Here is a 72,089-nt window from a genome sequence, read left to right on the forward strand (position 1 = left end):
GGCCTCATTTTAATAGTAATGTAAAATGTAACTTAATAGTCAAGTCAGATGTTATATTACTATTTGGGAATTGAAATTTTTAGAATGTTGCCACTCTTGTGCCTAAAACTGAAAGTCTATCCTGCCCATGTCCAGCTCTCATCCAGTCCCTGATGGCTTCCCTGTGCTGAGATGTGTATAGCTCCAAGACAATGGACCTTGGGCTATGAGTGTGGGGAAGGAGACTCCTTGCTTGACAAGATAGCCTGGGTCTGTGCCCAGTTCCTTTCTGAGCTTCAAATGATTCCTACCTTGTCACTGGCACATGAAGCTCACACCTAGGTCTCCCTCCCTTTTATTTCTCTGGTCATACTGGCAACATACTCAGTGGGAGGGGAGGAACTGACAAGAACTGGTTTAGGGGTGGAAAAATGGCTTGCCTTCACCAACAGGCTGGCACTGGGCAAAAGGTGGACCCACAGACCTCTCCTTAGAACAATTATGGTAACATGAAGATCAGTAAGACTGCTTGGAGAATGAACAGAGACTGTGATGGCTGTCAAAGTTGCAGGCATCAACAATCAATTACCAGTCAGCCTCAGCCTACTGGTCTGCCCTGCCGAATGAGATCTAATTTCCATAAACGTTTCTAAGTCCCAACGTGGTGGACTTCATCAGGACTGATGCGAGCAGCATCTGATCGAAATTAAGACCTTTGTGGGACCAGACTTTGTCCACTTAGAGCTTTCTTGACTTTGTTGACAGTTTCACGGAGCCCACTCTTCAGCAAACCACTGTCTAGCCCTGCTTCATATTCCACTTGCAGCTTGTACTGCGACAACTTGAGGACAACCACTTTTTCTCCATAAAGGTTTCAAAATCAGAAGGTAAACTTTACACTGGAACAAACCTCTTCCCTTTATCTGATTGATGAAACATCAATGTGGGGCTTATCTTTTTACTTTGAGACTAGTGAGTCTAGTGTTACCAGATAAATACTGATGGTGCTTTGTGCTTTTTGGCGCTATTTTTAATTCTTATCTCTGTTTCTACTGATTGGTTATTTGCCATTTTGGTATCTGTTTATTTATTACAAAAGTCTTTGTTTTTCTACATTCATTTGAGGTATTTCTTGTATTGTGTTTTCACTTCATTACTGTTTCAGTACTGCAAAAATACTTTACACATTGCCTCTATGTTAAGACTGTCTGTTTTTTTCCAGCTTACAAGAGGATGCGGCACAGGACTATATAGTGACTTTCGTTTTTCACTCTCACAAGGATTGTGAATATTAGTTGAGATGGGTTTTCATTTTGCTCAACTAATGCACTAGTTTCTTGTCAGAAGCATCAGTATGCAAGAATGCTGATAATTATACTGATACAATGTAGCCAGATTGTAATTGTAATTGTAACAGTATTTATTAAGCGCGGTTGCTGCCCGCAGGCGTCCAGATGTCCAGTGTGTTTGAGCAAATCAAACACACTGGGGTGGCTGAGTGAACTAAAGAATGGTGATGGATTAAACCCAGATCAGTTGACTGGGGGTGAGTGTTTGATTTGTTCAAATGCTCCGTCCATCATCCCCTTATGTATTGCTTTGTTCGCCCTAAGTGTGGCATGGTATGCTCAGACGGGAGTCCCTTGTTCACTTGGCCACTGGATTCAAGATAGCCTGGCTGATGAGGATTATAAATCTGAAACCGGTCCCAGGATGCTTGTTTCCAGTCCAGGGAAGACATGGCTTGGCAGTTCGGGCTGCACTGTTCCCATGAGGCACAGGGTCAGACTGATTTGCATATAGCCATGTCTGAACTGGGGTGGCTGAGTGAACTAAAGAATGGTGATGGATTAAACCCAGATCAGTTGACTGGGGGTGAGTGTTTGATTTGTTCAAACGCTCCGTCCATCATCCCCTTTTGTATCGCTTTGTTCGCCCTAAGTGTGGCAGGGTATGCTCAGACGTGAGTCCCTTGTTCACTTGGCCACTGAATTCAAGATAGCCTGGCTGATGAGGATTATGAATCCGAAACCGGTCCCAGGATGCTTGTTTTCGGTCCAGAGAAGACATGGCTTGGCAGTTCGGGCTGCACTGTTCCCATGAGGCACAGGGTCAGACTGATTTGCATATAGCCATGTCTGAACTGGGGTGGCTGAGTGAACTAAAGAATGGTGATGGATTAAACCCAGATCAGTTGACTGGGGGTCAGTGTTTGATTTGTTCAAACGCTCCGTCCATCATCCCCTTTTGTATCGCTTTGTTCGCTCTAAGTGTGGCAGGGTATGCTCAGACGTGAGTCCCTTGTTCACTTGGCCACTGGATTCAAGATAGCCTGGCTGATGAGGATTATGAATCCGAAACCGGTCCCAGGATGCTTGTTTTCGGTCCAGGGAAGACATGGCTTGGCAGTTCGGGCTGCACTGTTCCCATGAGGCACAGGGTCAGACTGATTTGCATATAGCCATGTCTGAACTGGGGTGGGTGAGTGAACTAAAGAATGGTGATGGATTAAACCCAGATCAGTTGACTGGGGGTGAGTGTTTGATTTGTTCAAACGCTCCGTCCATCATCCCCTTTTGTATCGCTTTGTTCGCCCTAAGTGTGGCAGGGTATGCTCAGACGTGAGTCCCTTGTTCACTTGGCCACTGGATTCAAGATAGCCTGGCTGATGAGGATTATGAATCCGAAACCGGTCCCAGGATGCTTGTTTTCGGTCCAGGGAAGACATGGCTTGGCAGTTCGGGCTGCACTGTTCCCATGAGGCACAGGGTCAGACTGATTTGCATATAGCCATGTCTGAACTGGGGTGGGTGAGTGAACTAAAGAATGGTGATGGATTAAACCCAGATCAGTTGACTGGGGGTGAGTGTTTGATTTGTTCAAACGCTCCGTCCATCATCCCCTTTTGTATCGCTGAGTTCAAAATCAGCCTCTGTGCAAGATGATGGTCTATGCAACAGGAAGCGATGATGCTGACTCCAAGCAGGAGTTCTAAAACATTGGCCCAGTCAGTTTGTAAACTCTTCTCTTGGCAATCATCAGCAATCAGAGAAAGGTGAAACAGCCGGCAGCTCTCTTTTCCCTGTCATCCACCAAATGGTATTGCTCACTGCAATCCAAGGAGCAATCCCTTGCAAAAAGGTCCACATAGAATGTATAAGGCCTTCCGTGTCTCCATCGTCCATCACTTTAGTGTCTGGGTCTCCACCATCTAGCTTCAGAAATGCAAGCAACACACTTCTACTACTCAGAAGAAACTATATTCATCCTCCATCGTGTGCCATGCGAAACCTGCACAGTCTCACTGTACTGTATGTGCACAAGTACAGCGGTATTTAACACACATATTGAATGTCAGTGCAAGGGCTTGGGTGGCACATGGAAGCAGAATCTTTCCCTGAGTGTATGCCTCAAGCGTTTCAGGCACAGAAAAAAAAGGTCTGGTTAGGACTGCTTGTTGTGGAAATCAGTATGCTCCCGCCACTGCTTCATCTCTGCAACTCAGGGTATGGAGCGTAGTCCCATGCTGTCAAAAGAGAGCACACTTTGAGTGCCACTTCGGGTCACAGAGCCATTTCTGAACCTTGGCATTACCAAGGACAGGCCTATGTCTCCAAGCACAGATGTCAGTTTCACATGCTTTCAGGTCAGTCTTGGTATTTGTTACATTGTCATATACTATGCAGCGGAAACTCATGTATCATAGCCACAGCCCAATCCAATTGCAAAAATGTTAACTTCTGTCCCTAGCAGGCCGACAAAACCGTATAAGTTAGACCACATATATTTACACAGGTGTAGAAGTTCGAAATAAGAACTAAGCACGAGAGCCAAGCATTTGTTGTTTATGTCAACACTGGCAGATATAATTCCTGCTGTATACCATAACAATGAAGAAGAAAGCAAAGGAACTACTCATGAAGAATACAACTACCCTTCAACAGAGGGATTCACTCCAAACAGAAACCATGATGAAAAGAAAGAGAGACGTAGAAGGGGAATTCATCAGGGGGCCAATATGAGTCTAGTCAGAAAACAAGGCAACAATATGCACTTCAACAGCAGTTTATTTTGTTACCGAACAGACAGCAGAGGAGCACCAGGGTTTTACAGGTGCCGAAAGCGAGTCTAAAAAGTGCGAGGCCAGAACAGTATCGATTTTCTTGCAATTGCAGAAACAGAAATAAGCTCTATAAGCTACAAAATGGTATTTGCAGTTTCAGGGAAATGAATGCAGCAGTCATCCTAGCAACTGTAAATAGTCAAAATAAGGAACAATCTTAGCCTAGAAGTTCTCTGTATATTATACCTGCAAGGGAACAGAACCATCACAAACTGCAACATGGCCACTACAAAGAAGCGCTTTCACCAAAGTTAGGAATGCAGTACATTCTTTCTGCAATATGTTTTTCATCACAAAGCAGGGACACTGGTTCCACAAGCAGAGCTTACAAAGAACTGGTGGGCGAATCGATTTGAACTCTTTACCGTATAGAAACTCCTTTGACATTTGAAAGCCTTACTTAGTTGCTAAGATTCTGTGCCCACAGATTGACCTCTTGTCTCATCCTAAGCTCCTCAACATTCAAGGTGTGGAAACTATAAAAACTACCAACCATTTTTACCACTTCTTTCGTGACCAAGTGTAGCAAGGGACTTTCCCTGGGTATAAAAGGGCAAGTCAGCTGTAACAGCTACTTTGCCTGGCTACAACTAACTGACATTCCGCTAAATATAGCACACAAAACAACAGTTCAAACTTTTTTCACACATAAAATGAAAGAGGAATAGTCGAAAAACAAAAGGCATGCAGAAGGGGAATAAATGGTGAGTTGACGATTTAGTTATTTTTTTTACCATATTGAGAAATTACTTCCTTATCATTTTCTCATCCAATGACTTACATCATGAGGCATGTCCCCACCCTGAAGAAAGAAATACTGGTGCCTACTTAAAAGCAAAAAACTATTCTTGCTCAACCAGGTGTGCCTAAGAAGGACCACCTCTTCTAGAATCCACATCTTGTCTACGTCTGCCTAGGAAGACAGTCACCCTGTGACTTCTATCTCTGGCTGCGAGATCCGTCTTACATTGTGGAATCTTTTGTGCTTGCTGGTTGCTTTTAGTTTCTAATGTAAATTGTGTTTCTTTATCTTTCTGGCTTACTGGGTGTATGATTGGGATCAAGTATTTGCTGCCATTGTGAGCACCCACACCTCCCTGCTGCACTTGTTTTGCTTTGTTGTGGTCGGTAACGTTTTTAAACTACCAATTCCTGAGGGGCATGGTGCTGGGGCTGTGGTTGCTTTCCTGGACATTGCTGTCAGTCTGGAAAACAACATTTACTACGTAGTCTAAAGCAAAACATACCTTTACAACTAAGATGTCGATCAGAAAGGCTCCGAATGGGATTCGGTTTTGCAGAATCCGATTTGGAACCCTTGTTTCCAAACGAATCGTACACATTTCCCAATGACCGATTTTGATGCTTGGAAACCGTTCGAGTAGTCCGAACCGGTTCTGATAGGCATTCAGACAGCCCGAGTCTTTCAGAGCCGATTCGTACAGCTCTGTGGACATGGTTTCCAGATGAGCGATTGCGATGACCGATTCAGACAGCCGTTCCGATGTGGTCTGACTGACATGAAACATCTGTTGGAATCTGTATTTGGGGGCCCGTTGCAAACCCCCCTTCACCCAGAGGCATACGAATGGGGCCTGTGGGGGTATCCAGTGGATCCCTCTTCTCAACCATGCACAATGTGGCAGGCACCATGGGGTGCCCATCACAGGATGGAAACTTTCCCCCAACCACCCCTTTTTCAATGGGAGCCTGTGTTCTCGTTCAGAACACAGACTCCCATTGTCAATACGGTCTGACCGAATGATGTTGGGAAGCATCATAATCGGTCATACTGACTCGCAGGACCGGATTGGTTTGGAAACGATTCCAAGACCATTTCATTCAGAACAGTTTCCAAACAACATCGTCAACTGCCCCATAGTCTTAACCACGCTTTAGTCTTAACCATGCAGGTTTTAAAAACTATTTAGTCTTTACCATTAGTGTCATTACCACACATTTATTTTCATTTACAACTATTTTCGGAGTTGGATATTTAGCACACATGTATCATTATTATGCAACTAGTGCCATTTCAATGTATTATTTTACTACTGGTGTTGCTAGTGCTTATGCTTTTTACAACTGGTATCATTATCACATATTTTATAACTACTGGTGTAATAAGTACTTATGTTTTTTATCACTAGTTTGATACCACGAATGAAAATATGTTTTATGGATGGGATCTGAGAGATATTGAGGTATTGGTTGGGGAAGTGTATTAATGCGCAGGTATTAATGTTAATACTTTTGTAATAATAGGTATTGTTTTTAATTGTTTAAATGAATGATGATTTTAATGTTTAAAATATTTAATAAAATGCAAAATTAGTATTTAGGGATGCTAGGAATAAAGACGTATTGCTTGGGTAAGTGTATTGATACACAGGTATACATTTTAATACTTTAGTATTAATACATATGAGTTGTAATTGTTTTAAATTAATGATACTTTCAAAGTATTAAATATTATATAATCTAAAAATTAGTATTAAGGAAGGGATGTAAGGGATATATGTATTTTAGGTGGAGAAGTGTATAAATACTCTAGTATTAACTTTAGTATTGATAAATAATATTTTGAATTTAGTCAAAAATATTATTATTAATAAAATAACAAATATGTAAAAAAATATACTTTACTATTTAGGGATGGGATATAAGAAATATATGTGTATTTGTTGGGGAAGTGTATTAATACTTAGGTATTAATTGTAGTAGATGAATTTTATTAATTACAAGGAATTTATGTAAGCAAACAAATTGATGTTAAATGATATATATATATATATATATATATATATATATATATATATATATATATATATATACACATACATATATATAAATATATATTAGCAAATTACTAAATTATTAATTCATAATTTAAAGCATGTATTTGTCAAAATTACATTTTAATATATTATTTGAAAAATGTTAATTTAATACACACGTTTGATATTTATTTAATTTTTTTAACCATATCATAAAAATAACAAATAAAATGTCCAACAATAGTAAATAATAGACTATATTTTAGAAACATATAAGAACATTTAGGGGCCGATTCCGATTTGGGAAAAACAACTCCGAATACCCTTTCGGAGCGTCAGTCCGTACGAGTCGTAGAGAGACCGTACGACTCTAATCTCCGTACGATTCTCCCTCGGAACCCACTGTACGCGACATCTGTACAGTTTGCGTCTGGTTTTTACGGCCCAGCAAGTACGATACGTGTCGGGTACGCACCGTACAACCCTTTTTCTACGGGAGCTGAAAACAGCTGTAAAAGTAGAGTTCGCGCCGAAACAGGTACGGAACGTTCCCTCTGGGTACGGTACGTACACCTACAATCATGGGGTACAGTTCGTACACCGCATGATTGTAGGGGTACAAACCCTACAATCATGGGGTGTATGAACCGTACCCCAAGATCATAGGTGTACGGACCGTACAGTGTGTATGTGTTTGTGTGCTTTTCCGTGCGCCTCGCCCTTACCTGACGTGGACCGTACGAATCGCGTCCTCATACCCCGGTCCGGATCGTACTCGTCGGGTCGTACAGCATGTGTACGAGTCGTACGGCATGTGTACGAGTCGTACGGTTCGCGGTTTCATCCTTGCAATATGTACGGATCGCGACGATTCGGACGGATTCACGGAATACGGATCGTACTACGCGACTCGGACGGACGGGTATGATTCGTACGGAGAGGGCTCCGGATACAAATCGTATGGATGGTTTTTTTCCCGATTCGGAATCAACCACTTATTGCAGTATGTTACCTATTTTTTAAACATTTTACAATTTATTTTCCCATGTTTAATGGTTAGGATCACTATCAAATATTGTCCTTTTTTTTTTACTTTTCAGCTTTGGGTTGCATTTGTAAGTATGTTTCTACAGTTGATGGCGCGTTGCCGTCAAGATCGGAAGCAAGGAAGAGCTGCGGTCAGGTAAGAACAGTTTACTTTACATTATGTAAGTATATGGGTGGCTACATTTATTTTACAGTACATAGGGAAGGTAGGTAGATGTTAGATAGTAATGTCTAGTGTATTTTTTATATGTTTTTATCGTATATCCATTCCCATGTAGGTTGTATTCATATGCTAACGTAAGAATGTAGTTTTCTTTTCAAAGTAAGTTTAAAAAAGTTATAGGATAAGTTAGTAAAACATTTTAAAACTTCTTTGAAATGAAAACAACATTTTTAATTGTTTGTTTAAGTGTTTTTTTATACTGGTTGTACTCTCTCAAATCATAGATCACGTGGCTTCAGTATGAAAATGTATGTATTGGAACAGCACTACAGCGTTATTTTGGGGATATTACAATTTTAAAACAGTGTTTTTTTTTAAGGTGATGTTTTAATTGACAGAACTTCCAATATGTATGTTGTTTACTATATGCTTTTTAGGGAAATTATTTAGTTTTTGGAGAATGGATTTTTTCCAAGCTACTGTAACAGTAAATACGCTGTTAAAAGAGTTCTCCATTATTAAAGTGAGGTTTTAGACTCACAATTAGTATATTCATAATAATTGAGTTGAAGGTGATGGTTTTTCTTTTAAATCTAAGATTACATTTAATTTAATTATTTTTACTTGGATGTTATTTTGTACATGGATAATTGGATTGCTATTGGCTCTTGGTAACACGTTGATTAAAAAGAGAAGACAGCTACAGGTAGGAATTCAAGTTTTTGATATTTTGGTTAAAAAATGAAAATTGGCAATTGACTTGTATAGAATTGTTATAACAGGCTACCAATTTAGGGAAATATTAGATAGTATTAGTATTGTATATGTATGCAATACTGTCCAAGTGTTCTGAAGCCACCATCAGCGAAAACCTTTGAATTAGACCCAAAAGTCTCTCAGACATTACTTTACACTTTTTGGATGTCAAGTTACCTGACAGTGATTGTGCAAGTCTCATTTCTTGGAAACTTTGTTCCTTATTCAATATTTCCTAAAATGTATATTGGTAAGGGTGGGGTTTTCTAATTGATTTGATGAAGGAATTCTGCCATTCCTCAAGACATTGTTAGTCTTCACACCTCACTCTAAGCAGATCGTGTTATAGTTCCACCATTCAATGGGAAATCTTGGCCTCCTCCTTTCACCTGACCTGCATAACTGGAAAATAATTCAGTAGTGGTGCAAATTTCTCTTCATTTTATGTAAAATATTGTCATTCAGATATTGCTGTGTAGTACCTAACTGTATTGTCAGGAGGTACAAAGCATAAGGTAAGTAGTTGTGTTTCATTAATAAGGAAGTTTACTGTTTGATAAGTAATCCTCAACTAAGGATGATTTTTTAGTTTTACTCCAATATGGCTGAGACAAGTAAAAAAAAAACATGCTTGAATTTGGATAGCAGGGTATATTTTTTAAATCTAATAATGATTAATAATTCAAAGTAAATTATTACACTGCTAGGATTTGTATTCATTGTTTTGGATTTTAGAACTTTAATAATTCATTGTATGTTGATGAGTGTTTATCAGGGAGTAAACTATATACTAATGGGAAAGTTGTGTAACTACTTTTTAGAGTTAGAATACTCATTTTCCCGAGGCAGTGTCCAGTACTTGCCCTGAGGTAGATTCCTGGTGGAGTTAGAATAGTAAGCATTTAGTCACTATCCAGCACCTGTCTGGAGGTGAGTACTTGGTGGAGTTAGTATAGTAATGTTTCCTCTAGTTAGTGTCCAGCACCTGTCCTGAGGTAATTACTCGGTGGAGTTGGAATCATAATTGTGCCCCTTTGTCAATGTCCAGCACCTGCCGAGAGGTACGTACTTGGTGGAGTTAGAATAGTTATGTTTTCCCTAGTTAGTGCTCAGCTGGGGCACTGAAGTGATTACTTGGTGGAGGTGCAATAATAATTTTGGCCTTTAGTCACTGTCCAGCATCTGTTTTGAGGTAAGTAATTGGTAGAGTTAGAATATTAATTTTGCACTTTAGTTACTGTCCAGCAAATGTCCTGAGTTTAGTATTTACTTGAGTTAGAAAGTGTGAGAAAGTGCCATCTTTCTTGCCTTGGTATGCCCCCCACTTTTTTCTGAACTGCTGAAGTGCTTTGACTGAGTGTGCCCTGGGCTCCTGCCAACCAGGTACCCAGGGCCTGTGTTCCTTCCCTGAAACTGTGTTGAAACTAAAACCCAATTGGCATCTCCGGCCACCTGTCAGCCCCTAGTAAATGGTACCCTAGGTACCCAGGGCATAGTGACCAGAGAAGACCCCTGAGGGCTTCAGCACTTATTGTGCCACCCTCAGAGGCCCTGTGCCCTGACACCCACACACTGCCTTTGTAGGCTGAGTGTCTAAGTACAGAACTAAAAAAGAGTCGGCATGGCACACATCCCTGTGTACCATGCCCACAGAACCCACTGCCTTGGCATACTTCAGTCACCCCTCTAGCTGGGTGCCCTATGCCAGAGGTGTGAGCACAGGTGCATGAGCCCTGTGCCCCTACAGTATCCAGGGCCATTCCTGGGCACTGTAAGTGCAGTGATGCCATTAAGAGTATATGGTGCGGGAAGGTTGTCATTACGAGCTCCACAGCACCATAATGGCTACACTGAAGGCTGACAAGTTTGGTACCAAACGTCTCAGCACATTTAATCCGCACTGATGCCAGTGAGAGATTTAATGTAAAATGCACCAGAGGGCATCTTAGAGATGCCCCCTGAAAACCTAACCTACAATCCACGTCTGGGCTGAGTGGTTGTAGAAGCTGCCACACAGCAGACATGTTGCTGGACCCCTGGGTGGAGAGCCCCCGCTCTCCTGGGCCTGCAATAATGCACATCCTGGGCAAGGTGTTAGGTCTCCATCCCCAGGATGGGCAGGGGGAAGCTTCAAAGGCATGCTGTGTCTGTGATCTTCTCCAGACCATTTGCTGTACTCAGCCACTGGCCCCCACAGGTTCTAATGCCCACTCTGGCAGGAAGACTGGCGGAAACCCTACAACAGGAAGTGAGGTGTGCCAGCCTGTGCCAACCCCACCACTCAGGTGGGAGAGGCGAGGTGAAGCACGACGCCGGGCTCTGGCCATCTTGAATATGGGGAGCCCTACCCAATCACAGCTAGGCTCCTGCCCCTCTCCCACAGGAGAGGAGCAGGCTAGTGGGTGTTCCCACCACAGGACAGGGGCCTATTAGTCCCTGCCCTTGCCCTACCTGTAACGCCCCTAAATTTAGTATTTAGGGGCACCCTGAACCTTCCTTCCTCAGATCTGATACAAAAAGAAGAAAGAAGACCAAGAGGAAGAAGACCCGCCGTGCAGCTGCTAACAACAGGATGACAACAACTGACTTGGCCCCAGCCCTACCGGCCTGTCGATCCTGGAACCTGCGCCTGCCTAAACCCCAGTGACTCCAGCGAACAGCAACCTTGGGACACCCAGAGGACCTGCCTGCCTTGACCCTCTTAAAGACTGGGACTACCCTCAGCAGAGGCTCTGCTGCAACAACACCCTTGGTGCCAGCCAGGAAACTTCGGACCAGCCCACTCTGCACCTGCTGAGCCCGGCCTGTACCCAAATGATCCAAGACCACGAGGATGTCCCCCCGGCGACTTGGACCTGAAGTCCAGTGCCCAAAGACCCTCCTCAATGAACCAGATGACGCTTACAGACTCAGAACCAGGGGCCCCTCCAACCGTGAGCAGCTGAGGGCAAGCTTTCCCCACACCTAAAGACACCCCTGTACTCGGCCACCTACAGCCCCCTGTGCCTTTTTTTGGGATACTTACCTGTGCTCCAAAATCCCAACTTACCTCTCGAAGTGGTGGTCGCACCTGAAGAGTCTCCGTCCCCGAGCCTGCAGCCTTTGTTCGTTTGTTACCTTTCTCATTGAATAACATTGAGCACCTGACGGCTCAAAAGCACTCTGCACATAGCCGCCCGAGTGCCGCTGGCCATGCCACCTTTGCCCTATCCTACTTCCCCATTTGCCCTGAGCAAGTGACCAGGAGCCAGCTCTCACAGCCGCGTGGCCTGCTAGCCAGCAGCCACCAACCAGAGGCCCCCTGCCCCTCATTGGATAACATTGGGTCGTACTACCTCTGCACCCGGCCGCCCCTGTACCCCTGAGGATGAACCAACTGTACCTACCTGACCCTGAGGGACCCTGAGGGACCCCTTAGACTATGTCCAGAACCTTAACTTCACCAGCTGAGTACTCACCTGAAAACCGGTAACTCACTTACCTGCCATTGGATAACATTGACTGGTTTGACTCGAAAAATCTTCTAAGTGCCTACATTTGAAAACCTAAACTATTCCTATAAAATCAGCCGAGTAGCAAATTCTAAAGTACTCACCTGTGATCAGGAGAGAAGCCAGTACTGTACCTTGTAGCCCAGTATTGAACCACAAAAGTTATCCGAACCGGATTTACCCTTAACCTGTATTTTCTCCATAGGAATCCATTGTCTGTTTTTCTATGAAATTTCCTGTCTACTTTTGAAAACTTGAAATATTCTTTAAAAATCATACGAAATACTGAAATGTAATTACTTACCTGTTTTAAGTTGAGACCCCAATGCTGGACCTAGGAGCACAGTACTGGATTACAAAAGTAATGAGATTGTACTTTACCTGCAATCTGAATTTTCTCCCATTGGATACCTTTGCCACATTTCTGTTGAAAAGTTTCTAAGTGTGAACTTTTAAAATAGCTTTATATTCCTGAAAAATCACTGCAATAACTAAAACGTTTTTACTAAATTGTTTTCAGCTTAGACCCCAGGACTGAATCTAGGATCCAGTTCCTTGAACTACCAAAGTAATCTCCAAAGTAATCAATTGTGTTTACATAGAAAAACCCATTGAACTTAATACTAAATTATGTGTAGAATTGTGTTGCCTACTGCAACCCCTGTACCTATTGTGTTTACAAAGTTTATTGCCTTTCTGCAAAGTACTCATCTGAGTCCTCTCATATTGAGAGCAGTATATTTTGATTCCCGTTGGTTCTAAAAAAAAAACAACTATATCTTTTGATATAAAAACAATTGGCCTGGAGTTCAGTCTTTGAGTGTGTGAAACCTTTTGCTGACTGAGTGTGTACAACAAATGCTTTACACTGTCCTCTGGTACTGCCTTACTGCTCGACCAAGCTACCACTTTAGAGAGTAAGGTCACACCTGGCTTTAACCTCTGTTATACCTCTGGAGTTTGTGGACTCTATAGACACTGTACCTTATCCTGGTCCAGTATATATAGAGCCACTTTCTCACAGAAAGACAATATTTTTTCAAGCTATTGTATGTAAAATAATTTTAAATATACAAGCCCAGAATGTACTTGTTGGGTCAACTTTTGAAAAGTTAATGGTTGAAATCTGCAAATTTAGTAAAATAAAAGTTAATTGATGTGTTGCATAAATAGGTAGTGCAAATATAAGAATTTTGTTGTGAAATGTTTACTGACATGGACTGGTATATGCTTTAGTTTGTAGTCGTCAAGTCTCGATTTGGTAATATTTTCTGTGTGCTCTCGAATGTAATCATTATAGTAGTGGATGTGAAATGGTGGGTGTCCCTATTCATACGTGTTTGGTGTGGTAGATGAAAATTTAAACAAAGATTTGTGTTGGAATGTCTATTTTTCAGTGAGTGTTATTGTGTTTGCTGCTTATTATTTTGTTCATAAAAAGAATACATTTATTTCACTTCCTGATTTTATTTGGGAAAGGGAAATGTAAGGTAAGGGGTTAAAATAAAGGTAGGACTAAGTTGCAGATGCTGTATTTGGGAATGCATTTTTCAATATTAGTTGTATTGTCTCATATTTTATTTGTGATGCATATTTGTGGAATGTGTTTTGGAAGATATTTGTTTGTATATTTGTTGTTGTTATTTGTAGAATTTGTTGTTTAAATATTTTAAGAATTGACCCATTCCCTGCGCCGCAAATTCCGCAGCGGCGCAGGGGTTCTAGGGGTTGAGCGCAGCTCTTCGGTGCTCATGATGGCTCCACGCCGCCATGAGTCACGGGCGACATGTGCTCATGACGGCGTGGTTCCATCATGACCATGCCCACTCATTAATTCGCCTGGACAGGAAAAGAATTAATGCCGCTTCTGAGGAGCGGCGGCGGCAAGAAGGCTCCACGCCGTCATGAGCACACGCCACCTGTGGCTCATGATGGCATGGAGCCATCATGAGCACGCAAGAGGTTAAAGTGATTTTCTGTATTTGTTGTAATGGCGTGTTGTAACAATATGCATGCTGATGTGCTCCATGTTAATGGTATGAAACATAATGACACTTTTAATAATACCCTATGTGCATGCGTGTCTGTTGTAAAAACTGCTTGGTTTAGGCATGAGTGGTAAAGGCACTCTTTGTTCTATCACACAGCCGTCTGTGTGTAACAGTGGATATGGATTCTCCCAAGCGAGTGGGTCTGGTTGTTCTCCATGCTAAGCTTGAGTAATGCTGAGCCTCCTTGCTGTATGGTGGTGTAGTCCTCTTCACTGGGACTCTGGAAAGTGGCTCCCCTTTTGACCTTGGAATGAGGAATGGGCATGGGCTTTCCACTATGCTTTGTACTGTGCTCTCAAATTGCAGTATTTTGCCTATTTTTCCAGTCTCATTACTTGTTCAGCAGTGGTGTGCTGTTGTGTGCTCTGATCTCCCTGCCCGGCTTATTGGGACAGGCTGGTATTTAGTCTATGATTCTCTTGCTAACTGTTATGTTGAGACTCCATCATTGGTTATGGGCCACATGCCCCAAGGTAATGGTGCTGACTGTGAATGTTTCCCTTATGTGTGCTTCCTGCTAGGTATACCTTTTCATAGAGTGGCACAGAAATACACTCTGCTGAAGGACAAGTGACGTTCCAACATTACTCCAGCTGGACTTTTGGGAGGTTCTCTGTCTCATTGCCTTTTGTTAGGCATTGTGTGCCCCATACAACTGCTCAGCTAGTTGGGGGCTGTGTGTTACTCTTGTAATATTTGTCCTTCTCTTCACTACATTCCTAAGGGGCATAAGGCTGGTCTTGGGTTCACTCTGCAGAGTGATGCGGCGTACTTTTGTGTTTATATAGATTCCCTGATACTGGGGGCCAGGGTGTGATTCTTTTCCCTTATGGTCTCTGGTGGACTTGGAGTTCCTGTCCTATGTGCAACAATGGGGGCACTGAGAGGCCCCCTTACTGTGAATAGGTATGTATTTCTCTTTGTTTGGGGCTGGAGCTTAGTCTTGGTCTTTCCTCAGAGTTGTTTGCTTGAACTCTGGTTTATGGATGTGTCTCTTTGCCTCTGTGGTACTTCTTGGGTTTTATACAACGCAAACTTAGTGGGGGACTATATGGTGGTGGTTCTTGCACTTTTCTGCTTGTCATCTGGGCTTGGGTCAAGGATTAGGTTTTTGTTCCTGGAAAGCTAGCTGGGTTTTATCCTCCATTTTATTTTGACTTAGGGTACTTGGGGCAATCTACCCGGACCCTACCTGGCCCAATTGTCTGGCTTTCGCCTTCTTTCTCATAAAGGGTGGGATTTTTCATAGGGCTTTCACATGTGCCTAGCCAGGTATAATCCTACCTGCATTGCACACATTGCTAAGTGGCCTAGTGCTTGTGGAATTGAACTTCGCCACCCTTTTCTGCCTTGGGACCTAACCCTTCTTTCTGGATTGCTGGTTTACTGGCCAAGATTGTCTATTAGGAATTGTGCTTGGGTTTTGCATCTTCTGTGTGTGCTTCACTTCTACAACTTTGCTTACTTTTCATTCAGGTGTGATGTTTGCAGGAGGTGAAGAGCTGTGCATTTGTGTGCCTGGCTGGTACACCAAACCTCTATTGTTTGGATTTTATTGTGCCTTCATATTGCCACTTTTTGCTCCTCTACCCAGTTTTTGTGTTCTTGGTGTTTTCGGTTTTCAGGCTACAAGGTCACATCCAAATGCAATTAGATTTTTCTGTTATTGTACATCTTTTTCCATAGTGAGTTTTGCTCTTTCTTCACGTTTCTCATGCATCTTGGTGGTATGGTGCCCCGTATTCTTCCTGCAGGGGAGTGACCTTATCCAGGGGTTGAGTACTTTTGCACTCTTCACTGTGATTTTCTCTCAACTGGCTGTGCTGGATTACCCTTTGTTTCCCTTAGAAGGTTTTGACTGTGAGGGTTCCTCTGCACCCCAGTCAAGTTGGCAGTGTTAAAACCTTCTTGTGTGCCCCCATGTGCATACCTTGGCTGGATCTCAGCTGTGAGGTGCATGACAATTATCACTACTTATCCTCTGTTAACCTTTTGCTGGTTGTCCTGGTTTTGCCTGGGTACTTGTATCCTTTGTGTGTTAGATGCTTGCTGGATGTTTAGCTTGTTACTTGTATCCTTTGTGTATTAGATGCTTGTTCTTCTTCTGCCTTGCTCTCTTCTGGGGTTAGTGTTTTGAGTGTCTAGCCCTTTCAGCACCCAGGAGGGTTTTTGCATATTGCTTTGCCTTTTGTCTGCTCCTTGTGCAGTTAACCCCTAGGTTTGGGATTGTTGTAGGCTTCTTTGATAAAGCCTTTCTCTTCATGTTATGTACCTCCTCTATTTTTGTTTTGACATGTCTGGGGCCTCTGCCCTTTTAAGGCGCTTCCTCTGATCTTACAGTGTGCTGTAGTTGCAGTGACATCTGTAATTCGTCCTTCGAATCTGCTGTGGTAGATTAGTCTTTTCTGCTTCCTATTTTATCCAGGATGCTTGCTATCTGATAGGACTGTGTACTGTTGCATTTGGTAGCTTATTTGGGTTTTGTATCTCTGGGTACCTGCTAGGTTTTGAAACTTGGGGTGTGTGATGCCCTGGATGTGTTTTTTGTTGTTGCTGTGACCTGCTTTGTAGGGCCTCTTGGCTCTGAGTTCTGCTGCAATTTCCCACCAGTGCTTCTTTTTGAGGTGGGAGATGCCTCCTGATATGTTCTGCTTTTTTGGCGAGTTGTGCTCAATCTCCCAATGAGATCTGGACACATACATGGCCTGTGTTCCACCTTGGTCACATGGCAGGGTATGAACATGTTCATGGTTCAGAAGGTTTGTTGTTTTTCTCTAGGATCTCTGTTTTGTGGACTCTGCTAGGCTTACTTTCTAGAGACCCAGCTCTTGCCCTCACCTGTAGGTGGATCTCAGTGAATGGAGTACATATTTGTTACCATATAATCTTGTTTACTTCTTTCATATCCTGGCCTTTGTCTGAGTTATGCATCCCAAGCGGCTGTTGTTTTTTGTTTGTTTTTGTCCTGGACTGCCTGTTCCTCTGGGTTAAGTCTTCCCTTTCTCTATGTTGGCCACAGTTATGCTTTCTTGTGGGTGACTTTGACCCATCTCTGGCATTCCCTTTGATTTGCCTTGGGCGCACAACTCAAGCCAATGTGCTCCTGTACCCAGTTTTGAGTGTGGCTTATGGCCACTTTCCAGCCCTCTTCCTGCCTTCCCTTGTGTGCTTGTGGATGGATTGGCTTTTGGCTCTCAGTATCTTCTCCTGCTTCTGGGCCTTCTCACTAGCATTCATATTACTGTCCCATTCCTACTACAGTGATGGCAATCCCTACCATTGATCATTGATTTTTTTCTGGGCTGTAGGGAGCCTGCTCTGTTGGAGGATATTTTGAGTGATGCTTTTGTTCCCTTCTCTTTGTCTTTCCAATCTTGCTAGCTCACAGTTGGTTGACTTGCATTGCTATTGTGTTGCCTCTTTGGGTCATTAGTATAGGGACCCCCTCATATGGGGCCTGCTCTTCTGGGTGCATTGGTTTGAATTTCTGTTTTTTGGGGTTTTGTGATTGCTTATTTGCTTTTGAATTGGCTCTTGGGGCTTTATAGACTTTGTGGGATGGGCCTTCTCCTATGTGTCTTGCACTTTCCCTTCTTGACTAGCTGTCTAATGGAGCCATACATGCCCATCATGACTATTTTTGTGGATCCTATAGACTGGAGTGCGGAAGTGATCAGGTGATGTTGTCATTACTCACAAGTACTCCTCTTAGTCCAATTACATTTCCTTATACCTCTTCTTATCCTCTCCTGACCTGCTTGATGTGTGTATGGCTTTGATCACTGTCTTTTTGGTTGCTTTGGTGATCTACAAAGAAGATTTTTGGGTAGTGGTGGGCCATTATAGGCCTATCTGGAGCAGGATTATTCTTTTACGTAGGCAGCATATTCCAACATCCATGGTGAAGACACACCTCATGATGCAAGGGCTTTGATAAGGATGTAGAACTGAAGCAATGGAAATACCAGTAAGTCAATGAAGCATGAGTGAAGGAGGTAGCTCTCTGGGTAATCTTATAGTAGATGAAATATTTGTATATTAAAACTAAATATTGTGTAGAGGAATTACAATAAATGTTGCTTAATTAGTGAAAATAGAAGATCTAAAAAATCTAAACATACGACAGAATGCCTCATTCACAATACATTCAATGGGTAAACTAGGGGCTGATGTACAAACTGCTTATGTTGTTGAAAAGCCTGTGAGTCAAAAAATCACAAGCTTTACTAGAATGCCTCATTCACAATATATTCAATGTGTAAACTAGGGGCTGATGTACAAACTGATCATGCTGTTGCAAAGCCTGAGAGTCACAAAAATCAAAAGCTTTACTATTTGAAAAAAGGAGTTTCAAACTACTTTAGATAATTTGCAGGTCGTGGCCCCTTTTGAACCAGAAAGATCAGGGTCATGAAAGGGGTGCACAATTTTCAGCTATTCAAATGCCTGGTATAAATGGTCATTTAGCAGATATTTACCTCTTGGTCAGATTGTTTGCTTTTAAGTATTGAAAATTTGGAATCGATTTTAATCTAGTTTATTGTTTTTGGTTAACAACTCTGAAGTAGTTCTTTCCAATTTTTTTTTTTTTTTAAATATATTTTTATTGCAGGAATTAGCCAAAGTTACATGATAGATCAGCGACACAACTTCAATGGAAAAGAAAAACAAGATATCCCCCGTGAGGAAACACCTTCTATACACAGCCATTCAGCCCACAACCCAAGGGTCGGGCGGCGTCTGCGACAAGGTCGCATATGGGGATCCGGCATGTTGCTGGGGTTGATCCAGATAAACGAGCGATCTTCATCTGCTTTTCTAAATCATCCTAAAAGAAAACCCCCCAACAGTCACTCAACCCAACGACCCCAAGAGGAGAGGGAATTAACCACTTAATGTGAAAGGACTCAGGATAATAGTAAAATAAAATGAAAGCGATCTACGCTTCCCTCTGCCCCTATCTACCCCCTCCCCCCGCCCAGCCCCGCCATCAGTGTGGTGTGTGTGTAAGAAGAGCTTGTGGAAAGAGATTTTAATCAACTGCGTAGAGATCAGTGTTATGGGCACCTAACGGGACTCAAGTTGTGCTGCGTCCTCACTCTCGGAATCGCTGGAAGCCCTGTAATCTCGCAAGGCCTGCACTAAAGTCTCCCATTCCAATGCAACTTCCAGCGCCCTCTCATTCTGCTGTCGCCATAGGGTGCTCTCCCCCGTGGCCCACTTCAGAAGTTCATTGTGCCATTTAGCGCCTGTTGGACCAACTCGTGCCCTCCAATGCCTGGTTATCTCTCCCTTTGCTAGAATGAGCCCTAGGTCAATAAATTTACTAGAGATTTTGTTTTTAGGGGTATGAGGGAACCAATGTAGGATCCCCACCGCCGCGTCAAAAGTCAAGGCTCACCCAGTGACCCCATTGAGGGTGTCCTCTATCAGGAGCCAGTAGGAGGACAGCGCCGGGCAGGACCATAGCATATGTATGAGGTCCGCCGCGGGTGCTCGACATCTGGGGCAAGCCGCCGTGTCTGCGGCGAAGTATTGTTGGATTTTCGCCGGAGTCAGGTAGGCCCTGTGAAGTACATAAAAGTGAACCAATTGAAACCGGGCGTGGCGTGTGCCTTTCCAGGCCCGGCGCATCAGTTGTGCCCATGTCGTTTCCGGTATATCTTTCCCTATGTCGGCTTCCCACCGGTTCCGTAGTACGTCGAGCGGGGGCAGACCCTCATTAATTAATCTAATATACAAACACGTGACCGCCTTGACCGTCCCCGAGGACATCATAACATACTGGCACACCGGTGATGTTGGTGGTTCCTCCATACCCCTCTTCCAGTGCGTCTGAATTGCTCTAATAACAGCTGCGTGAAGGAGGAAGTCACCTCGGGGAACGTCAAAGCGGTCCAGAATCTCCTGGAAGGGCAGTAACACCCCATCTTCATAGAGGTCTCCCACTAACTGCAACCCTGCATCTTCCCAGTGCCTTAAGCGCGACCAGTCTCCACCGTGCGGCAAGGCAGTTTTCATCCCCAATGGAATCTCCGGAGCATACGGGAGTTTCAGCTCCCCCCGGGCGTGGGCACGATTCCAGCACAGCCGTATAGTCCGTTCCTCGAGCATAAGGTCTTTCAGAGCTAAACGCTGGCGTAATGCAATGTAAGATATAACGTGTCTGGGCATTCCCCTGCCTCTCCCATCCTCCGGGGCTCGGAACTCTCTCGCTATCTCCTGGGTGAAGGTTTGCAATTGAGCCGCTAAATAGTATTTTTCGAAATCCGGCACCGCTAGGCCGCCCTCCGATTTTGGTCTCATCATGGTCTTGAGCCCCACCCTTCGGCGGCCTGACCCCCAGAGGAATCCCACCAACATAGACCTCAAGAGCCGGAAGGTGGCCTGCGGAACCCAAATCGGGAGCGCTCGAAAATAATATATCAGCCGGGGTAATGCCACCATTTTCAGCAGTGCTATACGCCCAGCCACCGAAAGCGGCAAGGTGGCCCAGAAGTCCATGCTGCCTCGCAGCGCGTGAATACAACGGGCTATATTGCCGTCCAGAAGATCGGCAGGGTCATGGTACACATATACCCCCAGGTACTTGAGGCAGCTAGGTTCCCATCTAATCTCTCTAGCGGTGTCGGGTCTGGACTCCCCCTTTCGAACCGGGAATAGGCAAGTCTTGGCCCAGTTCACCTTAAGGCCCGAGATATGTCCGAATGTCGTGAGAGCCTCTTCAGCCCAACCAGAGCATTGCTCGAGTCCTCAAGAAAGAGCAGCAGGTCATCTGCATAAAGAGAGATGTATTGTTGTCCTGATAAAGTCCGTAGTCCGCCGAAGTAGGCTCCAGTCCGGACCGATAACGCTAGCGGTTCCACCGCGAGCGCGAAGAGCAGAGGGGATAACGAGCATCCTTGTCGCGTGCCTCGTTCCACTGGGTATTGTTGGGAGACCAGCGGGCCCGCTCTCACCCTGGCCGCCGCCGAGGCATAAAGTACCATGGTCCATCTGACAAATCCCTCTCCCAGACAGAACCGCAGTAGTACTCCATGCAAATAGTCCCATTCCAGGCTGTCAAAGGCCTTTTCCAGGTCAATCGAAAGGACCAAGGGGCACAGGGCCTCCGTGTGTGGTTCCTCCAGTAAACGGAATAAGCGACGAATATTCATGGTTGTATTGCGTTTAGGGATAAATCCTGCCTGATCCTCATGTACTAAGGAACGCATGTGCCCCAACAGTCTCGACGCCAATATGCTGCTCAGAATCTTATAATCGACCGTTAGCATCGATAACTGTCGATAGGACGCCGGGTCATCGGACTCCCTACCAGGTTTGAGGAGGGGGACTCCCAAGGCCTCACACATCGAGCCGGGGAGGCATCCCAGGCGTTTCGCTTCCCTGTAGACCACTAATAGCCGGGGAGCCAAGAGATCCTCGTAGGTGGAGTAGAATTCCACTGGGAGCCCATCGAGGCCCGGGTCTTGTTCCTCGCCATCCCTTTTATGGCGCTACGGATTTCCCCAATTTCTATGTCTGTACCCAAGGCCTTCGCTATCTCAGGTTCCAGTGCGGGAATCTCCAAGGATTGGAGATAGTCGTCGATCAGGGCAGGATCGCGGGCCAGTCTACTACGGTACAGCCTTTCATAGTATCGCAAATAGCAATCGAGTATGTCAGGTTGGGTATGCACCTCAATTCCCTCCGCTGTGCGCATGGACACCGTCGGGGAGGTCCGTCGCATGGGGTTGGCCAGCCAGGCTAAGAGTGCGCCCGACTTGTCCCCTTCTGTGAGCGATCTGGTGACATAGGTCTTATAATCAAAGCATCGCAATCGTTCGACCTCCGCCGCCGCCGCCTCTCTCGCTGCAGCGGTACGTTCCTGAAGTTATGGATGCCCGGGGCGGCGAAGCTCCATCTCACAGAGCTTCCGGTCCACGTTGGCCAGGTCATCGAGGATGACACGTCGCATTCCCACTTTTTTGGATATACAATAGCCCCTGACTACCACATTAAAAGCATCCCACTCGGAGGCCCTCGACCCAGCAGTGCCCCCATTGTTCGCAAAATAGTCAGTAATTTTATCCTCCAAGTCTGCCTTGAAGACTATATCCTCCAATATCTCGGGGCGCAGTTTCCAAGTGGGTACGCTGGGGACCCCCGGAAACCATCTGAAATCCACTAACAGGGGGTTGTGATCAGAGATGGTCCTAGCCAAATATTCAGATCCCATAGTCGCGGACACCAGTTCCGTCGACCCCAGAAACCCATCCAGTCTTACATGTAATTCGTGCATACCAGAAAAGTATGAATAGTCTCTAGCATAGGGGTGCTGCGCTCGCCAAATGTCTGTCAGCCCCCATTGAGCCTGCCATTCCCTCCTGCCTTTAGCTACCTGTCGGACTGGGGAGTCCGGAAGGGGGGGGGTGTGAACGATCGATGTCAACATCCACCACCGAGTTAAAATCTCCTCCCATCAGGAGGGTCCCCGACAGGAAATGGGCCAAGGATCCCGACAACCCGGTCAGGAAGGCGAGCTGGTCCACGTTAGGCGCATAAATGCAACAAATATTCAGAGCCCTACCCCCCAATGTGCCAGAAATAGCCGCGTAGCGTCCCTCCGGATCCACCACAGGTTTGGAAACCTGTAGGGGTATCCCAGCTCTTATCCAGATCAACACCCCTCTCGTATAAGCTGAATATGTGGTGTAGTAAACCTGCCCTCTCCATCTACGCTGTAGCGCCGCCCCTTCCGCCTTAGTTAGATGAGTCTCCTGTAGTAACGCTATCTGCACCCCTCTACGCACAAGATAAGCGTGAATTTTGTGCCGTCTGGACATAGTGTGAAGGCCCCGCACATTCCAAGTGACGCATTTTACATTAGTGATCTCAGCCATTGTCCCAAATTGTCACATCCAGGTTCCCCCAGCAATGCTCAGTCATGGATCGTTCAATAGTCGATTCAACACCAATGGCGGCCACCCCCCCCAAAAAACAACAGAACTTCCCCCTGAAACAAACCCCCTCCCACCCACCCCAGAATAGGACCCAAATAGCACCATCCAGTTCCCATCCAAACTGTACCCTCAATAAACTCCCCTTTCCCAACTAATCCTACGGTAGCCACCGTAGGTGTGCCTTAAGGGCCGAGCGCGGGCCGGGCGCCAGCAACAGGCCACCGAGTCTCAGGCTACCGAGACTAGACCGAGCACCAAATCATAAGTATCAGGCATAGAAAGGCCCCCCAATCCCACCGGTGATCCATGGTCCATCAACAACTCCTACAACCTCTTCACCCCCCACCACATTCCCCCGCCCAAATGGGGTCAGCTCACCCGAGTTCATCCCTGCCCATCCAGCATGCCCTCTGCCGAGTCCGGAGTAACCACAGGCAAATTCACACTATCAGTCTCCGAGTCCTCAGTGTCCGAATGGGCCCCCTCTCCGACAGGTTCCGATTCTTCGACGATGGGACCGCTATGGGAGCCAGATAAGTTGGAAACCATTTCCAACACTCCTCGCCGCTCGGCCATAGTCTCTACCGTCGAGGGCTTGCCCGGTTTACCGTGGCGGCTCCAAAGTCTTTTGGATCGCCGTTGCTGTCCAGTCTCCGACGTCGCCTGGAAGGAGGATCCGAAGCCATCTTTGCCAGCCCTGTACAGTTCAAGCCAATTGCAAACGTCCTCCGGGTTATCAAAAAATTTAGTCGTATCATCAAGGATGATGCAGAGTCTCGCTGGAAAGAGCAGGGAGTACTGTATACCCTCGCTCCGCAGTTCACATTTGACCGCAAGGAAGGAGGTCCGCTTACGTTGGGTCTCATAAGTATAGTCCGGGAAAATGGTCACTTGGCTGTTTTCCACCTGGTATGGGCCATTGTGTCTGGCGGCATTGAGGAGAAGATCCCTGTCTCGGAAATGCAATAATCGCGCCACCACCGGGCGCGGGGAGCGTCCTTGTTGAGGAGGTCTGGCCGGTACCCTGTGTGCTCGCTCCAGGGTATGAAAGGAGGACAGACCATCCGGTGCCACTACAGTTCGGAGCCAAGATTCTAGATAGGCCACCATGTCGCCATTTTCAATTTTCTCCGGTAGGCCCACCACACAAATATTGTTCCTCCTATTACGCCCTTCAGCGTCCTCCGCCCGTCTCTCCAAGTCACCGATCTGGGTCAGGGCGTCCGTCATCGCAGCGGCGGTTCTAGGACCTTCACCGAGCTCTCTACCTCTTTGACTCTGTCCGAGAGCTTACCATGGTCCGCTCTGAGGAGTCCCAGGCTCGTCGCAACTTGGGCGATGTCTTGTTGTAGGGCCAATCGTGTGTCCGCGATCGCCTCCAGGATCCTATCGAACTGCTGCTGTAAGTGAGGGCCTCCAGAACTCTCCGGGTCATGTCGATCGTCCTTATCCGGTGCCTCCCTGTCTGAGGCGGCCGGAGTGGTCCCTTTAGGTCCTCTTGGTTTCCCCATGGCGGACGTGCCCTGCAGTATGAAGCTCGGCAGGCGACCCGCCAAATATGGGCGTCGGCTGTTGATCTCCCGGCTATCGGCCGCGGTGGTACAGGCCTTCAATCGTTCCCAGCGCAGTGGCGCAGAGTTCTCTTGATCTCTCGGGATGGGCCACCGCCGAGTCCCCGGAGGCCACTAGGGGGGAAGTGGGGGCGATTACCGCCAGTCGACGTGTACCCGTCGGATCAAGTGAGGCCTCGGTCTGCCGTCACCGATAAAGCCGGGTCTCCCACAGAGCAATGTTGTAGAGTCGCCTATAAAGTTCCTCGCGGCCCGATGATTACAGGATCACAGCGGAGTACAGCTGACCGTCTCGGGCGGCTCGGCTTTTCCAACCAAGACCTCCGGCCGCCAGGGTCTACTCAACGCCGAAAAATCGACTATCAATCTTCCGGGGATGTCTACGGTGTCCGGACACTCCCAGGTCGTCGGATGGATTGTCGTCTCTCCGAAAAAGGAGATGTGGAGAAGGCACGTGAAGGCACGCGCGGGCTCTTCCGGGCCGAGGTTCTCGGCAGGTCTATCGAGCTGGCCCGGGCGCCATCTTGAGCTCCGCTCCGCTCCCTCCGCAACTTCGCTTTTTGACAAGAGCAGTCGATGTTCAGGTTTTCTCAGATGCCTCACCAAGTCGGCCCCGACTCGATCTTCGATTTGTGGGGATCGGGGCGCCCAATAACCCTCGAAATTCAGGATAAATGCGGGCTCAGACTCGGAGCCGAGCTCTCAGGCGACCATCGCCATCGGCGTCCAAGCCACGCCCTCAGTAGTTCTTTCCAAAGGAACAAAACATGTTGGATATACTTTTGTTATGGATGTTTCAGAAACAAATAAAAAATGATTTTTAAAGAAAATTGGATGGCTGTCTAATAAACTGAAAACACACTGCCAAAGACATTTCAAAGAGCCTCACTTTTGCAGCAGCCGTTCATATGATATGGCAGAATAACGCTGAGTGCCTTTCTCCCTCTTTAATAAATAATTTATTTATAGGTCTTTGTGACGGTTGACTGAGGGAGGTAGGCAAGTGTTGTTTAGCCTTTTGGTATGACTTATTGATGCAGGGAATTTGCCACAACCCTATTCTAAATGAGTGATTTCATTAAGTATTTGATTACTTACTCTGTCAGAGAACTGAATGGGCATTAGCTTGTATCCATGTTGGGGACTGGTCTTGTCATGGCAGGAAAAGATGGTAATGTATTAGATGACTTTAGATGACCTCTGAAGAAATATGAAGGTAGGTGTTGGACTTGGCCCTTCTGGCAAGCTCACCCCTAAACGTTTTGCTTTGATAGGTGACTTGGTGTTGGTTGTTTTTGGCTTCTACGCACTTTAACACTGTGTCCCAGTGTAAAGTGCGTGCGCGCTCTGAGTGCGTGTGGTGAGATTGGCCTGCCCTCCCATAGGAATGCAAGGGGAATGGATGTGTCCATGGTATTTCCTGATGTGTGGGGAGTGCAGGGCTGAGTTTGGTATGTGCGAACTTGTGGGAGTAAATGCTGTGCGATGATGTGTGCTGCGTTAATGTGTCTAGTGTGGAAGTGCCACTTCTAGAAGTTAGCATGTCTGTGTAATAAAGGTGAAATGACTGTCTGGCTTGTGACTGGCTGGAGCTGGCTGGTATGCCTAGCTCCAGGAGTCAGGATGGGTCTGCCCCGGTGGTGAGTGGAGAGATCTGCATATTGATGGGAGGGAGGAGTGCACCTGGGACCTGAATAGTGCTGGGCTTTCCCTCCACAATGCTGGCTCCGCCCCCCGTTCTAACTGTAGGACATTTGAGTTGATAAGGATTTATATGGCAAATGTGTCACAGAGTCTACTGAGAAAGGCATTTAGATCCATAAGGCATAGGCTGTGCCAGTGTCTCAGGTTCATCTTTGTGTTAACAAAGCAAATACAAGGAGATGATGGACAGAGCGCTGAAACTTTTCAGACACTCACCCCCAGTCACAGATCTGTATTGGATCCATCATCCATAAGCTCACTTCTCCACCCCAGTTTGGAGACAGCTATGTGCAAATCAGTCTTGACCCTGTGCCTCATTTGAACAGTCCAGCCCGAACTGCCAAGCCATGTCTTCCCTGGACTGGAAGCAAGCGTCCTGGGACCGGTTTCGGGATAACAGCCCTCATCATCCAGGCTAGCTTGAATCTGGTGGCAAAGTGTGCAAGGGACCCACGTCTGGGCATGTCCTGCCAACTTAGGGCGAACAAAGCAAACACAAGGAGATGATGGACTGATCGCTGAATCTTTTCAGACACTCACCCCCAGTCACAGAGCTGGGTTGATTCCATCATCCTTCTTAAGCTCAGGATGCTTGTTTCCAGTTCAGGGAAGGACTGGCTTGGCAGTTCGGGCTAGACTGTTCCCATGAGGCACAGGATCAAGACTGATTTGCTTGTAGCTGAATCTGAGAATGATGATGGATTCCACCCAGATCTGTGACTGGGGGTGAGTGTCGAAAACACTCAGTGCTCCGTCCATCGTCTCCTTGTGTTTGCTTTGCTTTCATCTTTGGGTTCATATATGAAAAAGGTTGGACAGGCTATAAAAAATGGAGGCGAAAGTAGATGCTATGGTGGTAGCTCCAGTAGAATCTGTGGTTTCCAGCTATGTGGGTTGGTACAATAACTAGCTGATGCAGATTCAGCACTTCATGTTTTGAGAAGAATGATTTTGACTTAGAAATTTCATCTCAGTTGATTTCTCTTCCTATACAGAAAAAATTGTATTTCAAGGTGATTGTTACATTGATGGCAAGTTCATCAAAGTATTGATTAGTCTCCCCTGGCTTTGGTAACACCCGAAAAACTTTGTCTTCACTCCTCCTATTTTTACTGAATTTGCTTTTGGTGGCCTGAGAGCCTTGTGCACTTTACCAACGCTAACCTTTTCTAAATTGCTTGTGCTCTCCTCTAAACATGGAAGTATTGGCTTGAACCCAAATGGCCTATTTAATTTACTTACCCGTCTATAGTAAAGGGTTGATATTAGTGCTTAAGGCCTGTAAATGATAAATGCTATTAGTGGGTCTGCAGCAATGACTTTGCCACCCACTTAATCAGCCTTTACGCATGTCTCTTTCCTGCCTTTGCAGAACCTGTGTGTGCAGTTTAAACTGCCATTTTTCACCTGGCAAAACAAACCTGTTACCAGGGCCAATGCATCTTATGTAATACATAGAAGTCACCCCTAGTGTAGGCCCTGGATAGCCCAGCCTGCCTGGTTCAATGTATTTAAGTAGTAGGACATGTACCTTTAAGTTTTACATCCCCTCGTAGTAAAAAACTCTTAAATCTGTGTTTTACTACTGAAAGGCCTATCTCTCCCATAGGATAACATTGGATTTGCCATATTAATTTTATAAGTGTATTTCCAAATCGGAATGGATAAATGTTTGGTGTCTCTGGAATTCTAATTTAAAATCCAAACTGATGATGAAATCTAAAAATGCCAGTTTTAGAAAGCTATCATTTTTTTGCCTTTGCAATTTGGTGCCTACAGTTACATGACTGGATGTAGTTGACAGTTGAGCTTTATGTATTTTTCCTGGACAGCCGCATATAATGGGAGCCTATTTGTGAGTGGATAGGCCGTCAGTAGCAGGATGGGAGGGAGGACCTGGACCCAGCCTTACTAACACCTGAATAGGCTGAGTCTTGTGTCCACACAAAGTGCTTGGCTACCCTTCAATGTCACTTCAACCATCTTGGAGACAAGGCAGAGGGATAAGTAATCATATACACTTCAAAGTCACTGTTTAGTACCTTCTCCCACCTTCCAAAACCTGGACACCTGAGACACCAACTCTTCAGTACACTTCTGGAACTGTGGATACACTGCCAGGAAGAAGCACTGCTGTGTTGCTGAAAGACCTGCTGCTCTGAAGGAACTGCTGACCTACTCTACTGCCCTGCTTCCTGCTGCCCTCTTGCCTGGTTGAGAAAGACTGTACCTGTACCTCTTGATTCCAGAATCCAAAGTGTTTCCAAGGGCTGGTTAAATAACCTCCTCATTCCACGACATAACAGGTTTCCAACAACATTGCGCCAGCACCTTGACTCTACCATCTGTGATTCTCCAAGTCCTGGTTCATGGGTCCTTGAAGACAGAACAGAACCTTTCATCACATCCTCATTGCATCTCAGATATGATGCATTGCTCAGGTTTTCTGACACATCGTCAACGCAGAACCTTGCAATGCTGAGCCACCTGGATTTTAAGGTGCTTTGTTCAGTGGGTCTAACTTGTTCCCTGTAGCCCACCTGCTCTCCATTGTGGTAACCCTGAACTTGAGACATTGTTCCTGTCCGGTGCAACTAGATATCCACAGTCGACACTTTGTACTTTTTGGAGCTGTTTTCAATAAAACCTTTCAAAATTCATAACTTTGATTCTACTGATTGGATATTTTCAGTTTGGTCTTGTTTTATTTATATTTTACTAAATCTGGTGTAGGCTCTTTTTGTGTTGTGTTTTCACTGTTTTACTGTTTGAAGTGTTACACAAATACTTTAAACATTGCCTCTAAGTTATGCCTGACTGCTGGGTGGCAAGCTACCAGGGGTTTGAGCACAGTTTAATTCGGGGTTTGCTTTTTCCTTACAATGACAAGGAGCATGGTTTTTGTTTGACCAGGTCTCACATTGCAGTCAAATAAAAACCCCATTTCTTACACTGGTCTTCAGCAGTGAGAATTGGACTTGTGTTTATGCAGTGCCACACAGTATAACATTATCACCCAACAAACACAATCTAAGACCAATCCAAGTTTTTACATTTTCCATGGCTGGCTTCTTTTGGTTTTTCCAAATCTACCCTCGTTCCTACTACTGGACTGACTGAGAACATACCAGCATCTATGGAGTTTGAGGGCGCCAACCTCGAAACTGCAGCATAGATGCTTAAACAGTTTTGCCAGGAAACAGGAATAAAAATGAAGAAGGGCACCAATAAATCTGAAGCTGTAAAATGCTCTGATGGCCTGGACCAGGATGAGCTAGGCCCAGCCTCACTTACACCTGACTAGGCTGTGTCCTGTCTCCAAGCATAGGTGCTACATCTCCCCTGTAGTTAGTCTGGAGCCAGGGCAGGGAAGGCAGGGCATCTGTGAACTTCAAAGGCATGCCTCTATAAACCTCTCCCGACATCAAAGGCAGAACTGTTTATGGAAGAAGGACCTTAGACACCACCCCTTCAGTACACTTCTTGACTAGTGAATACTCTACCAGAAAGAAGGATGGCTATGCTGCTGCAAGGACTGCCACTCTGCTGTACTGCTGCTCTGAAGGAACTGCTGTGCTGACCTACTGCCCTCTTGCATGGGGAAGAAGAAGTGGACCTGCAACTTTCTCTTGAACCCAGGACCCCAGAGTGACTCCAAGGGCTAGTCTGCTGGCATCCTGATCTGAGCCTTAGGGAATTTAAAGTCTCCCTAACAGCTACTGGACCCTTCTTCAGCGAGTGGTGCTTCGTAGTGGTGCCTCATAGGTCTTGGACCTTGTGTGGCTCTTGCACTGTTGAAATCAAGCATTCAGGCTCTTAGTGAGAGCAAATGGGCCTGTTATATTATGTTATTTAAATTTGTTGTGCGCACATGCCACCCACAAGGGTCTTATGGCGCTGTAGCGGGTTCGATGGAGGGGAATCATTTCCGACATAGAAAAGAGGAAACAAAGTCTAAAAAGCCAGGTTTTGAGCTTCTTTCTGAACAGTCAGTGATCTGTAATGGTTTGAAGTTGCATTGGTAGGTCATTCCAGAAAAGAGGAGAAAAGAATCTAGTAGTACGGATCCTGAGATGGGCAAGTAAACATGTTGTCCTTGACATAAGATTCTTTTTTGGTACATACCAGTTTAGTTTCCTGGCCAGATACCTCGGCCCATTTCCATACAAACTGTTATGAGTTAGGCAGGAGATCTTAAAAGGAACACAAGTCCAGACAGGGAGCCAATGCAGGGATTTTAAGCTGTGAGCTGATAGGGATAGCTATAGAAGATTCAACATAAGCTGTTATGCTTCATTTAGGCCCAGGTAACATCACACCCTTTCACCTATATCACCTCCCTACACTACACAGTAACCAGCCTTTTAGGATTGAACCTTTACCTAGTTCTAGTCCTGGGTGCAGAAGGAGAGTTTCCTTAAACAATGGCGTACTATGACTCATCTTTAGACTGACACAGTATGAATGAATATTCATAAGGGTTCTTGGCAACCAGGCTGGGGCTACATCCACCTGCATAATATCTACGTACAATGTTCATCCCATAGGTCATCCTCAAACCTAACAATGGCAAATACAAGAAACAAGAGAAAAAAGAAACCTAGATACTTTTCTGTATAAATACAGCACCTCTTGCTAGTCTTAGTTAGAGGGAACAGAGACTTCCAGGCCGATACACTGACCAGAGACGCTGAGGCTCCTGAATGCAGACGCTTAAGCTGATAGCTGTCTGAACATCCCTTGCGGGGTGTCCAGGTCGAGACCAGGACAGGGTCCTACACTCTTTTGCTTCAGGTAATGGGGTTAGACTAAACCTAGAAGGATTCTTGGCTTCACACCTATTCACGCTTAGATACATCTAGATAGGCATCCTAGCAGTATACGTGTGCTTTCTTTTATCATGCATTTTATATCCATATATGTGTTCATGACTATTGCAAAATGGTAAAACGGTACTATCCTTTTATATTCACTGTACTGCTGATTATATATCTCTGCTACTGTCTGATGGTTGTCACAGCACATATATTTTACACTAGACAAACAACTGTGCGATAAATACTAATTGTAAACTCGCCCGACTGTTTCTTCTGTGCAACTCTCTGACATGAAGTAATTGAGCATGAGTGATGAGCAAAAGGTAGTACATTGTTTCCATGATCCTACGGTATCAGTGTTGTCATGTTCAGAGGTTGCCAGAAGCCATTCTCTCCCCGATAAGAAAAGATTCTAGTGGCACTGTGAGCTAGCTAATGCAAACAGGCCAACATATTCGGTGGGGGTGCTCAGAGTTAGTCTGCCACCAATCCTAGAGTTTATGGTATTCAAACGTGCAGGTCCTGTATGGTAATATAGGAACTGGCCGAGTTGCCTGGGTCCCCCGCCCCCGACCCCAAAGAAACAAATCAAGACTTTGGGAGTCTGGCTTGACCCCTCCCTCGGCTTTCAAGTGCAGGCAAAGAAGGTAGCCGCAACATGCTTTGGCCTGATTAGGACATTAAGGAAGGTTCTGAACCTCCTTCCTCCCGATTGCATATGGCTCCTGGTCCAGTCTTTGATCATTTCCCGATTGGATTACTTTAATGCACTCTATCTTGGCGCCCCGATAGGCACTATCAAAATTCTGCAGTCAGTCCAGAACTGCGCTGCTCGACTTCTGGTCAAAGTCCCCAGACACAGTTCATATAAGCCTGCTCTGCGTGCTCTTCACTGGCTACCGATTCAGGAGAGGATAGATTTCAAGGCCATGTGTATGGTCCACAAATCCATCACAAACAACGGTGCTGATATTCTTCGCCCTCTTTTCTGCCCATGCCGACCCTCTAGAACCCTTAGGTCTAGTGAACTCAATCTTCTGACAGTCCCTAGGATCAAAAGATCCCGTACGGGGGGTCGGCGGTTTTCTTTGCAAGCGTCCAAATTCTGGAATAATCATCCTGAGAGCATCCGACTCCTACCGAACCATCTCATGTTCCGGAAACAACTAAAAACCTTTCTTTTCGGATGAGTGATGGTGATGTTGCCTGGGTCAAAGCGCTGGGATGCCTTAGGGTAGCCATGCGCTACACCAAGTATATTTTCATTCATTCATTCATTCATTCATTCATTCATTCATTCATTCATTCATTCATTCAACTACACTACACAGCCAGGCAGTTGTGATTTGCAGCACCTGGAGTCTGGTGTATAGTTCCTCATAAATAGAGGCCATCTATGCATTTCTATAGTCTAGATGACTAATTATCAAACCTTGGACGTGTGATTTCCTTCGTTCCAAGGAAATCCATGAAAGATTTTAAGCTAGTTCGCATAATGCCATATCAAGTGGAGAGGACATGAATAAGCTGGTCCTTCATAGAGAGCTTATTGTCTAGTTTTACACCAAAGTTTCATACCATGGGCTTTGGAATTGGACAGGGGCCTAGATTATCTGGCCACCAGTCACTAGACCAACATTCATGAGCCTTTCCAAATAGTATTACCTCGGTCTTACTTGCTTTTAGCTGAAGAGGGTTAGTTTTTTATCCAGGTGTTTATCTGAGTCAAGCAGCTTTTGAATCTGGTTCTGGTGTTTTGTCTGCATACGAAACAACATCAAATCCATATGATCTGATTATCCTTGCCAGAGGTGCAACATAAATATAAAAAGCATGGGGTTGGGTATTGATTCCTGAGGGACTCCCTTCTCTACCATCAAACTGCGTGAGACTAGTGTGCCTAATTGCACAGTGGTAGATCAATATTTTAAGTAGTTTCTCAGCCAGTTTAGGGCATTGCCTCCAATCCCCATCTCTTGCAACCTTTGTACTAAAGTTATATGGGAGAATGTCTCAAAGGCAGCCAATAGATCTAATAGGACCAGCATTGCTCACTGCCCATTGTCTAGGGCCAGTCTTATCTTATTGACTACCTCTACTAGGGATGTTTTGGCGCTATGACCAGCCCTAAAATGTGACTGAGAAAGTTCTAGTAATTAGTGGCTTTCTAGATAAGATGTTAACTGATTATTAACCTGGGACTCCACAACTTTTCAAAAAGTACGGAAGTGGAGATATTGGCCGATAGTTGCTGGGCTCTTTTGGATCTGCCGTTTGATTATTTAGGATGGGTTTGACCCTTGCTGATTTCCATTTGATTTGATTTGTCTTCTGATTTAAAGAAATGTTTAAAAGGTCCGTAAGACATTTGAGAATAACAGGTGAATGATTTGACAAAATACGGGGTGGACTAGGTCAAATGAAGAACCTGATTTGATCCTCACAAGAGCAGCTCTAACTTCCTACTGAGTGAGTTCAGTGAACTCTTCTAGGAGTACTGTTCTACGAGTTTGAATGCCATCACTCTTGATGTTTTGTTCTTCCTCCTGAATGAATTCAGTGAACTCTTCTAGGAGTATTGTACTAGGAGTTTGAATGCCATCACTATAGATGTTTTGTTCTTCCATCCTGTATTTGGGAAAGGTATTGTAAATGTTGTCAAGTTTTTTCTCAAAAAAGGTGGATAGTGCCTCTTACTCAGTTTTCGAAGGATGGGTTGCTTATCTGGCTAGACAGAGGATTGGTAAATTCTTCAGGATTCTATAAAATTCCCTGTGGGAATTTGTAACCTTGTCGATTCTATTATGATGTAAGGTTTTTTAGCTTCCTTGATTTTGTTTACTGTTTACACCAGAACTGTGCCACTCACTCACAAAAATCAGCACAGGCCGCCACCAGCGCCTCCGTTTGCGATGCAGCATCGGCAGCTCATGGGGGACTGTCATGCAAAACTTAAGCCCAACCTTCAGCTTCTTTGAGGGTGTGAGCTCTGGTGTGGCATTAGTGTGGCAGGCTATTGACTGTAGTAGTGCAGCTGTGGGTTAAAAGTTGATTCTGGGACAATACCCTGGGTGTGGATGGGTCACAGAATCCTTTGGCATGCCCACTGCACGTCCGGACTATGAGGGCCACTAGGTAAATCCTGGAAGGGGAGCAGGATGGTGGGCAGGTCTAGGTGGGAACACAGGAGAGCATGGGAGCTGGCAACACAGGTAAGGAGTGTGAGAGGAGCAGAGGTTGAAAAGAGAGGGAGAAGGACTGCAAATGGGGGGGGGGACAGAGAGAGTAAAACATGAATTGGCAAAAACAATAGAAAAAGTAATAGTGGCCCAGAAAAATCAGGAACAATTGGCAACATTTTTTAAAAATGACAAAAATGGACAGAAAAATAGTGAAAGGGGAGAATGACAGAAAAACAGTAAAAGTTGAAAATGCCAGAAATTAGCAGAAAGAGTGTGAAAGTGAAAAGCGGCATACATGCGCACATAAAGAGAGAGTTGAACAAGGGAAAGAAGCATTAATGGACAGGAGAGAGAGTGAAAAAGATAAATGGTCAGCACTGGGCAAAATTGAGTGAAAGTGGAAAAAAGAAGGTGGGAAGCTGTAGCAGTTTAAAAAAGTAAAAAGGATTCAGAAGCCAAGATAAACCTGATGGAGAGACGCAGCAAGAATAGAAAGTGGGAGATAGAGAGGGAAAGAGTGACACAAAAAGGAGCAAGGCCTCATACACAGAAGAGGGTTCCTAAAAGTCCTTACCTGATCAAAGGAACAGGCACTCGTAATTGACTAGTGGACCTAGGAGACACCTGCTCAGTGGTTGGTCTAAACTACGGCTACCATTAAATAGGTCCTGGAAGAGGCAAGAAGAGCATTGGGTAGTTACAATTACGATTCCTAATCTTTCATTTAATGTTGTACATAGGACCGCTGATTCCCACTGCAAGCAATCCTCAAAGACAGAATAATCCTTTGGTAGTGGAGAGCTCTGAGGGCCTAGTTTACAAAGATGGGTGTTTAATGAGTGTCACTTAGTTTGTAGTGCTCATGGTTTACTCATGAATTCCAGTACTAATACAGGAGGCATCCTAGAATGCAGGAGTACTACAAAAATAAGTCACAGCATTATCTTGATGAATGAAGCTCTTAGGGCCTGATTAAATGTGTGGCACTCGCACTCGCGCTGGTGGTGGTCCATCCGCCACATTACGACTTTAACAGTTGTTGTGGTGGAGGATCACTGGCTGTGCCAGGAAAAGTTGATCCCAGGTGGTGGAGGAGCTGCACCACAATGTAACATGCTGAGTGGGACTGGCACAGGCACACTGAGCATGTCACAAGTTCCTGCACCGCCAGCCATTTGATGACGGGAACACTGCAATGTAAAGGCTGTTAGTGCTGAAGCAAAGGGGGCCTTATAGGTATATATTTGTGGTGGCACATAATGTGCTCAACTGTCTTCATTCCCCCAAAGTTCTAGCATGGCTTGGACGTCAGCGTCCATGCCATGCTGGAACTTTTGTTGCCATTCCCATTGTAGTGCCTGTTTACCAGGCACTGCCATGGAAAAGTCAAAGGAGCGTCCACCTTACGCAAGTTGAACTCGTTGCAAGTTGGGCTGTCCTTGCGCAGCTTTGGCGGTGCTGTTTTGACAGAGAGCCGGAGCAGCATCACCAAACAGGTAATCGGCCCCCTTAGTATTTAGATAGAGTAAGAGTACTTGATTATTTTGTCAATTAAATCTAATATTTCACCAAGGCAAGTTTCTACCAACTATTTCTACAATGTGATATCACAAATGTCAAAAAGTTTGTTTTGTACCTGCTGTGGCTTACATGACACACACTACTGAAATTGCAACCTTGTTTTTTGCAATATTTACTCTAAATATTCTTCGATCAAAGTGCAAATGCAAGACAAGTATAGGGCAACGGATAGCACCTTCCACTGTGATGGAGCCAGTGATCTGTTTCTGGTTGCCCAAAGTATAAAAGAACTAAGGGGCATATTATCAAGGGGGGCAATAGCAAATTATCGCCGCTTTAGCAGCGATAATCCTATCGCCCTATTAGCAAGCTGTCGCTAACAGCAGTTAGCGACAGCTTGTAGGCGATAACGAGCGGTTTGGGGCCAGCTTTGCATGTCAGCGATAATTATCGCTAATGACATGCAAAGTGGGCGTACCCAACCTGTTAGCGACTGAAAGCAGTTGCTAACATCGCTATCGCCTGTTACCAACACATGCTTAGCGATGGAAATATTTGCGCTAAGCGTGAATATCTCCAAAAACTAACGCCTGCTCAGACCAGTTCTTAGCCATTATATCCAATGGGAGGTGGAGATAATGGCCAAGACCCTGTTAGCGATAATGCGTGAATATCGCTGTATTCTCAGCGATATTCACGGATTTCGTCGCTATCGCTGGAAATGTTATCGCTTTTGAGATAAACGTTGCTAATAGCACGTTATCTCAGCGATAAAATCCGTGATGCGCGGCGATAAAACAATTGCCGCTAACCCTACTTAGCGATAAATATCGTTATTTGTTGATAATGTGCCCCTGAGTTACAAAGGTATTTATGAGTATGTGAAGTATTACTACTGTAGTACTACTTTATATAGTACGGGAGTACTGCTTCACATATTTAGAACTGTCTTTGTGAATTGGCTTTGAACAGTCCAATCTTTAAAAGTTAAAGTGTAAAGAGGGCATGCTCCATTCTATTTGTAATAACTGTATATGAATATTCCCTGACTATTCCTATTTTAGATGTTTTGGACAATTTATTAAGGCATTTAGGAGAATATGTATTAGTACTTTACAGGTACTACTACACATACTCATGAATGCCTTTGTGAATGGACACGAACAATTTCTGCTATCATGAGTTGTTAGAATGTAATTGACTCCACCTGCTGATCCTCCAAACACATGAGTTACCAGGACATACATAGCATTTAAGTTAAGTTTCTTGGTTCATAAGATCAAGGTTCCCAATCACGCCAATGACACACAAAAAGTCTCCTCTGCTTCAGATAGCCAATACCTCCAACATTGCCTGCACATTATGCAGACTTGAATGTCCAGCACCTATCTAAAACTCAAACCAAATAAAACAGAATTTCTGTTATTCGACAAGTAAAATAAACAAGGAAAAGTGAAAAACTGGATCAATGGCATGTGCTTTGACAGTTTTGAACCTTCATCTTTCACGAGGTGCCAAGTTACTTGGATTTACCCTAGACACCTACCTCACCCTCAAAGACCAGACGACCTGGTCCAGTTCTCTCTTCTAAAGAAAGTGAAATTTTTTCTCCCAGAAAGCAACTTCAAAACTGCTGTTCAATCACTCAATCCCATTACAACCAGCACCTCCACTCGTCTTGCAGACAAGATCACAATATTGTTGGTTCTTGGCAATCCCACAGCCAGGACACCATCGGACTGCAGACTAATAAGTGTACTGAAGATAAAAAAAGGCTCCAGACCTTTTCTATCTATGCACCCAAGATATGTCACAACATCCCTATATCCAACAGGAATACCCCGGAGTTACCACAATTTAGGAAAGAGCTGAAAACTGTGCACAAATTAGCTACCTCACATATAGGTTTTTGTTTTTATTTTTGTCTTTGTCATTGTACAGAGCTCTGCTGCCTTTCGGCTAAGTTCACATAATAGAAATAAAACCTACATACTACATACATGCACGCTACAATCTTTGGATCTAATTACATGGTTGCTGATTTGTATGCAAATGTAAGGGGTGCTCAAAAATACCATACCTGGTCATTTCCCAGGAATGGGGACCAGGAATTGGTGTGTCCAAATCCTTATGCAGTGTCTTCATTCCAGGGATAAATCTGCATTCATTTACCCCCTGCTGTGAGCTGTGGGAAATGGAAGCATGAGGGTTGAAGTTGGGTAGAAGGAAGGTTTGGGGTGGCTGCAGAGGATGTAAGCTGGCCGGGGGCTTCCTCCGTGCTATGGGGGGTTAAGTGAGGTCCAGTATCAGAGAGGGTGGTTTGTGCTTGCAGGCTGAGCTTTGTGAGATTTTTCTGGCACGAATGTCTGTCCAGTAAAACTGATTTCAGTGTTCCCTCACTCAAGAAATGCAGGTGTGTGAATAATGAGATTGTTTACATCTGGCAGAGCAATGTCCCCTCAACTTATAATCATAAAGAACAATTGATAGACAGGATTCAGAACAATGTCATAGATTCACCCCAGTGCAGGGATATGGGCCCAAATCCATAGATTTTTTGCTCACCATGCCATTCCAGTTTGGACCCAGTCATATGCAAATCAGTCTTGACCCTGCGCCCAATGGAAACAGGCGCTTAGTGGCACAAGGAATGTACCAATTGTTGAGTCTTACAAAATGTACTTGCCAACCATTTTTTTAAAAACGAATTATATTTAGAGGTTTTATATAAGTATATCTACATTTTTCCAATATGCCCTAGCTTGAAATGCAACTCTCTACAATGACAGCACATATGGAATATGGTGAGCCAGTTAAAAGGAAATTATAGTGAAGCAAATTGCCCAAGACCTGTATCACAGAGATGTTGCTGTATCTCACATTCATATGGTACTCCAGGCTTACTACCGTATTCAAGGACTATTCCTGGAGCACTATTGGCTTACTCCAGGAATTCAGTAGTAAGGAGTCCTCCAATTGCAAGTCACACCCGTCATTAAAAATAGAGAGATTATCAGCCATATTCATCAACATGAATTGCGCTCGCAAATGGCCAGATTCTGAGAATCTGGCCGTTTGCGAGTGCGATTTTTGCATTTGGGATTCATCATCCCAAATGCAAAAATCGCTATTACCGAAATCGCATATTTGCGAGGAATTGGATTTAAGGAATCTCTAATAGAGATTCCTTAAATCCAATTCATCAACCAATTGGAAATTGCGAATTCGGAATATTTGGTCGCAATTTACCACCAAGTCTGACTTGGTGGTAAATTGCGAAAAAAGAGTAAAAAGCACTTTAGTGCATTTTTTTCTTTTGCATGTTACACACACACATGTCCTCTGGACATGTGTGTGCGCAACACCTGTTCAAATGTGCATTTGAGGGGTGCTACAGGGTGTCCTTTGGACACCCTTGGCACCCTTCAAATCGCAATCTTATTTGCGATTAGCAAATTGCTAATCGCAAATAAGGAATACTCCCCATTCATTCCTATGGGCCTTTTGGCCCATAGGAATGAATGGGGCTTTTTCCTTATTTGCGATTAGCAAATTGCTAATCGCAAATAAGGAATACTCCCCATTCATTCCTATGTGCCTTTTGGCCCATAGGAATGAATGGGGAGTTTTTCCTTATTTGCGATTAGCAATTTGCTAATCGCAAATGAGGAATCAGTAGGAATCGCAATAAATTTTGCTAATCCTACATGAATCCCGTTTTGCGAGTCCTTAATAGCGAATCGCTATAATTCGCTATTAGGGCCTCGCAAAACGGGAGATTGATGAATCAGGCTGTATGCCTCTTTTATTGCACCCACCAACGTTTGCATGGACAGGGAGTGGTTGATTACGTGGCTCAAAGTAGACGAGGACTACTAATGTGAAGGATTTGATGGTGGAGAATTGTATGAGATTTCCGACGTACCTGAATTGGTAATGTTTATCATCGAATATATGGTGTAGTCAGACTGAATGATCTCTAGATAGAAAATAATAATACACAATATATTCAATCGATATTTGCAAATAAATGAGAACATGATGGTTATTTAATTTATAGAATAGATTCACAATTCGTTTACTTACAGCTTACATTTCCTTTTAAATGAAAGCAGAATCTTTGCTATCATGCAAACTAATATTTAGCTAACAAGCCGTATGTGCCGTTCATGAATATATATTTTTAGAATCCGCGTTTAATATTGATACTATCCCCAGAAACAGACCGTTTTAAATGCACATCCCCGCTGAGCAGTTAAACTAATAAGGGAATAGGGATTCTGAAGGACAGCTTCTAAAGAGAAAGTTTCACTATAAGGGTCGGAGAAGCATTAAGGATGAATGGCTTTAAACCCAGGAGACTTCTCAGGGCTTCTCCAAGGCTATGATGCCGAGCGAGATTGGCTGTCACTTTGTGATGTAATTAGGATATAGCAGAAATGTATTTTTTAATGTTGCAGGAAGCAATGGTATGCCAAAACCAAGCAAACCCAAGAGTGATGATTTTTTGCTTTCCTCATTTTTTTCCATCCAATTTATTCCTTTATCAGCAGGCTTCTTTTCGCACTGAAAACTTCATATGATGCCCCAAAGGCATTTCAATTAACAACGTACATGACGTATTCTCAAATAAATAAAATAGAATTGTACTTTTCCTGCAGTCTTACCGCTAAAGAGTATCAAAGGTAAAAATAACACTTTAAAATGTATGATCAGGTAGCTGTTATTTAAAAAGAGGAAATGCTGTTTCACCAAAAATGTATTTTGACAAAAATTGGCTTTCATTCTGATTTTCACATGTGGACAGGTTCATCGGGTAATTGTGGGCGATCAGGCACACACAACAAATAGGACAATACAAAACTAGGATTATTTGCTCTTTGATGCAAAAGACATTATTGAACACTGGAAGGGTTGAGATTTTGATCAATACCTTATCACCATCGATCTAAAACCCCGTTCAGGTCGACTGAATCTTTATTGCCTGTCATTGAGGAAAGAAAGTGCATCTGTCACCAAGTTAGCTCCCCCAATAAAGGACTCTGCTTCGAAGGATCACAAACAACTTCTAGCTTTCAAAGATTTATTATAAGTTGCAGGTACAAGCATCTCAAGATGAGATTCACCAAATACACGGGCCCAACTACGTACACGTGTTCTCTGAAAGCCCTCAGACGAACAACGGAAACTATCAATACCAGTTCTAAAAACAATAGTGCCGTTAGCATAGACACAGATTGAAGTCTATCGCTCATTTACAGGCGGAAGGAAAATACAGGTTAGGCTTTCCCTACCCTGCTCTAGATGGTATCCCTACTTAACCAGGTCTCAACCTATCAAAGGTGTCAGCAGTGAATGACTCCCAAAGGAAGCCACCCACTCTCGAACTCTTGGTGAAAACCTATAGTTCTCCAGTCATGACCCCTCTCTGCCTACCCATCCGCTCTCTAAAGGGTCCTCAGGCGTCTGCTCTAACTCCACCCAGGGGTGCTGTCCCTAATACAGAAATACAACAACATTTAGGACGCCCCTCGCGAGACGCCCCTCACGTGGTGTAGCTTCTGGCTTTTTCCATGATGAGGCCTTGTGGTTAGAGTCGACCTTGCTTCTCAGACTCGTCTCCGGCCCGCTGATACCCCTTAAACATTCCGGAACCCTCCTCCATGTCTGGTCCATTTCTTGAACAAGCTTCTATTCATTATATTAATAATTGAATACCCCCTTTTCTCTTCCAGACAGACATTCTGCAGCCTAATCCCATTCTCATGGTTTTCCAACCGCATTGCAACATTCCCCGACCCAGACTAATACGTATAAATCAACATTTAAACCTTTCCAGCTCTACTACATTTTATAGCCTTCAATTTCTTCTTTAATTATTAGCATGTTAGTACTCATATTCTACTGATTTCGGTAAACACATCTATAAATCAAAAAGCCTACTCATTATTCTAAACATTAGTGCAATCCATATTGTGCATTTTAATCGCCTTCCCCCTCCCGCCTTGCTCAGGCCCTGAGGCCTACCACATTTCAACGTTTCCGTATGCCATCTTACATTTAGCAGCTACACAACATGGATTCAGGAATAATCACGCTTAATAAAAGCTTATTACTTCACACATTTCTGTATTAGTTCCACTTCTATTTAAACTTCTATATTAACTACACATTTTAGAATATAACTTTGGATACTATCAGCACTCATGGCATTTCTCTTCATGATTTGTGCTTACTACGTGTAAGTGTGATGTATTTCTACATTTTGGTCAGTTTGCGCTCTCTCAGTTCCCCCCTTTGATGACCTCTCGGGGTCATCATTAATATTCAAACTGCAGTGATTGCTAGCATAACTCGTTTCTGTGTTTCCAGAGCCCTCAGACTCCGGTACTGACTATCTTGTATGGCAGCCAATCTCTGCAGCTGTTTTCTCCGAGCCCTCTCTGACCTTCTTGATCTGTACCATTTGAATACCCTCACCAATCCCCACAACACGATCCCACAGATCAATATTATGATGATAGGTTTCAGTATTTTCCACACAAAGCTTTTGCCTAAGGTGGTGAGCCAACCTCCTGCGTCACTTATCCCCTGGCCCACCTTTTCCCAGACATTTTCTCTGCTCAAGTCTTCGATCTCCTTGTGAATATCAGTTATGTTCCTAATAACCTTTTCAAGGGGCTTCGAATTGTCTGGAATGTAAGTACAACATTCTTGGACCTTCAAAGCCTTACAGACTCCGCCCTCTCTTGCTAATAGGACATCTAAGGCAAGACGGTTCTGAAGAACCATAGCCCTTATCGATTGCATCTCTCCTTCTACCAGCATTAAGGACTGAGCAGTACTGGCAGACAACCTGTCTACGACTGTTGCTAGCCGTCTAATTTTAACATCATTAAGAATTAATCCTAGGAAAGGGAACACAGCTCCAAAGACATCTCCAACCATTTCTACACCTCCTACATCTCTCCTTCCCCTCGATGATGTCTTGCCCTCGATGATCTCTAAGTCCTGGGCATGGTATATTTTAGGGAAGATAATTGCCAAGTAACATGAGCCATACCAATTATCAGGCAGCTTCACGTAGGCATTTCTTCCACATACGAAATATACATTTGGAATCACTTGCATTCCCTTCAGGAAGTCCTTGGTGTAATACTCTAGATTGAAAGCATGTTCACAGCTAACTTCTCCCACGTATACATTTTCATAATACGTTTTGGCTCTGTGAAGACATAACTTTCCTCTCTGCGTTCTATCTAAAGCTATTGGACCACTACTACCCTTTCTTTTGTGCACCCTTTCTTCATCGGTCCAATCTGTTTTCCCTTGTCCTGATTTTTTCAAAATCTTTTGTCTCCTATTCCGATCATCCACCTGCCCTATGAACCTTTTCTCGACTTCTGACACCTTGCATGTCAGGTTATTTCTGCGGGCATGTGAAGTATCTAAAGTAATCCAAGGAATGAAAAACTTTGCCAACCTGTCTTCGCTCTTCCAGTAGTCCCATTTATTCATCTGTTTATAATTTGGGACTTCTGGCAACACTGCGTCATAGTTGGAAAAATAGTATTCAAAGCTATCTCTCCCATAAAATATACTAAGCAACAAGCTACATGTAATACCATATGTCAGCGGGAGGTGATGATAACGAATGCCTTCGTCTACAGACGCCGGCAACTGCATGCAGACATAGCAGTCCTTGACCTCCATGGCATCCACATATTCATACAATAATTTTGCATAAGCATTTGACCTAAAGTCACCTTGGGACTCATCTACATGTAACCTGCGGGCTTCTGCAGCTAATAACGCTTTCTCTTGTGTGTTTTCCCCTTTCCCACCAGCAACGGTGGGAACAAGCACCTCTACAGATTTCACATCAGTTACCTTTGCCTCTTCCTCACGTCCCTTTACATAGGAGACTGTCACTACTAAAGCTATTAATATTATCACTCCTACTATTAGTGTACCTATTATACATTTTGCTCTGCGATTCTGGGTACCAGCCTCCATTTCGTCAGATAGTGTGGCTCTCTCGTAACTCTGCACAAAGTTCCTTTCTTTCTTTCTTTCCTTTACAGTCTCTTTACTCCTTTTGTCTTGAGAACCACGCAACTGGAAGCTGACAACCCTTTCCGCCAAAGTTCTTTACAGTTCAATACAGACAACCCTAGCCCTTCTCCATCCACTCAGGGAAAGTCCCTAAAATTCTCTGCTTCCTAGGCGCTAGGTAATCTTCTTTTCTTCACGCTTATTTACAAAGTCTTTTTAAGCATCCACTATCAGGCGCTCGCCTGCAGCTTCGACAGCAAAATTCAATATTTCCAGACGAAGATTGTGCTCTTCTGCGGCTGATATCTTTGAACCAAAATCAGGGAATTGCAATTCTGTGAGAAACATGTCCTTTATCTTGCTGAGGCGGGGAGGACGGGGGAGCATGAATGTCAGTGACCCTTCTTGTTCGACACCGGGCACTAACAATCTTATCTCCACTGTTACGATGGGCTCAGAACTGGACACCACCACCGCTCTGATCCTCCCCGTCACTGGTTTCGAAGCCATCTGTCGCCAGATATGTCCACTCAGGGGTGGAGTATCTTCTGTTAGGCACACGCACTCTTCTTGACCTCCTCAACTCTGGTGCTCCAGCGCCCTGAGCACCGTCTTCTGGGTCCGAGTCTTCTGATATTGGAGGAAGGGTTCTCTCCAGAGTTGACCTTAGGCTCGAGCTCCTTCTCTGCGGCCAATCAGCTTCTACGCGTACCCTTCTACTCCGTCTTCTTCTCGTTGGTTCACGCTCTCTGTCAGACCTGTCAGTGTCTGATTCGTACTCCCAGCTACTTTCTCCTTCAGTAGCGTTGTCTGTTTCGCTGTTGTACTGACCGTCCTCAGCTTGGTCAGACTCATTCCCTGCTTCCGCTGGCACCTCTACAGCTTGGCTAGCCCCCTCTATGGCTTCTCGGTCCGCTGCTGGACGTCTATCCGAGAGAGGAGCTGTTTCTATCAGAGGTGCTGGAACTCTCCGCGTATGCGACGCGTGGATCCAATTGGGCAGGCCTCCCACTTTCACGGCTGTGTTTGTGGTCAGGATGATCTGGAAGGGCCCACGCCAACGAACATCCAAGCAGCTGCTTCTCACGTGCTTCTTCACCAGGACCCAGTCCCCAGGAAGCAAGTCATGACAAGGGTCCTGGCACGATGGTACCTCGGCAGCCTGCACCTGAAGGGACACAGAATGAATGGCGTCAGACAGCCCCTTACAATAGTCCAGGATCATATCATCTGTGATGCTAATCAATGCAGCAGTTGGGACAGAAGGTAACCTCATTGCTCTTCCCATCAGTACCTCATGAGGAGACAAACCAGTTCTCCTATCCGGGGTACTACGGAGGCTCATAAGGACCAATGGCAGCGCATCAGGCCAACTCAAGGATGTTGATGAACACACCTTCGCAATTCTGGCCTTGATGGTGCCATTTATCTGCTCCACAATTCCTGAAGCCTCTGGTCGATAACTGCAATGTAGCTTTTGGTCTATATTTAAAGCTGCACAAATCATTTTCACAAGCGAGCTGTTGAAATGCGTTCCCCTATCTGATTCCAAAGAGGCCGGCACCCCGAAGCGCGGGATAAGCTCCCTGAGCAATATCTTAGCTACTGTGAGGGTGTCGCACCTGCGTGTAGGATATGCCTCAACCCATCTAGAGAAAACGCAAACAACCACCAGGATATAACGGAGGCGGCTGCACCTTGGCATTTCAATAAAATCTATCTGCATTCTGTTGAATGGACCTCCTGACCTCCCTATGTGGCTCAGTGCAACTGGGGTCTTTTTCCCTACATTCAACTGCTGGCACGTCACACAACGCTGGCACACTGCTTCGGCTGCTACTCTGAACTTGGGGTTGAACCAGGTCTGTCTAAACACTCTCAGCATAGCATCTCTTCCTAAGTGGACAGGACCATGTATTTGTCGGGCCATTGGGCTCACCATCTCATTGGGCAACACGGCTCTGCCATCTGCTGAAACCCAGAAATGGGCCTCCCCCACTACACATCCTGCCTTTTGCCATGTTTCTTTTTCACAGTCAGGAGCATTTTCTTGTATCTCCTTCAGTTCGTCCCAAGTATCAACAGTTTCCAATATCATAGCTAATTCAGTCCTTACATTTATTCCACCCACTTCCGCCTCGGTGAAAGAGTACCCTGTTTCCGCGCAATACCGTGCGACTTCGTCGGCATATCTATTGCCTTGTGACACGAAGTCCATATTTCTGGTATGTGCGGTACACTTCACAACTGCGATACCTGCTGGACATTGCAATGCCTCTAACAACAGGCGCACAAACTCTCCATTGCGAATGGGAGAGCCTGAAGAGGTCATGAACCCTCTTTGAGACCACAACTGCCCGTAATCATGAACTACCCCGTAACCATATTGACTGTCAGTGTATATGGTGACTCGGATTTGACTGCTTGCCAGGCAGGCACGCGTCAGGGCAATAATCTCGGCTACCTGAGCGGAGTGTACTCCTTCCAGGCATCCAGCTTCCACTACTCCAGTAATTGTACAAACAGCATAAGCTGCTCTTAACTGCCCAACTTCGTCTCTTACACATGAGCCATCGACAAAGAAAATTTCATCGGGGTCGGTCAGTGGCTCATCTACGATGTCGGGTCTTGGTTTGGTGCATAGTTCAGTCACATCGAGGCAGTCATGGTCTGTACATTCTTCATCATCCTCAATATCATTTGGAAGTGGCATTAGGGTAGCAGGATTTAAAACAGAGCATCTCCTGAGGGTCACGTTCTCTGCAGCAAGAATGACTTGCTCATAGCGCGTGAGCCTGCTATTCGTCAGATGCTGAGTTTTAGTCCTGGTCATCAATAATTCAACAGAATGGGGCACATGCACCTCTAACGGATGCCCCATAACAATATTCTCACACCTCTCAATGCTGACACCTGTTGCAGCAACGGATTTGAGACATCCGGGCAACGCTGCGGCTACTGGGTCTAGAGTAGCCGAGAAATATGCGACTGGTCTACGGGCATTCCCATGGATTTGGACTAACACAGACAGCGCACATCCCTCTCTCTCACAGCAGTAGAGCAAGAATGGTTTATCGTAATCTGGCATTCCCAGAGCCGGAGCACGACACAAGTCCTCTCTCAGCTGCAGGAATGCCATCAAACAGTCTTTGTCCCATGGTACCGGATCACTCACCTCCTTGTGCGTCAGTTTTTGTAAGGGCTTTGCTTTCAGTGAAAAGTTTGCGATCCACTGTCGGCAATATCCCACCATTCCTAGAAACATCCTGACTTCTCTCTGCGTTTTAGGCGCACTCATTTTCATGATGGCCTCTATCCTGTCTGGTGACACCTTCCGTTTCCCTTTCTCAATCCTGTGTCCCAAGTACTGTACCTCTGTCAGGCAGTACTGCAATTTTCCCGGGGACACCTTATGCCCATTTTCGGCTAGATGGTTTAACAAAGCAATAGAGTCTTCCCTGCAAGCTTCCTCTGTCTCTGACGCCACAAGGAGGTCGTCTATGTACTGGACCAGAACTGACCTCTGGGGCAGTACTAAACTTTCAAGATTTCTCTTCAGGAGCTGGTTGAAGATCGATGGGCTCTCTGTATACCCCTGAGGAATACGACACCATGTTAGGACGCGACCTTCCAGCTTAAATGCGAAAAGAAAATGGCTTTCTTCGTCCAAAGGGATCGAAAAGAAAGCCTGACAAAGATCAATTACAGTGAACCATTCCGCTTGGAACGGTATCTGAAACAGTATCACTGATGGATTCGGTACCACTGGACAACACGAAACGACTATATTATTAATCTTTCTAAGGTCCTGCACTATCCGGAATTTCCCATTTGGTTTCTGCAGACCCATAATCGGGGAGTTACATGGACTACCCACGATTTCCTTTAGTATTCCCTGCTTAATCATGGACTCAATCACGGGTTGTATGCCTGCAATCGTTTCTGGTGTCAATTTATACTGAGGGGTTCTTGGGAACTCAGCATGTGGTTTCACTACAATTTTCACTGGGTCTACTCCCTTCACCAACCCAATCTCTTCCCCAGTGAAATCCCATACTTCTGGAGCAACGGTCTCCCTCAGATCCCAGGGTAGCTCGTCTACTGTCAAAGTGGGATACAGTTCCACACATATTCTGGAATTGGCGACTTTGAAGTCAGCATCATCATCATTAGTCAATACCTCCACGCCCTGTGGTGTGCAATATATAGTGCAATTTAACTTGCACAAAAGGTCTCTTCCTAGCAGACATACAGGACTAGAATCGCAAACCACAAATTGGTGCTCATCACTGTACTTCCCTATTTTCACCTGCACGGGTTCCGTCAGAGGACTGGTCATTCTCCTGTTTGCTACCCCCACCACTTGTATGGTCTCTCCAGACATAGGCAGGCCTGGCACGGCGGCTGACCTGATCGTGGAACGGGTGGCTCCTGTGTCCACTAGAAATGTCGTAGGGAACCCTGCTACTTCGGCCTCAACATAGGGTCCCCTCTGATCTACCTCTAGAGCTGCCCCGAGGGTGCAGTCATCCCTTTCTACCCTCTGTCCAGTTAGTGGGTCCACATAATAGCATTCCTCTCCTCCGACAAATAGTGGCATCTGTCTATAGGTCTTACCCATAGTCCCTACTCTGGGTGGCTGTGGGAACTGAGCTCGGGGAGGTGGCCCCCCCCCTTTGAGCACCTTCCCCTGGTACTGCGTTACCCCTCTTACAGGCGCACTCTGGGTCACTTCCTCTTCTACCTCTTCGTCTCCTATCTCAACGTTATAGGGACACTCGCGTTTCCAATGTCCCACCTCGTTACACAGGTGGCACCTAGTTGTTTTCTTTAAGGCAGTTATATCTATCCTGGGTCTAAAGGTGGAGTTCTCCTCATTGCCTTTGTTCTGACTGTACTGTTTCTTTCCTCCTGTTCCTGTACCTGGTTGCTGTTGCTGCTGTCCCCCTTTCCCTGCTGCCTGCATCTGTACCACCATCAGTTTCTCCTTTAGTTTCTTAGCCTTGGAGTCTATCTCATCACAGCAGTACCTGGCATACCTCAGTATTTCATCTAGGGGTTTATTTTGCCAACAAATCAAGTGTTGCTGTATCATTAAACTAATATCCGGTCTCAGACCCAAGACGAATTTGGACACAAATTGCCCTATGTCCCTTGGATCCATTACATCCAGACCGCTATACTGTTTGAACGCCTTCAGCAATCTCTCATAGTATTCGTGAACTGTCTCTTTGGGTTCCTGTCTTGTTCGGTCAATTTTTACCCAATCTATGTCTTGCATTGGCACTTTATCTTTCAGCCAAGTCATTACCCTCTCGAATTTTGCCATCACACTCTCGGACGGCCCATTAGTCTTAGCATCTCTCTCGGGCTCTATGGTGGGCCACTCAGCGCTAACCTTGCACGCGGTCCACAAATCTCCTGGCACTACTATGTCAAACAGCGTGTTCAAATCTATCCATAGGACCTTTGAGATTTTTACGAATCTCTCAACTTGCTTATACCACTCCACTGGGTTTTCCCGCAATTTGGGGAAAGAGGTGGTAAAGGCAGCCAAATCCCCCCTACTCCAAGGGACGTGGACATAGGTCCCATTTGCGACTTCCCTCAAAGGGTATGTCTCTACTCCCTGCTGTCCTCCTGGTGTCATCATAAGTGTGCTTCTCCTGACGGTCCCTCTCTTGGACCACCTCTCTTCCCACTTATCTAGGGCCCTCCATGTCCTTATTCCAGTGATCAGTTCCCTTATGTGTGTTTTCAATCCGATGGTTCGCCTCTCATCTAGGTCTCGGTCTGTGTAATGTAGCCTGTGGTTGCCCTGTAAGGCTTTGGTTCTTGACAGGTCTACCATGTACTTGCCTGCTAGTTCCACTAATTTCTCATGGGTTGCTCTCGCCTTTCGAGTTACGTCCTTTGCTATGAACAGAACCTCACCCTGCTCATACATGTCTATTCTTTCTAAGGGCAGGGTACCATCTATCATGTCATCCAAATCTGACTTTAAGCTGGAGACATCGAGCCTTTTGGCTTTTATCTCTGCTCGTAATATCTCCTTCGAGGGAGGTTCACAGGTGTCTCTCCCATCCCAACTCCGGGCCCTTCGTCTGGGTTCGGGGGAGTTGGGGAGCGCTCTCTCTTGTTCCCATCTCTCCAGATCCCATGCTCGGCCATCCGATCTTGGAAGGTGATGGAACACCGGCCTGTTACCCCCTATCTTACTCTGTCCGTTCTCTCCTCTTTTCTCACAGTAGGACTCCCTGATATTCTCCCTTCTATCTCCATTCTCTCTTGGCCTCGTATCACTCAGTATCTGATACGATCCTTCTTGGTTTCCCATATTCCCTGGGCTGCGCTCATGTCCGTCATCACAGGGACTATGGTGCGGCCTTTCGCAACTCCCGCTCTGCTCTCTATTGTCTGGCACGCAGTGGATACACTTAAAGCTGTCTCTGTACTCCCGAGCCCTTCTATCTTCATCACTACATAGTGGGCGAGACACCCCCCCGTTTTCCAGGTCTGATCTACCTCCACTCCGGGCCCAATGGGTGCCTCTCCTACTGTCTTTCTCCCTCCCGTTCCACTCCGGACTGCTCTCTTCAGCCCCGCAGTGAGTCCGGGCTCTGCTGTCCTGCCTTTCTCTTTCAGCTTCCGCCGCTATGATGCTCTTGTGAGCCTCAACTGCCTCGTCCCATTGCTTCATGTACTCGTTTAACTCTTGAAAGGATTTCCGTCCTGGTCCCCTCATATCCTCTGGGTATCTAATGTTCCCCAGATCCCCTGCCGTGGGTACTGGGGTACTCCACTCTCTTGGTATCGGCAACTGGCTTGGGGAGTTGATCGTATCATTCCTCCTTGCCATCTCTGCCCTTTCTCTGTCCCTCCGTACCCGTTCCTCCCCTCTAGCTCTCTCTGGGTCATATATCGATACTATAGGACCTATGGTAACAGGTACCTGTAGTGCATCAGGTAACGCGTAGGATGTGGCACACTCCATTTCTGGCGCTCTTTGCACCACAAACCTCCCGACCACCTGCTGCACCTGGCTAGGCTGGGACAGTTCTTTCTTTGCAGCGGGATCCCATTCGGAACTGGGAAGTGGCCCATGCTCTCCTGCCTTGCCCCCCCCCTTTCTCGGCATCTCCTTCTGCTCTGTTATACGGAGGCGGCCTGTCTGTCAATAATCTGTTTATCAGGCTATCCTCTGTCTCGCTTTCGTCATCCTCTTCTAGGGGGCTTTTATTTCCGGGCATCTCTAACACTGGATACAATTTGTTTACTTCCATGTTATGCGCCCTCCATCTTTTAGCATCCTCATCCCACTTGGCATCCTGCACTGCTCTTACCGAGCGTTTCACTCTTTCCTGCCGTCTGTTCATGTTCTTTCCATGCGCTGCCCTAATCCATGCATTAAGGGCTTCAAACTGTGTTGGTCTAGGCAAGGGTCTCGTAGAGGTCATAATTGCTTTTAATCTGTGTAGCACCTCTAGTCTATACGTCCCGTACTTCGGGAACGTGAGTTCCTCATTTCCATCTGTCATCTTACTCCACTCTGAGATCCACAGAATCGTGTGCAGCCCAACATTTACCCCCATGTAATGAGCTGGCGTACCCTCCGGCGGGGCTTCTTCCCCTTCATACGATCCCCTACGTTCTCTTTTAAACAGCGCTTTTAACCATTTAAAACACTTCATAATTATGCGCAAGATTTCCAGCTTGAATACTCTGTTTACTTCCCGATGACAATCCACCAATCCTAGCGCGGCTTTGCTAGCTGGCCTATCGCAGCGCGGTCTTTCACCGGCCGGCCAATCCCTGCGCGGCACTGTCTGACGTCACTAGTCTCCGCTTCGCAGCAGCACCCCTCCTTTCTCAGCTCTCCTCGCGGTCATGCATGCGTCCCATTCATACTCCGAAAAATGACTACTTCCGACCAAGCGGTCACTTCCCTCGACTGTACGTCCACAGTCTATCTGTAATTATCAACACAACTGACGAGATGTCTGTCGTCACTCTGATAGGTTCTTTACGCACACAGTAACTTCCGACCAGCGTCTGTTACTCGCGCACTCACTCCCCCTATCTGGTCCCTCGGGTGGTCACTGGTACCTCATGACCCCCTTCACCCTGATTAATAGTTACTTCTGGGTGTCCGATACACCCGAACCACTTAAGCTCTCTTTGAGCCTAAGATTTCCACCGGTTGCGCGCGCTCACAACCTGTTCCACAGTCTCTCTACAGTCATTCAACTCCGCCAAACATTATAACATAGATACAATACAAAACACCGCAATCTTAACACGCATGACCCTTTATACTCACTCTCGACCGATACTGCTGCTTCTCCGCTTCACGTCATCCGGTCCTTCTTCCACCGGCGGTTCTTCCGATCATCGGTCTCTAGGGGGCTTGGGGTAATCTAACCTGGCCTAGATCACCTTCCTCAAGAAGGCAACCATTCTCTATAGCTACCAACTGGAAGGGTTGAGATTTTGATCAATACCTTATCACCATCGATCTAAAACCCCGTTCAGGTCGACTGAATCTTTATTGCCTGTCATTGAGGAAAGAAAGTGCATCTGTCACCAAGTTAGCTCCCCCAATAAAGGACTCTGCTTCGAAGGATCACAAACAACTTCTAGCTTTCAAAGATTTATTATAAGTTGCAGGTACAAGCATCTCAAGATGAGATTCACCAAATACACGGGCCCAACTACGTACACGTGTTCTCTGAAAGCCCTCAGACGAACAACGGAAACTATCAATACCAGTTCTAAAAACAATAGTGCCGTTAGCATAGACACGTATTGAAGTCTATCGCTCATTTACAGGCGGAAGGAAAATACAGGTTAGGCTTTCCCTACCCTGCTCTAGATGGTATCCCTACTTAACCAGGTCTCAACCTATCAAAGGTGTCAGCAGTGAATGACTCCCAAAGGAAGCCACCCACTCTCGAACTCTTGGTGAAAACCTATAGTTCTCCAGTCATGACCCCTCTCTGCCTACCCATCCGCTCTCTAAAGGGTCCTCAGGCGTCTGCTCTAACTCCACCCAGGGGTGCTGTCCCTAATACAGAAATACAACAACATTTAGGACGCCCCTCGCGAGACGCCCCTCACGTGGTGTAGCTTCTGGCTTTTTCCATGATGAGGCCTTGTGGTTAGAGTCGACCTTGCTTCTCAGACTCGTCTCCGGCCCGCTGATACCCCTTAAACATTCCGGAACCCTCCTCCATGTCTGGTCCATTTCTTGAACAAGCTTCTATTCATTATATTAATAATTGAATACCCCCTTTTCTCTTCCAGACAGACATTCTGCAGCCTAATCCCATTCTCATGGTTTTCCAACCGCATTGCAACATTCCCCGACCCAGACTAATACGTATAAATCAACATTTAAACCTTTCCAGCTCTACTACATTTTATAGCCTTCAATTTCTTCTTTAATTATTAGCATGTTAGTACTCATATTCTACTGATTTCGGTAAACACATCTATAAATCAAAAAGCCTACTCATTATTCTAAACATTAGTGCAATCCATATTGTGCATTTTAATCGCCTTCCCCCTCCCGCCTTGCTCAGGCCCTGAGGCCTACCACATTTCAACGTTTCCGTATGCCATCTTACATTTAGCAGCTACACAACATGGATTCAGGAATAATCACGCTTAATAAAAGCTTATTACTTCACACATTTCTGTATTAGTTCCACTTCTATTTAAACTTCTATATTAACTACACATTTTAGAATATAACTTTGGATACTATCAGCACTCATGGCATTTCTCTTCATGATTTGTGCTTACTACGTGTAAGTGTGATGTATTTCTACATTTTGGTCAGTTTGCGCTCTCTCAACACACTTAGATCAGATTTGGCATGAAAGTAGAACTTTACTCAAGGAAGTTTCTGTGCTTGGTTTGGTAAAAATCTGTTTAGTAGGTTTTAATTAACTGGTCTTTAAAATTGTTTCTGTCTGGTTATGAAAAGGTCAAATCATGGAAATATATTGACAGTTGGAAAAGAAATAACGTTAAAGCTGTTTGATGAATTTGCAGTTTGGCTGATGTTTAGCATAAATATTCAGCTTACTCTTGGTATATGTGTTCATTCATGAAGACACAGAGTTAAAAGGGAGGTGTGTCAAAAAGGTCTTTATTTGTAATTTACTGTGGCATCATCAGATGAATCCCTATGAAATGCCACAGACATTTAGCATTTTTACTCTAATATGTCTAACATTTATGGAGATCCCGCAAGGGTGGTAAACTTAAAAGAGTAGGAAAACAGGTTTTTGTGTGCAAATAATTTTGGTGATCTTTGATGAATCTGCATGAATTGTGCTAGGAAATTAGTATATAGTTCAGCTCGTGAAATTCACTGCTGGTTGCACAAATACTTTTCACAGATAAGGGTCAGCATTCCTACAGTTCCTCCTATGAAGTGTGGAGGAGACAAACCCATGAACAGGAAGGAAAGCTGTCAAATATGAAGCTTAGAAAGGAGTTCTTCAAAACGGCCAGCATATCATAACCAATAGGCAAAGGTCACTTTAAATATTAGTATTGTACGTATTAGTTCTTTCAATAACAGACATCTAATGCTTCCTGTAGGTTACACCTGCTAGACCACACCTTAAAATACTAATTACAGCATAGAACCAGTTAAATCAGTGACCAGCAAAACCAACAAACAAAACCTAGTGATTTTGTAGTAAAATCAACCTTTTTTACCTGAACAATCCCATTTTTTGTCAATTGCAGGAGGAAAAAGAGAATGCCCAGTGCTACTTCTCAGTTCCCTGTTTTCCTTACAGGGAATCTGCATACCCTTGGTCATACACTCAGAAAAACACAAATTCAAAATTCAATGTCCATATACATTCTTCTTTATTGCAAGTCATTCTTTTGGACACTTGAAACCACTCTTCTTTAGTTGTTATGAGCACAGGTATTACAACTCAACAGATACCACAGTAATCTTCTTTATTGCGCCGCAAAATGCAATGCAGTGCAAGCTACGAAATTCGTTTTATTAATTAAATTGTTTACTTACCTGCAATTATCCATATGCCGGTTTTTAGCAACCTCCGCCCTGCCCCTCCCCCTCCCCGCCCTCCTGCCCCACCATAACTCCCTCCACGAGCCGTCGCTGGGTATAATTATAATTGGCAAAGACAACACACCTGTAAGCCCCTAGTACATGGTAGGGTATGTAGGTTTAGAGACCCCAATGGACTTAATGAACTTAAATGTGCACTGCTGTGCTATTGGGTGCCTTGAAGGCTGGTTATAAAATAAAACTGCATTCAAATTTGACTTTGGAAATAAAAGTACTAACAAGGTCCATAATTACCTTTTGTTACAAAAAGCAGGGACAATATGCAAGATGTTGTATATGCCCTGGTAAGAAAAAACGGCCAAAGTTGTTTTCCCCTATTGCAGTGCTGCTAGCCCCATAGGCTGATATGGGGCGGCTTTATTAAATGTAATAAAGTCTAACTTTTGAATGGAGAGAGCCAGCAATATAATTCAAAGTATTAAAACATTGGTTACCATAAATCCGTAGGGTGGCAGTTTTGCGCTATATACATTCTCATTCCTTTCCTTCCTTTCCTTTCCAAGGTCACAGTTGTTATAAGTATTACAGGAAAGTAGTTTTAGAACTTATTATCCTGAATTTACCAAAAGCAGCCCTGGATGAGCCTCTTCTATTTGGTCAGCCTTTGACAGCTTGAGAAAAGCTGCTCCTTGTGTAGGTTTGGGGCACCTACAGAAATTTTTGGCACAAATCACGGGGGGTCCAATAAGACTGTCAGCTGCTCACATAATATTGGGGGTAGCAGAGAGCGATAGATGTGACCAGCTGACTTATAGATTCCGATATCTGATCTTTTTGGCTACAGCCGTTGCCAGGTTACGTATTGCCTCAATGTGACTTCAGAAAGATGCTCCGACTTTTGAATTATGGAGCGCCAGATTGCCAACAATCTTCAATTTAGCGCATAGATTACATGTAGTAAAAGGTGCCCGAAAAAGGAAACTGGGCATGGAGATATGGGGTCCAGGGCTGTCCTATGTAAATGAATGATCTGTTATTTCGAAGTTATACCTTGATGGTTTATGCACTTGCACGTTAAGGAATTGTCATGCACTTTAGATCTGCAATGAAGTTGTACCTATTGTAACTGATGAGCTAGCTAACCACCACTAAACCTTCTGTGTTGCTTTTCTTAAGATTATTAGGTTTTTTTAGATTGGTAATGATAAAGCATCCATTATGCTTAACAAATAATTCGTCAAATGCTATCCTACCTTTTAATAATGTGCTTTTAAGACTGTGTTCTGTGTCTTATTTTAAACCATTGATTATTTAAATGCAATGTAATGTAACTATCATGGATTAATACAAAAAAAGGTACATCCCTTCGAGGGATTGATTTTATCTATGTTCATCATCAGGAAGCATGGAGGATCTGTATTAGAGAAATATTTGTTAAATGATCGAAGAAGTGTCTACAAATATTAGGATAGTCTTTAAACAAAGCGGGAAACATAGAATCACCTACATGTGACAGAATGGGAGTGTGCATTTACTAGACAAGCGGTGGAAGAGGACAGTACATCACGGTGCAAGATGCGCACATCAATGAGATAATTGTGAAAAGTGCAAATACAATACTGCTCTTCTGGTTTTGAAGTTCAATTTTCACAGATTGTCTAAGAAGGAGAACACCCATCACAACGCAGTGATCACTTCGCGAGGACATTACAACGCATTTAGAAGATCGCACTAATGTTTACATCGTAAGGCACAGCAACGCGTAAACATTTACATCGTAAGGCATAGCAATGTAAGCCTCAACAACGCAAATGTCACCCGTGATTGACTACAAAAGCTCATGTAAGCGCGATAATGTAAACCATGTAAACGTTAATGCAAAGACGGCAAAGTCAAGTTATACAGTCTGCAATGTAAGCGCGATGTCATTAAAAGTTAATTAATACAGTCATTGTCGAGATGTCATCATTGCTTGCTATTCGGGACACGGGCGTCGATTAAAAGGTAATTAATACCGTCATTAATACAGTCACGCAATGTTATTATTGTAAGGTGTTTCGTGATGCCCATCAATGGGTGGATGGATGATGGTTGGATGGATGAATGATGGATGTATGATGAATGCATGACGGATGTATAGATGGATGGGTGAAAGGCTGGGTGGATGAATGGATGGATGAAAGGGTGGATGTATGTATGTATGGGTGGACGGATGGATGAAAGGGTGGGTGGATGAATGTGTGGATGGATGGGTGAAGGATTGGTTGATGGATGGATGAAAAGGTGGGTGGGTGTATGGATGAATGGGTGGATGAAAGGGTGGATGGATAAAGGATGGCTTGCTGGATGGATGAATGGGTGGGTGGAAGAATGGATGGATGAAAGGGTGGGTGGGTGAAGGATTGGTGGATGGATGGATGGAAGGCTGGGTGGATGAATGGATGGATGAAAGGGTGGGTGGGTGAAGGATTGGTGGCTGGATGGATGGAAGGCTGGGTGAATGAATGGATGGCTGAAAGGGTGGATGGATGAAGGACGGTTTGCTGGATGGATGAAAGGGTGGATGGATGGATGAAAGACTGGGTGGATGAATGGATGGATGAAAGGGTGGGTGGGTGAAGGATTGGTGGATGAATGGATGGAAGGCTGGGTGGATGGATAAATGGATGCAAGGGCGGGTGGGTGAAGGATTCGTGGATGGATGGATGGAAGGCTGGCTGGATGGATGGATGGATGGCTGGATGGATGGATGAAAGGGTGAGTGGGTGGGTGAAGGATTGGTGGGTGGATGGATGGGTGGATGGAAGGCTGGGTGGATGCATGGATCGCTGAAAGGGTGGATGGATGAAGGATGGCTTGCTGGATAGATGAGAGGGTGGATGGATGGATGAAAGGCTGGGTGGATGAATGGGTGGATAAAATGGTGGATTGCTGAAGGATGGCTTGCTGGATGGATGAAAGGGTGGGTGGATGAATGGATGGATGAAAGGGTGGGAGGGTTAAGGATTGGTGGATGGATCGATGGAAGGATGGGTGGATGAATGGATAATGAAAGGGTGGGTGGGTGAAGGATTGGTGGATTGATGGAAGGCTGGCTGGATGGATGGATGGCTGGATGGATGGATGAAAGGGTGGGTGGGTAAGTGAAGGATTGGTGGATGGATGGATGGACCGCATGGTGGATGAATGGATGGATGAAAGGGTGGGTGGGTGAAGGATTGGTGGATGGATAGATGGAAGGCTGGGTGGATAAACGGATGGCTGAAAGGGTGGATGGATAAAGGATGGCTTGCTGGATAGATGAAAGGGTGGATGGATGGATGAAAGGATGGGTGGATGAATTAGTAGATGAAAGGGTGGATGGCTGAAGGATGGCTTGCTGGATGGATGAAAGGATGGGTGAATGAATGGATAGATGAAAGGGTGGGTGGTGAAGGATTGGTGGATGGATGGATGGAAGGCTGGGCGAATGAATGGATGGATGGATGAAAGGGTGGGTGGATGAAGGATAGGTGGGTAGATGGATGGAAGGCTAGATGGATGGGTGGCTGGATGGATGAATGAAAGGATGGGTGGGTGAACGATTGGTGGATGGATGGATGAAAGGTTGGGTGTATGACTGAATGGATGAAAGGCTAGGTGGGTGAAGAATTGGTGGATGGATGGATGAAAGGCTCAGTGGATGAATGGATGGATGGCTGGGTGGGTGAAAGGGTGCATGGGTGAATGAACGATTGGTGGATGGATGTATGAAAGGCTGGATGGATGACTGGATGGATGAAAGGCTGGGTGGATGAATGGATGAATGAAAAGCTGGATGCATGAAAGGGTGGGTGGATGAATGGGTGGGTGAAAGGGTGGATGGGTGAAGGATGGCTTAACAAACACATACTTAGTAATAATTTCTTCATGTACGTGTTTACAGGAAATGCAAGTATATTTTCAGACCATGTGTCTCGCTCTAATTGTATAATAGCTGTACTTCCTGAAGAAATTAACCACCTTTAGAGAGGGTCAGCGGGAGGTCCATGCAGTGATGGACGTGTGTGACCCTGTGCACCCTCACACAAATGCACCCTGCTGTACCATGTGTTATCCACCATGTATGTTGTAGCTTGGTTTGTTGTAGCGCTTGGAGTCTGGTCTTATTACAGTTGAATGCTAACTTGACGGGTGGAAAGGTATGTGGCATTTGGCGCACAAGGTGTTACTCACCAACATACATTACCCTGACCCCACGATACACCTTGTGACCGCTGCGGAGCGGCGGGCCCCCAGATGGGCATACGCCGTACCCCCAGTCCCCCAAGGACTCCGTGCCTCTAAGTGCCTCAGGGCACCCGCCCTCTTCAGGGCTCGTGTGATCCTATCAAGCAAAGCCAGGAAAGTCTGGAGACCCCAGACAGAAAAAGAAACACCACCCGCCCTCCGAGAATACTCACAGGGTCAACATATATATTAAATATTATTCTCAAAACTGCTTTGGTTGGTCATGAACTGAAAGCAACTGGTTCCGCAACTGTTCGAAAATGATAAATGTGCTGCTAAAGATAAAAGCAAGTCACACACCATACATGACACATTTATACGAATTGCAGGCATATCTTTTCGGGGCCTTTTGTAGAGGGCTATCAGAATAAGTCGCATAAATATTTATGGGCATTTACTGCTGAGCATTATTAACGATTATTAACGTGGAGAAATACAGGATTGGCTGAGTATTATTTAAAATATTATTATTTAAAAGAAAAAACCTTTTCCTTTAATAGTGTTTGCGCCCAGTGTATAATATGGATGGAGACACGGTGGGCGACACCTTTTGTAACCCACCAAGACGTTGTTGTGCATTGGTCAAGGTAAGCATTTAAATAATGCAGGAATTTGTATTGCACTATGGACTGGCTGAACAGGACAGCTGTTGCCAGACCATTATGTGAAAATCACCAAGAGAGGAGCTTTTGCTCCGCCCACATGTTGGGAGTCAGCAGTATATGCTTTAAACAGTCAGAAGTTGTATGCTTCAGCTGTAATCATTTTATTTATTTATCCAGCTACCTGAGCGTTAACTTTCAGGGGCACACATATGTAATTCTAATCATATTAAAGTGTCTTGGATAACTTGATATTTTAATGTCTTTGTCTTTCTCTGGCAGTAGCACAGATCGGAGAATGGCAGCTATCAGTAATGTATTGCAATCCTGCACCCTAACCTCCTTCGTTGACTTTAGAGTTAAGAGTTCAGATTTTTTTTTACCGCAGTGTGGGATGCCCAGGGCTACACTAATCAACGTGGATTTAAACATGTCTTGACAGTGAAACTGTTGGCTGACTTATCTGATCAACAAAACATAACATTCTACCAAGAGAGGGGCTAAGGCTCCATCCACATGTTGGTTCCTCTGATTACAGGATTTGATTGTGCTGAGTATGTGTGCCTTAACCAAAAAGACTGGTTGCATGGTACTTTTTGGTTTGTGGTAAAGCTTATACTCGACACAGCAGAACTGAGTTGGTTGTGCTGGCAAGCCACAGATCATGGCTATAGGTCTGATCAGTTTGTTATGACATTTTATGATAAAGGCACTTGGTTGAACATATTCATTTAATTGTAAAAAGCATATTTTAATGTAAGAAAATGCATTTAATTGTGGATTGTTCTAGATTTAAAATACATAGGATTATGTAATATCTGTATAAATGACAGTCTTTAATTTCTTTATAATCAGTGACTTGTGACACCCTGTTGCTAATCATAAATAAAATACCTCAGAAGAACTCAACTATTATAAGTACTATAGCCAAGTTCTGGCACCACAAAGCCTGATGCCAGAGCCAGCAGTGGAGGCGAATGGCAGGTCAGGCCATGGAGCATACTGGAAGGAGCTTTTTAAAGCAACAAAAATGAAATGTTGCTGTTATTTCTTCTGCTCAAATTGTCTAGCTAACAGTGAAAAGCAGAAATACCATATTTATTTTTGCACTCCTTAGACAGTTAAATTAAAGTTACAATTTTTCTGCATGTTTCTACACATTCTGAGCTACTGCACCTTTTTTTAAATGACTTGTATTGAACTGGTTCTAATATATTTTTGCAACAAATATTTAACATGTTTTTGATGTGTTCAATTTTGCACTAAAGTGCTATTTTTATTCTTCGTGTTTGCAACCATGCTCTCTCTTTCATAGGAAAGAGCTACACATCAAGGTTTTAAGGGCTTTGTGGGAAGTATGATAGGTGACCATGTATTATATTAGATAAAATATCCCCCTACAGTAAAGTAAGTAAATGTTTATTCTTTAGTTCATTAAAACCATAACAATTTAAAACAAGAAAGTAGCAAAAGAGAGAAAGACCAATGTTATAAAACAGGTTAAAATAAAAGAATTAAACTATACATTCATTTCATCTCTTCGATTAGCTTTTAAATTCATTATTAATATAAGTTCAGTGCAGTGGGTTTGTCCTTTTTCCTCATTTGCCGAGTGACCGACCCTTTTAACAGTGGTTTGTATATGCTATGAGGAATTTAATCAGTCTACCATTCAATGGTGGGTCTGAAGGGTTTAGGCACGCCATTATTGCAGCTCTACAGGACCTGATGCCTCTTTCATTAAAGGTTGATTTTAGGAGGATAACTTGTTCACTATACAGTTCCTTGCATATGCAAATTACGTGAATAAAATCTTCTTTGTGGAAGTTGCACAGCCGACATAATTTAGGGCCTGTATGCACCCAAGCAGGCTGTTCAGCCAAGGATGGTAGTGTCCCAAAGCGTATTGCCATAAGTTGCTTTATTACATTAATTGAGAATGTTTCGCTCAAATATGACGCCAGTGCAAGGGACTTTTAGTTGTTTATCACCATCCAGGTGTGCGACCTTGATCTAAAAATATTTTTGTCCAATTGAGATGAATGAATTTTTGAAACTTTATTTATAGCTTGTTTAAAAGATTGATACGGCAGGTTTTTATTCCATAACTCTGTTTTACCTGGAGTTGAAAGGGATTTCCATAGGTATTGATTAAAAAGAGAGGTTTTGTCCTCGTTTACTTCGGACCAAAGTGCTTCGTTGATTTCTGATGTAGTTACATTTTGTTTCAAGCTATACCAAGTTTTCATTGTCGCGTACATTCTGCCTATATCTTCATTCATTAGGCCGAATTCAAGGCGAACCTGGGCTGGGGAGGCTGACTTTAATGTCTGGAATACTTTTTTTATAAATGCAGACTATTAATTGATTTAAGACCTCCGCATCTTCGCCATGGAAGGCAGCGCTGGAATATGTTAGTGTTGGCAGAATTTTTGCCTTCATTACAGCGAGCAGGGGTTTATATGAAGGGCCCTTCAACTTTTTAGCCAGTAAGCTGAAGGCAAATATGAGGGTTCTTCTTCTCTGTGTCATATACCTTTTTTGCTCCGTGAGGTTTCTTGAGTTATCAATATAGAGTCCTAGGTACTTGTATTCTTTTACCTCCTCTAGGTGATTGCCATTAAGCAAGATTGTCTGTTTACTTCTCTGTTGGCTCCCAATCACCTTTGTTTTAGTCTTGGATATGTTTATTTCAAGTTTGTTTTCTGAGATATAAGCTGACATTTCGTTCAGACTTCTTTGGAGACCGATCTTTGTTTGGCTTAGTAACACCACATCATCGGCATATGAAAGATGAAAAAGTCTCAATTTACCAAGTCTCGGTGGATGGGAGTTAGTACAGTCCAGCCTTTGAGCGAGTTCATACAAAAACAAATTAAAAAGGTGAGGGGCCAGAACACACCCTTGTTTGAGACCTCTGGTAGTTGTTAACTTCCTTGATAGTCTAGACCCATCGCCTAACTTGATTCTTAGCCACGTGTTTGAATAAAATAGCAATTTGCCTTTTAGTAGCCTTTCAGGGATGTCCCATGCTCGCAGCTTTTTCCACAGGAGGTGACGATCAACACTATCAAAAGCTGCTTTTAGGTCTATGAAGCAGAGGTAGAGATGTAGTTTCCTCTGCATACACTTGTTTGCAATTAGTGATAGGCCTAAAATATTCGTTGTCGTCCCTAAACCTTGTCTGAAGCCTGTCTGGTTGGCCGGGATAAGATTGAGATTTTCCGACCATGCCTTAAGCTCTTCTAGCACCAGAGTGGCATAGTATTTGGCCTCTACGTCCACAAGGGCTATCAGCCTGTAGTGTGCTGGATTTGATCTTTCTCCTCCTTTAAATATAGGGGTAAGAATCGAACCTTGCCAATTTACTGGTATATTATTGTTAGACCTGACATCATTGGCCTGAGTCTCTCCTCCATTTTTTTCTGTTTGCCTCCTCTGTTTACCATGTTTTTGCTGGTATATTGCTTTGGGCACTGTGCTACTGCTGATCAGTGCCACAGTGCAAGTGCTCCCTATGTTAAATTACTGTATTGATTGAATTCCATGTTTGGCTTATTTGGTTTACTGTCAGTCCCTAGTCTAGTGCACCAGGAGTGCCAGGGCTTGTAAATACAAATGCTGCTCGTGGGCTTGCAGCACATGTTGTGCCACCCACAAGAGGGGCCTAGTAAAAGTATGTGTAAAGGTCTGCCATTGCTAGACCTACGTGCAGTCTGGTACTGTCACACTGACTGCGCAAGTACACCTACTTGCCAGTCCCAAACCTTCCCTTAACTTCATGTTAGTCACCCCTATGGTAGGCCCGAGGGCAGGGTGCATTGTAAGTTTAAGGTAGGACAAGCCTGACCAAGTTGGCATGTCCTAATAGTGAATTACAGCCATATTCGTTTTCACTATTGTGAGGGGCTCTCCATCAGTTAGAATGGGCTGCCGGGGTTATTAATGCTATAATCCTAGCTGGCTCGGGGAGCATGGTGCAATGTCGAGTTTGGTATCCCTGAACTCGGGGTTTAATAACGCATCCGTTTGTGTGGATGGTTTTTGGAATCTGGGTTTGAAAATAGCACTTTTAGAAAGTGGCTATTTTCTTGTCTAACTATTTCTGGTCTCTGCTGGTGTGGTGTGTGTGTGACAGGGGCAGGATGGCTCCAGATTCCTGAATGAGTCAGTGTGGGGTGAGTGGTGCATTTGAATTGAGAGTAGGGGGAGAGTAGTTCCTGATAGCCTGTTCTGCCTGATACAATGCTGGCTCCACCTCCTGCCGGGCGACTGATAGCTCTGCTCCTGCCAGTAACAATACTGGCTCCACCTCCTGCTGGGCGTCTGAGGACCCAGCCCTGCACAGTGAATAGGCCAGGTGCCTCTGCCTGGCTACACCCACAACAAACCCAGGATGAGGGGAATTCCCCTGCATGTACAAAGGGATCAAAGCCAAAAAGGGTTATAAGAGAAGGACCCCTGAACCAAGAATTTAGATCAATTCTGACAAGGAAACCTGAACCAAGGACAAGAAGCCTGCTGATCCAAGGACTTGCCTACCCCTTCTGCCAGTGTTCTGTTTGCTGGGGGGAATCCTGCAGTGCTTCTTTATTTTTGCCAAGGAACCAGGAGAGAGGAACTGAGTGTGTACTCTCAAACTTTGCTAAAGAAAATCTCCAAGGGCTGGAAGAGTGCCAGCCTCCTGTTGAAGTCACAGGGCTAAAGGACTTCATTTATCTGCTGAAAGTGCTTGTTGCTGGAACCTGAGAATCCAGCACCTCTGAAAGAAACCAGCAATCTCAACGCCGACGGACGCCGCCGAATCCAGCTCGACATCGTGAGTAACGGCTCCAGTGTCCCGCTTCCACGACGCCGGCCGCTGGGCCCGATCGATGCGAGTAGCGACGCCAGTGAGTAGTGAGTTCGGCTCCAGCTCCAAGTGACCTTGTGTCTGCACCGCGCTGCTCACTCTTGCAACATCATCATCGACATCGACGACGACGCCATATCCTGCTTCACCTCGGGAGTGCTGCTCCTGCCTGACATCTGTTGACGCCGCTGCAGGTCGCCCCGACTCCGAGGCCCGATCGAAGCCGAAGACGCGACGCCGGACATCTCGACGCCGCTGATCATCGTGTGCTTCGCTTTTCCAAGGTACTGTGTTGTGGGGGGCTGTGCGACTCCGGGCTCAACGTAGCGCTCCTCGCGGTCGACGCCGAACCCTTTGGATTAACTTTGCCTCGACGTCGTGAGGTTCCGTGACGATTTGAACCCGTGTTTTCAACATTGTCGTAAATACATAATTTTGGTATCAGTGAACCGCAAATGATCCATTTAGCATATCCTGGTGTTTTCGCTATGCTACGAGCAAGAGTACTCCTGTTACAAACACATTTCTGATCTACCCATGGCATCCATCTTAGATCATGGCAGCCATTTTGTGTTTCTTGCCCTCACATAGACAATGGCTACGCAATGACCTCATTTCGATTAAGGACACGTAGGCTTAGCCGGAGATTCACCTCTCTAGTGACACGTGCACCTTAGAACAGAACACGCCATAGCTGCATGACTCGACAGAAACTGCCTCCTCTGCCTGAGGCCAGTCCTGCTATACTGGTTCTCGTGTTCGTTGGCCTGATCATGATTAGGCGGCCGAAGCTGGTGGCCTTGCCCATTTACGACCCACAAACATCACTTATCCTGTTTTTCTATCTTCTGCACCTGGCTCTGCTCCTTTCCTTCTGGGCCTTTATTAGGGGGAGGTAACGAAATTTACGAGGAGGCGGTCCGGCGCTTGAATGAAAAGTTGACATAGGATTGTGATGGAATAGTGGGAACCCCTCTTCGTAATGTTTGACATCAGATATTATCGACGATTCCTGTGCAACGCCAAATATTTATTGTTTAGGACACAAAGGTTTGGGAATGTACTAAAATGTAAATAATTTGCCTGAAGCCCAATTTTTAGTATATAAGGAGCAACCCTTCTTGTACAAATCGAACAGGCTCCTAGACACTGCCCGTGTGTAGTTTCTGTGACTTCTGTGTCCCTGCAGTAATAAACCTTTGGTCTTTGACGCCACCATCGAGAAGCCCGTGTTTCTGTTTATTTGTGCACCGAGACAGGTAGAAATCCGGGGTCTTCGGGTGTTATCCCTGACACCTCTGGACGGAACCAAAAAGTCCAGAACTCCAATTGGCGCCCACGTGGGGCGACGTCATTCGGTACCGGTCCAAAAGCCTGAAGAGTTCGAGAAGCTTCGTGTGAAGATTCCTGAGGGAGGCGCCCCACTTCATCGATCCCGGCATATCGCAAAAGTGGCCCGACGTTCTCTTCCACGAGGGTTCCCGTTCAGGACGGCTGCAGTGGTCCGTTGCCTTGACCGTCGCCCTGTCTTGGACCCGAGGTGCAGTCCTTAGTACGGCGAGACAAGACCGGTTTCTCCTTGGTGACGTCTTCAGTGCCTCAGTTAAGTATTAAGTGGTTGCTAGTTGGTTACTTCGTAAGGGTTGTTAATATCCTCTTAGTCCTTGGTTTGGTTTGGTTTCGTAAGATTATCATTGGTTGTTCTGGTTACGATAATCTTTTGGTTTAGTTTGGGTATCGATACATTGGTTCACTTTTGGTAGGCCTAAGTTCTTGGTTCGAGTGCACATTTCTGTTTGTGTTTTTGTTCGTTCTGTGTTCCGGATTACAAAATGGTAAGTCGGAAAAATTGTATGTTGTCGTGTTTTGGTTGCAACAGTGATTCCCGGTTGGAGGACTCATGTCTGGTTCCTCCGATTGGAACTCCTCTATATGATCTTTATTGTAAACACGGTGTGGGTCCTATATCTTATAATGAGGTGTGGGTCCGATATACGGAAAAAGACGGTGTCCTTAGTTGGCCACTGCATGGTAGTTTTGAACCCGAAGTCCTTGATAATTTAGAAGTGAAATTGTTTAAGAAGAAAGCCTGGCCGGTAATGTTTGATTCTTTCCGTTACTGGCAAAAAGAATCTAAACAGAGAGAAATTAAAAGATTGAAGAGAGAACAGAAAGAGCAAGAGTTGACTTTAGAACAGGCTGCTTAGCAGCTGCAAGTCAACGAGTCTGAGAAGGCAATAGAGGTAGCCACTAGAGAGCGTAATTTGGCGATAGACACGTGCTATCCTGCCTTGCCATCGAGTACAGCTAAGATAGTAGAGGACCCCGAAAACGATCCTCTGTTATCTTACTTGTTAAGGTCACCCCCACCGTATGCACAGGGTGCTACGGCTCCACCGTTACCGAATGTTCAATTGCCGGTTGCTGGTCAACCCGGTATTCCTGCTCCTGCTCCCTTGAATCAAGCTCCTGTACCTCCTGTGGTCAATGTGAATGTTCCTTCGGCACCCCCTCTTCCAGGGTTGCCGGCTTCTTTGCCTATCCCTGTATCGCTTACACCTGCTGTTTCACAAGCTACCTTGCCTGATACTCCTACTGTTCCTGTTCTAACTGTTCCAACCGCTACTGTGTTTTCTACATCTGCTAGTATTATGACTCCACTTTCTGTTCGTCGGAGAATCACTGATTCTGTCTCTAATATTCTGTCTCCCTTCTATAAAACTTTAATTAAGACTCCTGCCTCTGACTCCGTACAGAGACGTAGTCAGCTCCCAAGTACTGAGGAACGGGGAATATTAGATTCCACGGCTCTTAGATGGATTTCAAAGAGTAGGAGATATAGTACTAGAGATGTATTAGATACATTTATGCAGTGGAAAGAACCAACACAACGATATGTGTTCGACGAGATGTGCTCCCTTTTACGTGAGGAGTTAGAAGAGGATGACTCTGAATCGAATTTAGAAGAATAATTAATGTTCAGAAAGAGTTTGCTGCAGGTATGATAGTTGGTCAAGATATAAAGGAAGCGATGGAGCTAATTTTAAGCTATAGGAATGATCCATCTCTTCGTTCACCGAGAGAGTTAGAGAAACATAGTACGAAGCAGAATCGCCAATATCCAATGAGGGAGGTTCCTCCAATTTGGCGCGAAGCCGTACAAGCTGACGTAGCGAATGGTGTTGCTGCCGCTCCGGCGCAATTCCAGAGGGTGTGGATACACATTCCGTGGAAGCGAGCCGAAGTGTTAGCAGTGAAACAGGCCTTGCCAGATCCGCGTAAAAATCCTGCCGGATATTATAAGGAGTTAGCACAGACAGTTGAGGCTTGTGTGATGAATTTAGCGGACATTGACATGTTATTTGGAAATGTCGTTCCGCAACCAATTTGGGCTAAAATACGTAAAGAAAATCATCCAGTTGCCCTAGGTGGTGATTGGGCAGCTATCATAGCGGCAGATGGTCAGCAAATAGGTGGTTCCAAACCTGAACCTCTAATTGCTAATCTTCCAGGTAGGATAATTGACTTAATGAAGACTCTAATGCCAGCATTGCGCGTTAACTGGGACAAGTTGTCCGCATGCAGGCAGAAGAAAGACGAAAGTGTCTCCGACGTTTTCACAAGGTTCGAAGAGACTTTCGTAGATCACAGTGGTCAGGATATGAGCACAGAAGGAGGACAGAGATTGTTTGTCGATAAATTTGTACACAATTTGCTACCAGAGCTCAGTAATAAATTGAAAGATTCCGAGAGTGCGTGGGCTGTCTCTACAACTGCGCAAATACTTGCAACTGCACAGTATTATGAAAATAGGGATAAAGAGGAGAAAGAGAAATCAGATAAGAAGACGAAAGATTTAAAAACTAAAGTTCTTTTACAGCAGGCATATCCACCTCGTATGAATCAAGCTAATACACAGCAAGGGTCATATCAAAGGACAGATTATAGTTCACCGAGGCCGCAATATCAGTGGAACCAGTGTGCATACTGTAAGAAAGAAGGTCATTATAAAAATGAATGTCCAGTCTTAGCGCAAAATAATGCTGCAGCAGCTCAAAGAGGTCGTAGTGGTTCCATGCAAAATTCTAGAGGTCGAGGACAAGGTGCTATGCTTCCACAAACGAATGATCGCCCTTCTAATCACTTTGATCAGCGAAATGGACAGTCTGCCCAACAAAATAGATCTCAACAGTATCATGTTGAGGATTATTGTGAAGTTGATGAGGGTTTTCAACAAACTGAATACTAGGACAGCCATGGACAGAGAGAGGGAGTAGTATCAGTTCCAGTGGATCAGAGTGGGCCTTATGTCGCAGTAGCAACATCAGGTGTAGTCGAACCGTTTCTGTTGGATACTGGTGCAGCAAAAAGTTCTATCATTCATGCGAAACTCCCTGGCGCACCTTTGTCCGGCTTAACAAATGTTTCAGTAGGTTTTTCAGGCGCCCCTGTTTACAACCCCGTATCTGGTCCTTTGTCTATTTCTGTTGGACCGTGTCAATTAAAAGCACCCTTGATTTTGACGACAGGTTGTAATGAAAATCTGCTTGGTTTAGACTTGTTAAAACGCCTATATGCGACATTGTACTGTTCTCCGTCAGGAGTACAGCTTACATTAGGTAAAAGAATCACCTCTCCGATGTACTTGTCAATGGATGCACTTCCACCAGAGCTGCGTTCACTCCCTGATACTCTTTGGGCGACTGGTCCTAATGATGTAGGCCTTTTGGAAATTCCACCATATGTAGTCACTTTGAAAGCAAATGTCAAATTTCCACGAATTCCTCAATACAAGATTTCTAGTGAAGGTGAACGTGCACTTTTATTGATTGTGCAAGATTTAATTAAGAAAGGTGTGGTTGAGGAAACTAGAGGAAATGTCTGTAACAGTCCTGTATTACCAATTTTGAAACGTACTGATCCTTCAAAGCCTCCAGTTTATAGGTTTGTTATCGATCTCACAGAGGTCAATAAAATTGTGGTTCCGCAGTTTCCTGTGGTTCCAAACATTACTGCATTGTTAACGTTGATTCCTGCTACAGCTACATGGTTTTCAGTTATCGACTTGAAGAATGCCTTTTTCAGCATTCCGATAGCCGAAGAAAGCAGAGATATTTTCGGCTTCTCTCTAGGAGGTCGAAGCTTCAGGTTCAAACGTGCTCCACAAGGCTATTGTGAGAGTCCGTCCATTTACAGTCAGGCATTAAAAAGTCAGTTAGATTCCTTTGTACTTCCTCCTGGTTCTGCCCTAGTGCAATATGTAGATGATCTTCTGGTGGCTGCCGATGACAAGGAAACTTGCAAAGCAGCTACAATTTCCTTATTGCATCATTTGTCTAATTTGAATCATAAGGTGTCACCTTCGAAAATGCAATACTGCTGCCAAGAAGTGACCTACTTAGGTCATCTCTTGTCAAAGGAGGGAAGGAAGCTGACCCCAGAGAGAATAAAAGCAATTACGCAGATAAGTGGTCCCAGCACACAGAGAGAAGTACGTGCCTTTTTAGGTATTACCTCATACTGTAGGCAGTGGATCCCAAATTTTTCTCTTTTGGCAAAACCATTGGTAGCGTTGACTGGGAAAAATGTTCCGAGTCCGGTGCCATGGTCTGCTGAATGTCAGGAGAGTTTTTCTGAATTACGAAATGCACTATGTTCAGCTCCGGTATTGGGTACACCCGATTACAGTAAGCCATTCACGCTCTATGTTCACGAGAGGGAAGGTTGTGCGTTGAGTGTTCTGACACAGAGATTAGGTGATAAACAACGCCCTTGTGCGTATTTTTCATCAACATTAGATCCGGTAGCTAGAGCGTTGCCTAGTTGTTTGAGAGCTACAGCGGCAGCTGCGGCTTCCATTCGACAATCTGCTGGTTTGGTGATGAACAACATGCTAGTAGTTATGGTTCCTCATGCTGTGGATACACTCATGAACCGAACCAAGACACAATACCTTACCAGTGCTAGATTATCAGGTTATGAGCTGACACTGTTAGCGAGTCATATTCAGATCAAAAGATGCAATGTATTGAATCCAGCAACATTGTTGCCGACTAATCAGGAGTCGAGTGATTCTGAACCCCATGATTGCTGCTTCAGAACCGAGGAAGAGACAAAAGGACGAATTGATTTAAAAGACACTCCGTTGTCAGATCCAGATGGCACGTTATATGTTGATGGGTCATGTTTTAAATTGGAGAATGGTGATGTGACTGCTGCTTACGCAGTAACGACTTTGAGTACGATTGTGGAGACTGTAAGAGTGAGTCAGAATTCTGCCCAAGCTGCAGAATTGATCGCTCTAACGAGAGCGTGTGTTTTAGCTAAGGGAAAGAGAGTGAATGTTTTCACAGATAGTCAGTACGCGTTCGGCGTGGCCCATAGTTTTGGCCGTTTGTGGAAAGAAAGAGGTTTCATTACGTCCCATGGGACTAAGATTCAACATGGTCAGCTAGTTAACGACTTGTTGGAATCTCTAACCTTGCCGACTAAAGTTGCGATTGTGAAATGCAGTGCTCATAAAGCAATCACGGATGATGTTGGTCGTGGAAATGCTTTTGCTGATGAAACCGCTAAACAGACAGCTAGAAATATGATGAGTAGAATGTATGTTGCTACATCTGCGAGATGGATTTCCGAGTCTGGAATGTGTGAGGACACAGTGGAAAGTGTGAAAGAAATTCAGAAAGAGGCGACTGAGGAAGAAAAGCTTACATGGAAAGAGAGTACGGGTAAATTGGATTCGAGTGGTTGTTGGATTGATTTGTCAGAACAACAGCGTTGGATGTTGCCTGATGCGTATGTGCTTGCAGTAGTAACGATGGCGCATGGAGCAGCGCACATCAGTTCTAAAGGGATTTGTAAGATGTTGGCTCCAGTCTGGAAGAATGATGGGATTAGTAAGTGTGCAGAGAGAGTGGTGAAAAATTGCATGGTATGCCTGATGCATAATCCTGGAAAGGGAATCCCCACACCTACTGGACACTTCGCTCCTCCTTCCTGCCCCTTTGAAGTGATTCAGTTAGATTTTATTCACATGGATCGTTGCAACAACCTAAAGTACGCCCTAGTGGTAGTTTGTGCTTTCTCCAGATGGATCGAAGCATATCCACTAAAGGACAACACTTC

Source organism: Lissotriton vulgaris, unplaced genomic scaffold (genome assembly GCF_964263255.1).
Source record: "Lissotriton vulgaris unplaced genomic scaffold, aLisVul1.2 SCAFFOLD_679, whole genome shotgun sequence".
Lineage (NCBI taxonomy): Eukaryota > Metazoa > Chordata > Amphibia > Caudata > Salamandridae > Lissotriton > Lissotriton vulgaris.